This window comes from Capsicum annuum, unplaced genomic scaffold, assembly GCF_002878395.1.
Source record: "Capsicum annuum cultivar UCD-10X-F1 unplaced genomic scaffold, UCD10Xv1.1 ctg83367, whole genome shotgun sequence".
Lineage (NCBI taxonomy): Eukaryota > Viridiplantae > Streptophyta > Magnoliopsida > Solanales > Solanaceae > Capsicum > Capsicum annuum.
In genome coordinates this window covers 579,551-649,488 of record NW_025894233.1, presented here as the reverse complement: position 1 = coordinate 649,488, position 69,938 = coordinate 579,551, and the positions used below count along the sequence as shown (strand labels likewise).

The 69,938-nt window shown below is 36.1% G+C and overlaps 1 long non-coding RNA gene and 1 pseudogene across 1 annotated transcript; one reads left to right on the top strand and one right to left on the bottom strand.

Annotated features, from left to right (window-relative positions):
* The first annotated feature begins 17,898 nt into the window (after positions 1-17,898).
* LOC124895648 lies at positions 17,899-18,495 on the top strand. Its single transcript, XR_007051834.1, has 3 exons — positions 17,899-17,973; positions 18,071-18,161; positions 18,263-18,495. It is a non-coding gene; the product is annotated as an uncharacterized LOC124895648 (long non-coding RNA).
* A 3,290-nt stretch (positions 18,496-21,785) lies between these two features.
* On the bottom strand, positions 21,786-49,538 carry LOC124895650 (annotated as a pseudogene).
* Between the last annotated feature and the right edge of the window lie 20,400 nt (positions 49,539-69,938).

The window sequence follows — 69,938 nt, the reverse complement described above, 5'->3', positions numbered from 1 at the left end:
TAAAATAAATCAGTACATATATTAGAATGATGATGAAATCATTTAAAATAATCATTAATTAAAATAAAAACTTGATTAGAATTAGACTTACTGCTTCCTTTGAAGGATTAAATAGATCAAGAAATTTTACATTTTTATCAGTTTTGGCCGACAACCATCTCAGGATTCTTGGACAGAAAACTTCTTTCTAGTAGTTCACTTGTTGTCTCAAATAAGGAATGACTTTAAATGTCCAAGCCTATGACGTAATTCCAATAAATCAAAAGCATTATTAAATTAAAAAACGAATCATATCATGATAAAAAAAAAATATTTACCATGAAGGCCCATGGAAAGCCATATAAGTTGACTGTCTTTGGCGTTAACGGAGTCAACAAATATTTGACAGTTATTTTGAAGATTTCATAACAATAAGGATAGTTATTAAGTGCCTCAAGATCCTCCGAGAGATTTATTTAATCAAGGCTTTTGTTGTTGTTAACTTCTCTCACCCAAAGAATATTATGTACAAATCAAACCAAGCACAATGATTGCTTGTGCTTCTTTGAGAGTCCTTTACCTTTCAACACTTTTATCAAATTTTTGTTTTGAAGCTTGGACCAACAATGGACACTAGGTCATCACGATCACTCGACTTGTCTTTGCCTTTTTTAGTTGTGCGGGTACTATTTTTAGGTCAGAGTAGGTATAAATTAAGAAGGAGAAAGAGGATAACATTTTAGTCCAGTAACTATGACAAACTCCTTCTAACCAAAACAAACAGCCATGCCACAATAATTTATCCATACCTTATCCATCTTATCTTTGTTTTCATACATAAACCTACGCTTGAGAAGATCTTATACCATTTTCATCTGGAAACGAGCATTGTTGTCCTTTGAAAAATCAAGATATTTACCAAAACAGCTTTCCCTGAAATAAGAATCCAATTTTTGTTCTCGAAGTATTTTTCGAAAGGCGTCGAAAGATTTTTCCCTGGCTGACTTAACCATGAAATCATCCATTAAATTTGTGGCACCATTGTACTGTATTCTCACAGAATAACGATCAATTTTGAAGGTTTTACCAACTCTTCGGTGGAAAGGCTACTAACATTTTGATTATCTTTTTTGAAATATTCCTCCTTTCAGTGTTTATTATCTTCTGCTCCTGATTGAGATAATGCTTGTATAGCAAGATCATAGAGTGGTGGATATAGCCGAGCTGCTGCACTTGTTCCTTTACTTGGACTTGATTCAGTTTCTTTTCTTTTAGGAGCCATATTATATTAAATTAACAGAAATATAAAATAGATTATAATTGATTAATGCATCATTAAAAAGGATAATAGTAAATCTAACATATATAACAGTAAAATAATAGTTCCAATAAATCACACATCTGTTGCACCAGGTATGTTATCTATTGCAATATATAACCGACCTATTGTAATGGATGAGTGAACTATTGAAAATAATAAAAATAGATCACTAATCTATTGCACACAGAATTTTATCTGATGCAATATATAACCAACCATTGCAGCGGATGAGTAAACCTTTGGAAACCATAAAAATAGATCTCTAATTTATTGTACCAGGTAGTTTATCTGTTGCAACATATTATCAATTTGTTGCAATGGATGAGTAGTTCATTAGAAATAGTAAAAATAGATCACTCATCTGTTGTACCAGGAAGGTTATCTATTGTAACATATAACCAACCTGTTGCAAAGATAAGTAATCCATTGGAAACAGTAAAAATAGATCACTAATCTATTGCACCAGGTAGTTTATCTGTTGCAACATATAACCAACCTGTTACAATGAATGAGTAATCCATTGAAAATCATAAAACAAATCACAAATCTATTGCACCAAGTAGTTTATCTGTTGCAACATATAACCAACCTGTTGCAATAGATGAGTAATCCATTGGAAACTATAAAAATAGATCACTAATCTGTTGCACCAGGTATTTTATCTGATTTGACATATAACCAACCATTACAATGAATGAGTAAACCATTGAAAACCATAAAAATAGATCACTAATCTATTGCACCAGGTAGTTTATTTGTTGCAACATATAGCCAACCTGTTGCAATGGATGAGTAATTCATTGGAAACAGTAAACACAGATCACTCATCTGTTGCACCAGAAAGTTTATCTGTTGTAACATATAACTAACCTGTTGCAACATATGAGTAACCCGTTGGAAACAATAAAATAGATCACTGATCTATTGAAATATATAACTCATCTATTGCAAAATGAGTTATCTATTGGATCAATATTATTTAGATTTTTTCCAAGAAGAAGAGTCATCTATCACAGCAGATTTGTTCACCAGTTGCATTAGATTTTCATAGTTGCATCAGATTTTCATCTATTGTATCAGATATTTTCATCTGTTGCATCAGATATTTTCATCAGTCATATCAGATGTTTCATCTGTTGCATCAGATATTTCATTTGTTGTGACACTATTTTTATTAATACAAACAACAAATCAATCCAACAACACCAACACATTACACACACACACACACTAAGAACATTAGTTGTGACAAAAAATCACCAACAAATCCGAATCGATAGTTCGACAGCAAGAAAAAGAAATGCCAGAAATTAGAGTTTTATTCAATCCACATTTCAAATTTAAACTAGAAATATTAAAATTATTAATCAATACTCAAAGAGTAGTTGACTTAAGTTCCTTTGTTTCTTTATAATTTTTACCTGTGAAAAAGAATATAGGACAACAAAGAACTCGAAGTTATTATCTCCTGAGAAGTCTTCACGTTGATTGACGGTTAAAAGTCGAAAGGAAACGTCGGAGGTTAAAGTCATCGGGGATTAAAGGGAGAATTTTGTAGAACTGTTGTTGGGAAAGAGTTGAGAGAAATTACGAGAGAGAGATGAGAGAGACAGTTGATTTAGATTGAAGGGGGGTGGGTTAATTTGTATTTTTAAAAATATTAGAAAGTTTTAAAAATATTAATCAAGTTCACAATTAACTTAATCAAGTTTCCTAATGATGTTTGACCCTTTAAGTTGGTCAATGTCACCAATCCTTCATTCAAGACTTAAAAGACACCTTTCCTTCAATTTTCTCGGGTAAGCTATTGATTGTATGAAATTATTATACCCTCTAAAAAGATAGAAAAAAGATAGTAATTAATGAATAACAATACCAAGAGATTACAATTAAAAGTATTGCATTTGTAGTGCTGACTTAATTCGATTTATACACTTAAGTTTCTATTTAATAAATTATATAATGTCAAAATGTTAAAGAAAAAGATAGGAATAATGTCTCTCTCTCTCACTCTCTCTCTCTCTCTCTCTCTCTCTCTCTATATATATATATATATATATATATATATATAGGCTTTGCTGATGCGGCACTCTCTATGGGCTAGAATCACATTTGTCTTTTTTGTGAATTTTTTTGCCTTTTTTCTTACTTTTATAAAGCTGAAAATTTCACTATAATATTATATAGAATATTAAAGACAGACATATCTATCTATAATCTATATTTATAATCTATAATATATTAAAAATATGAAGGGCCTTAGAAATATTGTTTGAGCTTTTTGTCCTTCATTAAAAGTCTTTGTTATAGACAAAATTATTTTCTCACTATTTTTTTCTAATATTTTATAGTTAAAAATTAATTAAACATATTATGGTAAAACCTTCTTTGTAAGACCCCTTAAAATCCTAAGCTTAACTCAGTCTTTTAAAGTTTGTTAAGGAATCCCAGACTTAGAAAATTTTAGATAAGTATTCAAACTTAGTATTATTGTAACCTTCGTAGGTTGAAAACTCTATTTCACGATCCTCATGACCTTAAAGTAGTAATTTTTAGGTTGAATCATGATCAGGAATGTCAGTGGGTGTTTCGAACAAGTTTTGTATTTTTTGGACTTCATTTGGATCACATTTGAAAGCTCAAACTAGTGGATCGATGCGATTGCGATGCGCTGCATCGTCTATTGCATCGATGAATATTTTTCTCCAGCTCCCAGTGCAAATTTCAGTGAACTGATGCGGACTCGACGTGACGTGTTGGCTATCATATCGATGCCAACAATGCGGCGTGTCGGTCTGCGCATCGCTAGGTCAGTTTTCAGTCATTAAAAAGTTGCTTCATCAGGGGTAAGTGGGACTTTTTCCCACGTCTATCATCCCCAAAATATGAAATTAAACCCTTCTAAGAACAAAAACTATTCATTCTTCACAAGTTGCTCTCAAGAAAAAACCCTAGGAGATTTTTTAATTCAATTCAAGGCTCAAGAACTTACCCTCAATCTTTCTGAATTTAATTGTTAACGTATGTCAACTGTTCATTCAAGGGTTCCTTCCACCCTTGGAGTCCAAGAAACTCTTTTAAACTTTAAGTAAATTGATTTCATGATTTGGATTCAAGTGCATTCTTAATTATAATGTTGATTGGGTTTCTATTCCATGATTAAGTGCAAAATTTATGTAAAAACAATTATTATGTATGTAGTATCATGTGAATTCATGTTAAAGCCTTGAAATTGTGATGCTCATATGTTGATTAGTACTATGCACATACACAATGCACTCCAAGTATTTGATGAGTTGTTCATGTGAATTAAATAGTGACATTACATCATGTTAGCATGTATACTAGTTCATGCCATTCAACTATTTGATAAAATGCCTCTAGATGCATTATGAACAACTATGCATTTCTATGCTATGCAGGGTCATGTGATGCTTTACTTTTTATGCTATCGAGTCTTGAGGGTATTTAATAGTCGACAATTTAGTTATTTACCTAGAGCCAGTGTTAGTTATGGAATAATTTCAGTCATGTCATGATCAGTAGTACTCTTAGTCAGTTCCAGAACTCAAGAAAAACTCAGTTTACTTAATAACAGTCATGTCTAGTTCAGTATTCAGTTCATACCTCAGTAAATTTAGTTAGTTAACAAAATTCAATAGTATTTTGTCAGTCTACGAAACTGTGAACTCAGTTCAGTTCAATTAGATAGTATTATCAGTAAAAGTTTAATCCAGCCTAGTATAGTTTAGAATTCAGTCTGGTGTCTATTCAGTTGGGAGTAGGATTTAGCACCGAGTGAACCCAAGGATGGGGACTTATCCAGTAGAGGGTCTGATCCTTAGAAGCAGTCCTTGTGTTCCAAAACTACATAGCCAGCATAGGCTGGGACATCAACCTGTCAAGTATGGGTTGATGAGGTGTCCTACCTGCCAGTTGAGGGTACCACCATTCTCATTTAGAGTACCTGCCAGATAGTGGTGACTCAGCTTATCTTTACTTGTGGCACGGTATAGATACCCTTACAACTGGGGTTACAGGTTGAACCCCAATCTATTCAAAAATGGGCATGTCGGTTAGATGATTACTTCCCACAGTCTTGTTTTAGATTCAGTCTTAGTATAGAACTCAGTTCAGTTCTACAGATTCAGGACTGTCAGATACAGCCAATCAGCTTAGTATAGAACTCAAACTAGCTCTTCAGAATCAGAACTATTAGATACAGTCACTCATATATCAGATACACAATATCATTAAACTCAGATATCAATAAATCAGTAATTCAGAACTCAATATCCGGTGTTACATGATCTCAGTTATAGTTTATGTATTCATGCATGTGCTCTCACTTAGTTATATTCATATCATTCAGTTAGTATTGTTCATGCATATGAACCCATGTATCTCAGCCGACCTCACTTAGCATACCAGTATATTCAAAGTACTGACGCATACCTTATTTCGCGCTATGTTGTCTTATATCATAGGTTCAGATGCACGGACTCCCGATCATACTTAGCAGCTCGATCCATCAGCAACATACTTAGTGGTGAGTTCTCTTAGTTTGAGGATAGACTTATTATTTTAGTATTTCAGTAGCTTAGTTTATTAGTTTTCAGTAGTCGGGGTTAGTTGGGGGCTTGTCCCATCAACTCCTTGTTCAGATAGTAAAGGCTTTTTTCAGACTAGAGTATTTAGATAAATGTATTAGTATTCAGTATTTACTTTCATTTTGAACCTTATGGTAAGTTTTTGCCTAATTTTTGCATAATTACAGTATTATTATACAGTTATTGCAGCAGGTACCAGTTATGGGTTAGCTTGTGATCCCTCAGGATTATGAGCACCGTGTAGCGTTTGAGGTACAGACTCGGGGCATTACAAACTTGGTATCAGAGCCTAAGGGTCAACAGAGTCCTAGGAAGTTTGAAAGCCGCATCTGGTATAGTCTTGTGCATGGATGTGTAGTGCGCCACACTTATGGATAGGAGGCTATTAGATGTTTTAGGAAAAGTTTCCCTTCTTTTAGTATTTATGTCGTGTGAGTGAGAATGAGCTCAAGTTAAACTGTCTATCTAATCCTTTTATTTCCTCCATTGATAGAATATGTCTCCTAAAAGGACCAACGAAAGGAGAGCTGGAAACCCGCAGCGCCTCCACCCATTTTGGCAGATCCCTTGAATGAGCATGTGTCTCACTCTGAATTCAGGATTGCTTTTATTTCCTTAGCTTATTTAGTAGTAGCCTAGAACAATCAGTTGGCTACAATCCTATCTAGGCTTATGACTCAAGCTCTGCAGAGTGAGGAGAAGAGATATAGAAAAAGAGGGAGAAAGAATAAGAGGGCCAGAATGCCAAGGCCAAAGAGTGGCCAAACAAATCCTCTCTGTCAGAAGTGTAGCAGAAACCATTAGGGTGTCTGTATAGTTAAAAGTAACGTATGTTTCAGATGTGGCATTCCAGGCCACAAAGTCAGACAATGTCCTCAGGTGGGTTCGCAGAGTCAGCATAACCGTCTCTCAGCTCAGTTTGATAGCCCGAATCAATAGGGTGCCACTTTCAGTGCCACCAGTGGGCAACACCCAAACAGACTCTATGTACTTCAGTCCTGACAGGATTAGGAAAGTTCTCCTGATGTGGTCACCGGTATGTTACAAGTTTATTATTTGGATGTTTATGATTTGCTAGATCTAGGAGCTTTTTTGTCTTTTATAACTCCTTATATAGCTGTTAACTTTGGAGTCAGTACCGAAGTTCTAGTAGAGACTTTATCAATCTCTACCCCAGTGGGTAAATCTATCATAGCCCAGTGGGGATACAGGAACTGTTCGATTATGGTATCTCATAAAGTCACTTTAGTAGACTTAGTCGAATTAAAGATGAACGATTTTGATGCAATTCTCAACATAGATTGGCTCCATTCCTGCTATGCCTCAGTCAACTATAGAAATAGAATTGTCCAGTTTCAGTTCCCGAATGAGCCCATCCTAGAGTAGAGGGGCAGTACTTCAGCACTTAGGGGTCAACTTATTTCCTACCTTAGGGCAAAGAAAATAATATCTAAGGGGTGTTTCTACCATCTCGTTTGAGTCTAGGACTTTAGATTAAAAACCCTTAATCTTGAGTTAGTATCAGTAGTATGTGAATTCCCAGATGTATTTTCCAAAGATCTTCTCAGAGTTCCTCTCGAAAGAGAAATTGACTTCGAAATAGACCTTTTTCCAGACACTCAGCCCATATCTATTCCGCCATATAGAATGGATTTAGCAGAACTCAAGGAATTAAAAGAACAGTTGAAAGATCTCTTAGATAAGAGATTCATCAGACCCAGTGTGTCCTCATGGGGTGCACTAGTTCTATTTGTACATAAGAAAGATGGTTCTCTCATAATGTGTATAGACTACCGTCAGCTACATAAAGTCATAATCAAGAACAAGTATCCATTTCCCAAAATTAATGACTTATTTGGACAACTTCAGGGTGCCAGTTACTTTTCTAAGATAGACCTCAGATCAGGCTATCCATCAACTCAGAGTCAGAGAATGTGACATTCCAAAAATAGCTTTCAGAACTCGGTATGGACACTTTGAATTCTTAGTCATTTTATTTGGTCTTACCAATTCCCCAGCAGCTTTCATGGGCTTGATAAACCGTGTGTCCAAGCAGAACTTGGACATGTTCATCATAGTCTATATAGTTGACACTCTTGTCTATTCCCGTAATGAGGATGAACCCACTGATCATCTCAGAATTATACTTCAGACTCGCAAAAACCATTAGTTATCATGGTATCTTATCTATTCATGTCTTACATGTCCTCTCTATGTTAATAGCTCATATTTGTGCACGTTAATGAAAATAACATATAGGAGTTTCAGTTTACACAGTATTACAAATCATGTTTCATGAATACAAAAACTCTAGATTCGGGTCATGCAACTCATGACTCATGTACCCATGTCATTCTTTATAATATGCCCAGTTCCCAAGACTCATGCTACACTCCTAACAGTCGGCTAAGTTCAGATTATGTCATATATATCCTCAGTTTAGGTCTCTTGATAAATCCATGGTGTTGCTATTCTATTCTTTAGGCCTCAATTAAGTGTTGAGTTTGGCATAATATTCATTCATGCTTCAGGTCCTCATGTTTTAACTCTTTAGTGAACTCTCCTTATAAAACGATGTAGTGATGAGCGATTGCTTAGATGGGAGAGAGTAAATGTTTCATGATAAGGAAAGATTTTTTGGCATGTTTGTTTTACACGAGGTTGTAGTTATGAGAATAGTTCTGAATGTCAGGGTAGTGTGCTAAGTAAATGGCTAGCAAGAAGTTGTATTTAGTTGTTGAAGGGAGAAAAATCAGAATTTTTCATGAGATAGTAAGTTGAGAAAGTGCCAAGTGTGAGTGTCTATTCAGATCCTCAATTTATGTTAGTCTCCATTACGTAGTTATTAGAACTTAGTATTCAATTCAAGTGTGAGCTCAGTTACAGTCCCAGTTACAGTCCCAGTTACAGTCTCAGTTACAGTCTTAGTTATCGTCCTAGTTATAGTCTTAGTTACAGTCTTAGTTACAGTCTCTGTCACAGTCTCAGTCCAGTAATCAGATCAGAAACTCAGTTTAGTTTTAGGTTTGTTTGACCATAGCGTACAGTTATCAGTTATTCAGTTATCAGTATTTCAGTACCTCAGTTTACAAAATATTTTAGAATCATGTTATACTCTTGGTCTTGCATTCTCAAATAATACAGTTTTCATGAATTCTAGCTCAGTTATCTCCTGTTACACAGTCTGTCCTTACCTCATATGTATAATAATCTATGATTTCAGTCTAGCTGTTCAGACTAAGTGCAGTCCAATATTACATGACTAAGTATTCAGCTATCCGCTATTCAGATAATCAGATAAGTTAGTATGTTTATGCACTCATGCTCAGCACCTATATGAATATTTTCAGTAGTCTCAGGTGATTTGTTTTATCAAGATGGAGAGTATAGTTGAGAGAGTATTCAAGGGATATGTCTAAGCTTGAAAATTTATAGTTGCAGTGCATAAGGCTTAGTCACTTCATCTTAGATGATGTTTCATAGGCCCCGACTCATATTACAGAATTTTAGCCAAGATATGATTTTCTTATTCAACTATTTTATTCAGTCATACCAAGACTTCTTGCTCCTTAAAGACACTAGAACTCTATAGAAAGAGTGTCAAAGAAAGTCTCCAGTCAAATATAAGTTTTCAGCAAAAGTTAGTCTACAAAACTAGCAATTCAATTTAGCAGTTAGGTGGATAATGTTCGTATGGTTGGGTTTCCCATCCTTCCATCTAGTCACACTATCTGAAGTTTCATAAATATAACTATTCCAAGATCAAGCAACCATGTGGTTGCGAGTTCAGCTCAGTTCGGGTGCTATGCCTCAGTTTCAGATCCCCCATATGTAGTCACGATTCAGTTCATAGGTGTCCTGTGCATTGTCTCAATTTTTCCACAATATCTCAGCTAAGTCAGCATTTTTCAGGGGACATAATGTCCTAAGGGAGAGATGCATTATAATCCCTCCGAGCTTTCATGACCTAAAACTTCTATCTTCTCTTCACATAACGAATCCATTTTGGAGTAGTGGATACTCATAGGTGGACCCTCAAGTTTCAATCTCATCTATAAGCTATGTATTCAGTGCTCATTTCAGTCCATGATATTTAGTTCATGTATCACATTTCAGTCTCAGTTATGTTCTCATATTCCCATTCATGCATGTTTAGTAACTGATCTCAGGTTTATCAGTATTCTCAGCTTAAGGTAATAGTCTTTCTTAGATAGGCTGTTCCATGTTCAGTTACAGTTATAAACATATTATCCATTACCATTGCATATTCAATCATGCATTCACGAATCAGTTCAGTTAGGTACTTATGCATCAGATATGCATGTTCAATTTAAAAACTCAGCTTATCAGTAGTTTTAGACAGGTGTTCTATGCATCAGATATGCATGTTTAGTGTGTAAGCTCAGTCTATCAGTGCTTCTCAGCTTAGTTAGTCTCATTCGAGGACAAATATTCCCAAAGGAGAGATATTGTAAGACCCCGCAAAATCCTAAGCTTAACTCAGTCCGTTAAAGCTTGTTAAGAGGTCCCAGACTTAAAAATTTTTAGCTAAGTATTCAGACTTAGTGTTATTGTAGCCTTTGTAGGTTGGCGACTCTATTTCACGACCCTCATTACCTTAAAGAAAAGATTTTTAGGTTGAATCATGATTAGGAATGTCAGTGGATGTTCCAGACAAGTTTCAGATATTTCAAACTTCGTTTGGATCACATTTGAAAGCTCAAACTAGTGGATTGACACAATCTCGATGCGCCGCATCGCCCATTGTGTCGATGAATATTTTGTTCCAGCTCCCAGTGCAAATTCTAGTAAACTGATGTGGACTCAACGTTGCGCATTGGCCATCGCGTCGATACCAATGATGTGGTGCATCGATCTGCGTGTCGCTAGTTCAGTTTTTCAGTCATTAAAAATCTGCGTCCTCAGGGATAATTGGGTCTTTTTGCCATATCTATAAGCCCCAAAACACAAAATTAAACCCTTCTAAGAGCAAAAACTATTCATTCTTCACAAGTTGCTCTCAAGAACAAACCCTAGGAGATTTCAAATTCAATTCAAGGCTTAAGAACTTACCCTCAATCTTTCAGAATTTAATTGTTAAGGTATGTCAACTGTTCATCCAAGGGTCCCTTCCACCTTTGGAGTTCAAGAAACTCTTTTAAACTTTAAGTAAATTGATTTCATGATTTCCATGATTTGAATTCAAGTTTATTCTTGATTATAATATTGATTGGGTTTCTATTCCACGATTAAATGTAAAATTTATGTAAAAACAATTATTATGTATGTAGTATCATATGAATTCATGTTAAAGCCTTGAAATTATGATGCTCATGTGTTGATTAGTGCTATGCTCATATACAATGCCTTCCAAGTGTTTGATGAGTAGTTAATGTAAATTAAATATGATATTATATCATGTTAGCATGTATACTAGTTCATGTCATTCAAGTGTTTGATAAAATGCCTCTATAGATGCATTATGAACAAATGTGCATTTCTATGCTATGCAAGGTCATGTGATGCTTTAATTTTCATGCTATCGAGTCCTGGGGGTATTTAATACCCGATAATTTAGCTGTTTACCTAGAGCCAGTATCAGTTACAGAATAATCTCAGTCATGTCATGATTAGTAGTACTTTCAGTCAGTTACAGAACTCAAGAAAAACTCAGTAGACTCAATATCAGTCCAGTCTAGTTCACCATTCAGTTCAGACCTCAGTAAATGCAGTCAGTTAATAGAATTCAGTAGTATTCCACCAGTCAATGGAACTTAGTGAACTTAGTTTAGTTCAGTTAGACAGTACGATCATTAACAGTTCAGTCCAGTCTAGTACAGTTTAGAATTCAGTCCAGTGTCTATTCAGTTGGGAGTAGGATTTAGCATTGAGTGAACCCAAGGATGGGGACTCATCTTCCAGTAGAGGGTGTGATCCTTAGAAGCAGTCCTTGTGTTCCAAAACTACATAGCTAGCATAGGTTGAGATATCAACCTTCCAGTTGAGGGTTGATGAGGTGTCCTACCAGCTAGTTGAGGGTACCACCATTCTCATTCAGACCACCTGCCAGATGAGGATGACTCAGCTTGTCTTTACTCGTGGCATGATACTGATACCCTTCCAGCTGGGTTTACAGGTTGGACCCCAATCTATTCAAAAAGGGGCATGTCGGTTAGATGATTACCTCCCACAATCTCAATTTCAGATTCAGTCTCAATATAGAACTCATTTCAGTTCTAAAATTCAGGACTGTCAGATAAAGTTACTCAGCTCAGTATAGAACTCAGACCATTTCTTCAGAATCAGAACTGTCAGATACAGTCACTCATTTATCAAATACACAGCATTAGTAAACGCAGATATTAGTAAATCAATAATTTAGAACTTAGTATCTAATGTTATCATGATCTCAGTTACAGTTTATGTATTCATGCATGTACTGTCACTCAGTTATATTCATGTCATTCAGTCAGTATTGTTCATGCATATGAACCCATGCATCTCAACCTACCTTACTTAGCATACCAGTACATTCAAAGTACTGACGCATACCTTTTTATTGCGCTATGATGCCTTATATCATAGGTTCTGGCGCACGCGCTCCCGATCATACTTAGCAGCCCGATCCATCAGCAGTAGAATTATTGACGAGTCCTCATAGTTTGAGGACAGACTTATTATTTCAGTATTTTACTATCTCAGTTTATCAGTTTTCAGTAGTCGGGGTTAGTTGGGGGCTTGTCCCATTAAATCCTTGTTTAGACAGTAGAGGCTTTTCAGACTAGAGTATTTCAGATAGATGTATCAGTATTCAGTTTTCAGTATTCAGTATTTACTTTCAGTTTGAACCTTATGACAAGTTTTCGTCTAATTTCCGCATAATTACAGTATTATTATTCAGTTATTGCAGCAGGTACCAATCATGGGTTAACTTGTGGTCCCTCGGGATTATGAGCACCGTTTAGCGTCCGGGGTACAGACTTAGGGCGTTACATTTTTTCTTAGATGTCTTCATTAATTAAATATAATTATGATAAAACTTTTTCTTATTATAAGTCTTTATTAATTTAATATATTTATGGTAAAACCTTTCCTTATTAGAAGTCATCAGAATTAATGACAATTGATATTTTTTTCATTAGTTTAAGAATTCTAAATCAACTAAATTTGATTTTAAAAAAAATTAAAAAATTTAGAAATAAATATAAAAGCGTTAGAATAAGAAAAATTTAAGAGGTATCAAATTTTTAAAAGTTTTAAGTACGCAATAAGAATGTAATCAATAATTTTGTGAAGATTTGACTTTAAAAATATGAAAAGATTTTAAATATTGAAAATAATAATCGCTCCACAAATATGATTAAAATTTATGTGTCTCTCAGAGCCTTTGACAATAAGGGAAAGAAGTATTACATGACAAACGCAAAAGTGATGATCCATCAACCACTTGGAACTTCTGGTGGTAAAATATATATATGTACTTACACTAAAATATATGCTTATGTTTACATTGTTATATGAAAGTGTGAAAGATCTTTGAAAAGTGATTTGAATTTTTTACACTTCACTATAAATATCCTCAATATACAAAATTATTTAATTTTCTATAATCAAACGTTATATGTGCGTGAAACGTGCGCTTACACTATGATAATTAATTTGTTATCAATGATATTAATTAAATGAATTGCACAATTCATCCAAACACCTCTCTAATTAACCATTTTAACCCCACGTTTTCTCCTTAATGCTTAATAAATGACAATTAATTGGCAGCCAACTCTTTTCACTGCTTTTCCATACTCTGTTTTAGCATATATATTTATGTCTTTTTGTACCATTTCTTTTAGATTTTCATGTAAGTTCTTTTTTCTTCTCTTTTATCTTTTTATTTTATTTTTTATCCTTGCTTTTTAATATGCATATTCACCATCATCTTATGACAGGTCAAAATATGGTGATTTTTGATATGAAGAGGTGCTCTAAAAAACCTTTTATCAATATCAAAATCGTTGTTATTTAAGTTTTCATAAGAGTTTAATTTTATTTTTGTGATTTAAGTTTTTATTTTTTTGTGGTTGTTAATATTGAATTAAGCTTATAATAAGTAATGTGACACCTATCTTTGACCAACATTGTTATTTATTTTTTTATTTAATATTTTTAGATCCTTTTTTAAACCTCATTTTGATTTGAAAGGAAAATCCTAATATATTTTCTATAATTTTGGGGGAAAAAATATGAATCTTTATCTTCCGTTATTGTTATTCCTACTTTTCGCCCTAATGACTGTGTTACTTATACTTCATCCTCATAACTTTCCTTAAGCCTCTCTTTATTGTACGTGTTATTTGTTTTTTTACAAAAAAATAAAATAAAATTAAGCCCATAAATATCAAGAAACTTTGGTGGATTCATATAAGTTCATATTTCAACACACAAATTTAATTGTAAGATTTAAGTTTTTCTCCATGATTTGCTCATTCCAATATAAGAGATAATTTTTATTTTCAGCTCTCTATTTATCAAAAGTTTTGTGAATATTATATTGATTTTATGTGCGTAGAAATCTATACCACTATATGTATTTAGTTTATATTCAAGATTATATGTTTTTTTTTTAAATTAAAAAGTGAAATGAAATGATCTTGTGACTTTTGACTACGCCAACAAATGTATATGTGATAAAAAATAGAGTTCTTTGGTTCCTTTTAAAGATAATAGTGTCTCGATAGATGCTGTTTTAATATTGCAGTGGCATTAGTGCTACCTATGTCTAAAGAGGAAAAGGATATGAAAAAAAGAATGTTTTGAAGAGAGTTTTTTTTGTGTGCGTATCAGCACAAGGTATGTTGCTGTGATCTTAAGATCAAAAAATAATTATTTACAGTTCGGTAAATTTAAAAGAAGCTGATATATGAAAAGAGTTGGGTTGTTTCTCTTTCTTATCTTTGTTGGACATGAATTTATTATATTTTTCTACTTTCAATCCATTATATTTATCAAGTTAAGTTTCGAGTTATGAAAAAATTAATAATTTTTCTTTTTTCTTTTTCAAGGTTTAATGACTATGTAATTTCCATTCAAAATTTGTGTTTCACTAATCTTGAACAAACACTCCAAACTTAAACTCTTAACAAACTATAATGAAACCTCTTTTCAATTAACTCTAATATGATGCATGACAATAGTTTCTCTTTAAAATTACGAGAAATTACCCCATTATACATTATTGTTTGATCAATAAGTCTGTACTTACGTTTTTTTTCCCATTATTTTTAAATTAATTTATTATAAAATTTTTCTCAATAATGTTAATATTAATTTTGAAGAATATACAATTAATTTAGAATAAATTCATAAGAGGATTTACGTAAGATTAAAAGTCTATGAATATGATAAAAAGAATTTAAATATTAAGTATGACAAAACTTATGTTATTACCAAAAGTTATGATGAGATAGGTCATTTAATGAAGTTTATATGATGTGAATTTGAATTAATTAAAAATTTAATCAAAATTAAAAAAAAAAAACATGAGACAACTTATGTTGCCATGTTAGCTTTTCTTTCCCAGTTAGCAAGACTATTTTGCAAGAACTCCATCTCTTAGAAAAAGATGTGTAACGTTTTTATTTTCAGTTGTTCTTGTGTCATTTTTTTTAGTATGTATTTTCTTATATATTGATTTATATTTTTTTTTCATTTGCATTTCTTATGCGTATATCTTTTTTTTTTGTTGTTTATAATATAAGTTTTATCTTTTATATATAAATAAATTTGAAAAAAGATATATATGATTGCACAGAGCTCGATCAAGTTAACTAGTAAAGATAGATTAGGAGAAAACTCTTTTACCCTTCGTAATAGTATTCAAAATGGACAAAACTGTCAATTACTTACTCCATTTCTTTTTATTAGATTAATGCAATATTTTAAATTTATAATTAGATGATCGAAACTATGTGAAAAATGCTATAAGTTGCAATTATTATTCTAATATCAAAACTTTAAAATTAATTGAAAAGATATTTCTTATATAAATAATCCCCCTTACAATAGAAAAAATTGTAGCTTACTATTTTTCTCAAATAATTGTCCTTTTATATTATCCTAATATTTAAGACTTAATGTTGAAATTTAAAATAAATTTAATATAATGGAGTTCTTTTTTTGGGACTTTAATTAGTCCATGGAGTTTGACCGATAAGATTTAGATGCTAGACAATGAAGGGGTGATCATGTTAATTGTCATAACGGTTTATGTATTACTAATATATATATAAGTGGTGAACAAGTCTTCAAACCAGGCATGTGAAAGCTGGCAGGACAACCTCCACCTACCAGCTTTAAAGGGTTATTTTCGTCATTTCGGGTAGCTTCTCAAGGGCGATTTCCATTATTACCAATATTAGCTGTTAATAAGTGATTTTCTATGGCTGTTGCTACACGTGTATTCTTAGGATGACAAAGACAAAAGAAAATAAGTCATTTGGTATTGTTGTTGCTACACGTGTATTTCAACGATGATAAATACAACAGTTGCCCTCTGATATTGTTCATTTTCATGAAAGATTTGACAAAGTTGATTTTGAGAATCCTCTTCTTCAGTTGTTGTTGTTCCCAGATCTTCAATTTACATAGTGTAGGTCTTAGTTGTTGATTTTGTTCTTCTTTGCGAGTCTGCATGGATTGTGTGAGAATTTTTGAGAGGAAAAAAGGAAAAGTTATCTTGCTTGTGTGAAAATGGAATTGTTGCAAATAAAATGTTACCCGTCTAAACAAAAGATAGTTGTTGCTAATCTACTGTTACCCTAAAAAATTCATGATTTATAATTTCACAAAATTGCATGAATACATTCAACTGTAGCTTGCTGTGAGCTTCCCTTTGAATTTATCAATGCCCACAGAACAAGATATTGCTTTAGTTGGCTATGAGATTATTTATGTGCATCAAAAGTATTTAATTCCAGATGTTAGTTGTTTTTATTTTATAAATAATAGTTATAAAGCTGATCTTACAAAGCTAAGAGAATTTCTTCTCTGAGTTGCTGGGATTTTCTCTAAAAATGTTGTAGCATATGTCGAGATCCTTCAAAGATGCACTACTTTTGAGGAATCCGGCATGGACCTATGACATTTTTTTAGAGTCCGACCAACATAGGTTTCCGTTAATCCTCAGATGGAAGATTACATGATCGGTTGTTTTGTGAAGATTTAAAAGGTCTATAACTTGTTCTTTCCTGTTGAGCAGGCAATATTTAACTTTTGGTTTCACCCATTATTTGCTATAGGCGATTTATTGGTTGGTTCTCTGTATTTTAACAAAGCTCTTATCACATATGTTTATGTTTCATGTACACCTTCCCAGTAATAATGAAACAGAGACCAACGTAATGAATCAAAGGCTCCCCATGGACGCAATCACAACAGAAACTACAGACTGGACCTATAAAGTACAGGTAGTAGACAAGTTTCGGCCTTGCAAAAGCAGCAACTCTTCCGTGCATTTCCAGACAATACTTCTACAGGATGAAAGTGTAAGCTTGTCTCTCTACCTCTACTTTCCTTGAAAACCAAAGTTCATATCCTGAAATTTATTACCTCCAACAATCTCATAATGTACACAACATTTGTTACCGTTGCAAAATTAATAACTTCAGCGACCTAAGAAATTCGAAAAAATCAAATTGTAGCCTCATCAAGAGAACAACGGAAATTCTAAGAACTTCTTACATAAATTGTTCTCGCACATGTACAATTTGTTCCCTTTTACTTGACTACAGGAACAAGAGGCTTCTATAATACTCTACGACGATGACATTCCCAAGTACAAGAATTTTTTTGGCCTTTTCGAGACATATTTGGTGTCGTGTCTGAAAGTTAGAGAGCCTCATAGTTACTCAATACGAGCTAGTACGTACAAATGGGTGGCTGACAGATACACAATCGTTGAGGCGATTACCAATAACAACGGATTGGAGGTACCCCTGCCTGCTCCAATAAAATTGGATACACTGTCTTTCTCAGCTATCGAACAATAAAGTCTAGGTGTCGAATTTGGTAAACATCCATCTTACATTCTGACTCCTTTTCCCGTCAACTAACTAGCCCCTACTAATCAAATTAACTGTTAACATGTTAATCTTAATTACTCCAGACTTATTGGCAGTAGTAGTTAATTGTAGCGCCATTCAATATACAACTGACCAAAGCAAGCATTTTCGAAAAGCAATTGTCATACACTAGAGGTGAGTTACTCGCGTACCAACAACTACTTCACCAACCATTCTATTTCCTTGTTAAAACATGGTTTCACTATAATAATTTTTGCATCTATTATTTCCACCAGCAAGAAACCTTTCCTATTTACTATATGGGGTGATCTAGCCGACAATGAAGGAGCTGAATTACTATACCATCTACATGAGTACCCTGTCATTTTTGCGAGATGTAAGGCGTTATTGAATTCTGTGGTGGTATATTCATTAGCCCATCTTCTGCAACTCTTCTTTTTACTTTTTGTTTCTCTATATTGAATTAAAAAAGCTTTCCTCTCTTTCACATACGCAGCTCTAAGACTAGCAACAAGATATCAGTCGACCATCTCAACAAATCCTCAGTATGTACAGGCTACTACACTGACAAACTGGTATACACTGATATGTTCCCTCTTCGTACGACTATGCAAAACATATTTTTATTGTTTCACCTAACCTTCTCCAGGGTGAAGCACAACGAGCGAATGTTGTTGTCTTACACTTTAAGAAGCTCATCATCATCATCATCCTCACTAAATCTTGCACCAATTAAAGATCAAGTGCTAGCTATAGCCACCATTCCAGAGTTGTTATCTACGGTTAGTTTATCCCATACCATAACCTATACATATAGTAATTATTTTCTTACCCAACTAAAGCTGTATCGCAGAGTACAACTAGTGAGGTCGAAGAAGTTTCTAACATTATTCTACATTAACACTACAGGTACAAAGTTTCCCCGTGGAAGCCAGATTATCACTCCCTGAACGTCCTCAACTATTTTACCTGCTTGCGTGTTTGAATTGCAGTCAGTTTGTGTGCCCTAAAACTAAAAAAAATGGTTCGATGCTTCTACTGCAAGCTAGAGCAACAATTGGTTCCCAGGTAACTATTACAACTACCATATGCTAAACCTTGAACAAGTGCATCTACTGTCCTGTTTTGGGGATTTTTGAATTTTCTTTCTGCTGATCTCAAAGAAAGGCATCTTACCACTTTTTTGAGGGAAAAAGATAACATTGTAATTTTTACGAGTTACTAATCTTTCAGACCATTGCCAATGTCTCATTTCTAACACCTTCCTCAGCTTTTGTTTATCTGGTAGTTTCAGCTCAGTATTTATTTTCTTCTTGTATTCCATATTATTTAGGCGCTTTGGTTGACACCAATTACCTATCTGAGCTTTTTGTGTTAGCCTCGCTTCTCTACTTCTAAGAAAATGACCAACTATTTTATGAAAGACAATCTATTGCGAAGATACCTTTACCGTTGTCTTAAAGCCCCCTTTAGTCAGATAAACTTGACATCGTATTAGAGAACATTACATTTGAGGGAGTTACATAATTTCTTATGTTGGTGGGGAGCCGAAAAGTGTCCCTTGAATTTAGTCGAGCTGCATAGAAGATGGTCTAGACATCGCCTTTATAAAAAAAAGCTAAAGAATGAATAGGGAAATTCATAAAGCCAACCTTTACTTCTTATATTTTGGTAATACAAGAATTCGTGGTTGTTGGAACTTTTTCCTGCTTACAACAATTGGTTCCCAAGTAACTATTACTACTCCGCTATCATATAGACACTCTATTATGCACTTTCTTTTCCCTGCCATCTATGGTAAACCTTGAAAGAGTTTGTGTGTTGTCCTATTTTTGGCATTTCTGAGTTTTCTTTCTGCTGATCTTAAAGAAGGAAAGCTTAGCACTTTTTCGACAATGACCTCTTTATCTCAACAAGATAAAGGTAAGGTTTACGTACATGCTATAGTTTCGCAAAAAAGATTGATGTGATTATGTTCTGGAATAGTGGCAGCAGAACAGTTTCCAAACGCAACCTGTTTATGTTGATGAAATAAAAAGGTAAAAAGATATTTCAATCTAATCCTTATGTTCATTGCTAAGATTCTTCTTCTCCTATGTATGTATCTCACACTAAATTTAGTCCATTAGGATCTGCAGGTTTGTTCAGATTTCTTAGAGTGTCCATTACTGATATTAATAGACGAAAACATAACGATCAAATAAAGAAAAGACATAAAAGGGATAAATAAATTACAAGAGAAACTAAGTTAAACGGAATAAGAATAGCGATGAAACAGAGGAAAAACAATACGGCCTAACCCAATCTAGAAATTATAGAAGATTAATATAAGCAATATGTCCTCAGGGTTATGGAATTTTAGACGTGAAAAATGCAACCAAATGAGCTACTAAGATACTCGCTCTATTGTAGGTTTTGATCCGCATCTTAAAAGTATGATCAATTATAGAAACTTTCACGATTTGGTCTAGGATACCAGAGAGTTATTTAAAGCGAAGAGACACTAGATCGTTTGATGCAGATGTGCTATAAGAACCTTGAGCTAGACTTGAAATGTTAGTTATCAATGGAAGGCATTACATACGCCCATATAGAGAAGGAAAATACGTTAAAGACTTCACCTAGATTATGTATTAGCTCAAATGCCACTGCAAGTATTAAAAATGCCTGGTAGTTAGTATCATAATACACTGCTAAGGTTTCCAGTCAAATGATATTTTATGTTGAAACACTAACAACTGAGTTCCTATAAACTCAGTGTATTGAGTATGGTAAATTTTAAATATAGACAATTTAAAGTTTCTTTTCACCAAGTCAAAAGCAACTTTAACAAGTTCAGGCAAGTAAGTCTTTGGGTTGAACTAGGGTGTAATACCATTATTTAGGACTTACATATTTTAAGTTTAACTTAGGATAGAATCCAAGATACAATGTGAGCTGATATAGTTCACATAGGATATTGATAGTACTAATCAAATGAAGACATATAATTCACTAAGATCAATGTTGTACTTGGCATGATGTAAGACAAGAAAATAGGTCTACAAATAAATGTCATGTGTTTATTCCTAGATATTCTCATTTTGAAAGGCATTTTTAGAAGCTGATATCATGTACATGGTTGCTTTTCCTTTTTAGGCTACACTGAACAATATCCACCTTCCCTTATAAATTACCGATATTACACCAACATTGTTACTGATTGACCAGAAACTCTATTTGGTCTGAGGATCATCAGGTGTACAGTTATCTATCTTGTGCATGTATGATATCACCATTCTAATCTTATATACAAAGTTCCCCAGAACTTCCCCTTCATCATTGCTAACTTTTATCAATCAAGCTTCAAGGGATATCTATACGACTCCACCCGCCTTCACACTTATCTGATGTTTACTTATTGCTTGTCTAATTCCTTAAGTACAATAGCAAGAATAACATAAAATATGTTCTTACATTTCTAATCGTGCCTTTCAAGTACCATACAAACATCGCAATCTCAGCCCTCACTTATACTTATAAGTGGCATAAAGTGGTCATCTAGCTAAGTGTTTACTGGAATTTCCATAGAAAACTCCATAATAACTTGACAAATAATTAATGCACTTGAAATAGTACTCCATCAATGGGGTCACTTGCTTATAACAAGTGCATAGCCATTCTTTGTAAATAGAACATATTTTATCTCTGTAGTTCCCCCTTCTACTGTTACTAATTTCCCTATTCATGAGCTTAAGTTATTCTAGACTTTATCAATTATCTCCTTGTAATGTACATGCCTCTTTCTTTCATCGAACACTGGAAATCCAAAATAAGTGATAGGAAAATACTTTCTTGAGATAGTTGTCACTGTCCATACCAGATCAACGATGACCTGTGTTGTCTGATCATGTAAGTATGTGGAATTCTTATTTATGATGATCTTTCGTGTACTAACTTCTTTATACTCAATTAATTTGTTTATTACAAACTTCAATAATATAGTGTAACATTTGAATAGGCCAAATGATATATGTATGAATATATATATCGAAAGCTGTTTCTCTGACTTGAACTTGTCACCTCCTACTGAATATTGCATCATAATAAATTCCTAATAATTGCTCTACCTATACCAGAAAGCTCATGTACTGTAGTGTTCAAACGAGAAAAAGGTGAAATACTTCTTTCAAAATTCTTTTTACAATCCTGAGACAGTCCAAAACATCTAACCATACCATCTTCAGCAAATTATGAGTTCCCTTTAGTCAAGGCTTTAAATGCTTCAGCCAAACTTACTGTCAAAATTACCTTAAATGACAAAACACATTCCTTTAAAGGAACTCTCCATGCTTTCGGAGGACTCGAACTACGGAACATCAAGATGACTACTAGTGCTTGATTCACCTTCACTTTGTTGGCATCCACCATGATTAGCGCCAGTGTTGTTATGTCACCGCTGGTAATGCGCTTGTCGGAGAGCAAAGTTTTTTCACAAAGCTTGTAGTTTGGTGTCATTCCTAACACCTTCCTTGGCTTTTGTTTATCTGGTAGTTTCTGCTCAGTATTTGTTTTCATGTTGTATTCCATATTGTTCAGGTACTTTGGTTAATAGCAACTACCTACCTGAGTTTTCTCTGTCAGATGGCTAACTATTTTATGTAAGACAATCTACCATGAAGATAACTTTACCGTTGCCTTAAAGCCCCATTTAGTTTTTGACTTTTACACTGATAAAGTTAATATCATATTAGAGAACTCTACATTTGAGGGAGTTACCTAATATCTAATGTTGGTGGGGAGCTGAAAATTGTCCCTTCAATTTAGTCGAGCTTCACAAAAGATGGTCTGCACACCATTTTTTTTTTAAAAAAGCTAAAGATCGGGGATGAAGGCAAATACACCTATATGCCTCCTCGAGATTCTAGCAAGCGGGTGTGACTCAGGGGGCAATGTACTAACCTTTGCTGAGCCTTATAATTCGAAATCAGCAACATGGGAGGCTCGGGCAAGCATGCACTGAATTTGATGTGACCTTTGTTTTGTTCTCTTACAATATGTGTTTACGATTACCTGAGTCAAGTACATGCAAACTGAAAATAGATAGACAACTTCTGCACTTTATTTCCAGGACTACTAAATATTCTATTCTCTATTTTAAACTCCTACTGAATATTTTTGCGCTGATTCACTTCATTTACGCTTCTCTGTTAATCACAGGTGCCACTTTGAGGTTAACATCATGGATGCTAGCGATACAGTTATGGTAATGATCTCAAAAACACTTGTGAAAGAATGTTGTCCTTAACTGCCGAACAAATATATGAACGGATTTCTATCCAAGTACACATATACATATAATTAACAATAGGAAAAACTCATTTCCTTAAAATTTGGTTCTCAGTAAATAAAACCCCTAACATTAGACAAATTTTTATTTATCGTGGTGTCTTTTTCCTTTTCTACTTAGCAACAATAGCTGTGTATTGCCCGCATAAATCAGCTGCTGCTCGCTCATAAATTGTTTAAGCTCCAACAACAAAAGTCATTATTCATATTTCCTCATCAAAAAACTGGTATGCTGGCTATCACCTCCTTTACTGAAACCCCACTTTCTCTCGAGGAACCAGGTAAGGCAGAAAATTGACCCACCCACCCCAGTGAAAAAGAGTTAAAAGGTACCGATACTTTCAAAGTTGATTTTACTACTGTGGGCTAGCTATTATGTGACTTAATTATGCCTACCTTGTTCTGTATATCTAAATTCCTTTGCTTATGAATTTGTACTTTGAAGATTTGGGTTGATATTAGTAGGGCTAATTATAATGGGTTTGATACTAATTGGATTAATTATGTTCATTGCAAGAACACCACTATTTTCTTCCCACATTTTTTTAAATAATCACTACCTTCAAATTAGTTTTCATATCTTTATTAAATTGACGAGGTACTTATCATCTTCTCCACATAACATATACTTACATGCTAGCTCAAAACAAAAAAAAAGTTATTTTATTAGTATATATAACTGTCATTGTTTCAATCTTTTATTGAAGCATATTTACAACATATTCCTTAGTTATCAACTTTCTTTAGGCTTTGTTTGCTAGCTATAGTTATATAACCCTTTCTCATTTTTATTAGGGGTTATTCCGAAGAAGTTTGAACTTGAATTTGGTCACCTGGGGCATGTAAATTGTTGAATAATTATGGAATATTCTCGCTTTTCAATTAGCATGCTAAACTTTCAATCTTAAGCTATATATCTTTTAGTTTCACAAAGGTTTTGAACCTGCAATAGAATCACTTATTGCATGCAAATTCTTAAATATTGTGCAAAAGTTTCAATCTTTATATATTTTTTGGTCAACCCTTTCGATATCTTGAGGTTCTTAACCTGAAATATGATTATCCACTATGGGGTTATTGCTATATTGCTTAATTATATGTATCTGTAATTTTCCTGTGCTTGTCAATTATATTCTGATCAGTTAAATGTTGTAATAACATGTACATTACAGAAAATTTGAACAACTACTTTCAACTATTCTACCCAAGTGAAATTTTTTTAAAATATGTATAGTTGCAGAAAAATGATATTTTTTATCCATCATTTACATGTCAATCTTAGTAGGTAAGTACAACATTCATCCTCTTCTTTTATTAAATTATCTATATATATGCTCAATACATTCAACTAACTACAATGATCTTCCTCCTCTTATTCTTTGAACTTTCTGTCACAGCTCACTACAACTACATTTTGGTGGCCTTTACCAGCTTCATCACATGGTATGGCATATACAAAGGAATTTTGGTTGGCTATACCAACATCACAGAGTCAGGCTGCATAAACAAAGTTTTTGTGTTTTTATGTAATAATCACACTTTAATGTATAAAACCTACATGTTAATAGCTTGCTTTTGCGCTTTGATGTAACAATCACACCTTAATATACAAAACTTCCATGTTATTAGTTTTACTACGCAACGTCTTCCTTGAAATATTGTTGTTGTTGGGCCCGTACTTGCACGGGCTTCCGCATGTAGTTATAATTAATGTGGGAATATAACTTTTCTTTATGAAAATTTTTGAGTCATTTTAAAAAACTATCAAGTTAGTTTATTTAAGACATATTTTTGAGCTTGAAGCTTCAAGATTATTTCATCTTCCTATACTCTCAAGACTTGAGTTTAGAGAAGGTAAGCATAACTGATTTATATGATATTAGTATTAGATTATATTTTTTATCAGTAACTTAGATGGAGGAAGAGTACTTCTCTCGGTTATTTTTGTTGGCTTAAAATTCCTTCAAGTTATAAATTTATCAATATTATATGTTGTTTAAAGTTAATTGCTTCTTTCAATAATTTATATTATTCAAATATTATATATTGTTTAAAGTTAATTATTAGTTTTCAATAACTTATATATCTTAAAATGATTGCGTGATGCACGCGTGCAACACGTACGCTAAACTAGATGATTTATATTGCAAAACCTAATTATTTTTGTGATTAATGTATAGTTATTTGTTTTGGGTGGTTAGACTCATCACGAGGTGAATGAAGTCAGCAAGTATATTAATTTTATCTGATTTGACTATATTGATGATATGCTACGTCAATATATACAATGCAACAAGAAAAGATATTCCCAAGGAGAGAGAAAAGAAAATTATCTAATCAATGAACTATATGTATATATATTTCAAGATTAAAAAAAAATGGAAAAATAACCTAAATATACAAGATTAGATCATTTATTGTAAGTTATAGCAAAACTTTTTAGTTTGCAAGTTCTAGCAACTTATTTTTTTAAGAAAAAGTATTTTCTTTAAAAAATCAGATAAAAATCAACACAAAAATGGAAAATACAGATTTAATATAACTAAAAATCAATATTCCTTCCTTAAAAATAGTTAACAGTTAATAATTGATATCAATCACACCCTAAATCTCTCTTTAAACCCTTTTTCTCATTTTTAAACACCCCCGTTTCTTTTTCATCTTCATCAACAATCATTTTTTTTGCTGAATATATTGTTTCAATCACAATCTGTCACGATCCGAACCAAGGCCTGACTATGATAGGTATCTCAAGTCTCACATGGATCAATAATTTTCCCCTGTACCTAACTAAATCAAACACAACATATTTCAATGTCTGATAAATTCCGAACATAAAATAAGATAACGTCCAATAGATTAAGAAGATTTTTAATAGATATCTATAACCGACAATCTATGACCAGCCAAACAACCAACCGTCGCCGCCCAATAACCACAGTAATCCAAACAAAGCCTTCTAAACAAAAAATCAAAACTGAGTACATATAGCCAAAACAAGTCTAAATAGTCTGAGACATAAAAGAACAAGACATAAAATGTAGACTTCCAATATATGGAAGCTCACCACTTTGATGTCAACTCACGAGCTAATCTCAAATCCTAATCACTAAGTAGGAGGAGTAGAAGTATGACCAATTCCTGCATCGCATGGCGATACAACGTCTGAAGACGGTTAGCGGGGTGAAAGATAGCATGTAACTCGAGGATAAAGTTAACAAAATGACATGATAAATAGTTCAAAATCATTCAAAATCAATGCACATAATCAAATCCATAAACACACACACATTATATATATATATATATCATATACCGGGATAAAAAACAAGGCTTAACATATGTTTCAAAACTTTACCCGGGAATGTGTAGCTCAACCATCATAACATATACCCACGGGCTATATGGTCCCCAACTCTCACCCCTGGTTGGGACCTAGTGTGTGTAGTCATACGAACCGGAGAATAATCTCATATATGTCCATAGGGGACTCGAACCTCCAAATCATATACTAAGGTGACTTAAGCACCCGATCATGTAATGATTTACGGGGGACTCGAACCTCCCTAATCATGAAATAATAATGAGGGAGACTCGAACCTTCCTGGTCACTTTGAGCCCCACATCGGCAAACATGATTTTCAGTATCGGTAGCCCAGACCTCTATTTCATGACTCAACTACACAACCCTTATTAGAACCCAATTAAATATTTATCACACAATCTTATTCATGAACTATATTTCACAATAAGGCATACATTATTGGTATCTTCATACCAACTACATTTGCAAGGTAACAACAACATGCAAAAATAATTTACATTAACTTGGGGAAAACAACTCCCTTTGTTCATTAATTCAGACCATTGTGTTTCAAATATCTTTTTATATCATGTAATAGTTCAAGACTAGTTTAATTTTATAAATTTTCACATTTCTCATAACTCAAAACCAATTTTACACTATGGGGTTAGGTTAATAACTACTTCAAAAGTCATAAGTTTGTAAAAATCACAATTTCCTAGTTCATGCACCGTACCCATGAAGCCACAAGTTCAAAATAATATTTAAAACATGATTAATCATATATAAATTCGAAAAATATTGTTCAACACTAAGCATTCATAACCCTCAACTGTTGTTTCAAAACCATCATAAATATCTCATGAACAATACTTTAAATAACATGTTCTTATAAAATTAACAATCAGCGAAGAGTAACATGCCTTAAACACCAAGAAATTTGGAGAGAAATCGACCCCTGAGCCCTTAGATAACCAACTTGATAAAACCCTAGCTTGACTTGCTTAAGGGAATTTAGAGAACTTTTAGAGTGTTTGAGAAGTTACTTGATTTGTTTTTGAGTGCTAATGATACCCTAATGAGGTTATAAGACATAGGTTTCAATTTGGGTAAAAGAGGAAATATTCAGAATGCCCTTAACTTTTAAGCTAAAAAAGTGTCGCCATTGAATATGGGTCAACTATTGACTCATAGCCACCCCTTATAACTCATCACCATGAGTCATAACCAAGACACTCTCTAGGACCCCCATACACTGTTGACCCTACGACTCACTGGTACTACCTGTAATGGGACTTTATAACTCGTAGGGTCCAGTCGTAGTCAACATAAAACCCAATTGGGTAAATATCGGACATCTTAAGATTTGCATCCAACTACTCATAAAAAGTCCTTATGGATCATAGTGAGCCACTCGTACTCAGAGAAGAATTTAGCCTCTTAGTTTCTGATTTGGTTATGATTCTATCCCAATGACTCATCATGAGTCTTTACGACTCGTGTCCCCAAGTCGTACCTAAGATAGAAACTCAAACAATAGATACTGGACACCTTACTACTAGGGTTACCAACCTGCCAAGCGTAAGACCCTGTAAAATTTGCTTGTAGTCTGAGCCTTGAGCGTGTCAAGTGAAGTGTAATTCCGATCATAAAAGATTAAGAAGAGACTTCCTAAGTGATTGGTTCTTAAAACATATAATTTTTTTTTAAACTTGACTTTCTGTCATGTAGAGAATTGAATTAGCTTTCCAACGATACAAATTTCATCCAAATCTGGCATCGGGGTAAGAAGTTATGACCATTTTACTGAGAGTTATCGGAACTGCCCAGGTGCGATGGACGATTTGACGAACCGTCGAGGCTGCGATAGACCGTCGAGTCTGCGATGGACCATCGCTTGGACCATCGCACCTAAGGTAGTAACTCTCTTTTCTGTCCCAATTACGATGGCCAGAACGATGGACCGTCAAGGCTTTAATGGACTGTCGTTGAGATCGTCGCCACTGAGGCAATGTGGTCTCATCCTGGACAACGTGCGATGAGCGATTCGACAAACCATCAAGACTACAATGGCACATTTCTTTGATCATCATATTGAGGTAGTGTGTTCTTTTATTGATCGGTGTGCAACAGACGATCCAATGAACCATCAGGCTTGTGACGGACCATCGCTCCGACCGTCACAGCTCCCATTCAGTATTTTAAACTTATTTTTAAAAAGGCTATTCAGTCTTTTCCACTCTTTCATCAACCAGATATTTTCCAAGCGAAGCAAATGGCATCATTTATCATCCAAAATATAAGAGATCTAAGGTTTCTCTCTCAAGATCAAATCTAAAACCCTTTTCTAAGAAATCCAAGAACTTATCATAATTCTATAAATTGAGTTGAGATTTGAATTCTCCAAGTTCAAGGGTTGCAAGAACCCTCTCTCAAGAGTAAGAAGAAGAGTTTAGAGCAAACTTGTTCATCCAATTTCATAATCTAAGGTATGTGGGGTTTTTAACAAGGGTAATCCTTTCACCCTTGTGCCCAAAGGCTTATTTAAACTATAATTTTCTGCAATCTATACGATTTTACATGATATTGAATTAGGGTTTTTCACCCATTATTATTGATTGAAATATCTTGATGTTTACCATGAATTAAAAGTCAAATAGCATGATTTTTGCATGTTTTCTTAAGAAATTAAAGCAGGGTTTATACCCTATATTGTTACTCATTGAGAATTTAAGAGTTTCAATGTTCTAGAAATTGAAGTATATCAGTATGTTGATATTTTGAGACAAATTTCTATAACTTCCAGATTTCTACATGAATTATTAATCTATATACTATCTATTATGCATTATGATAAGTTTTAACTTGAGATTGAATTATGGGTCGTTAAGCCCTACTTGAGACTTGCAATTTTATGAACTATTGTACTATAAACACCTATGATTTGAGTATTTTGAGATTATTGAGAAATGTTTTGACTTAATGGTCATAGATTTTTGAAATCTACTCTACCACATGAGATTACAAATTTGATTATTGGGTTCTGATGAACCATGAGATTATTTTGAAAGTGAATTTCCATGAGAAGAGTGAGATAAACTAAAGGGAGTAGTATTTAGCACCGAGTTGGGTAAGTTTCCATAGTTTCTTACCCAAGAACTATGTGCCACCATAGGTTTGAGATTTTGGACCTGAGGCCGAGATGATTGGGTCTGAGGCCGAGATAAGTAATCACTGAGTTGAGGTTATACTCCTTGGCAAGAGTATGATGCCTCTCCCTAACGTGAGGTTTCTTTCTTAGAAGGACAAAACGTTGGACTCCATGTAGCTCGCATGGTTTATGTAGGTTAAGAGAACGCCCCTAAACTAAAGTATTTTACATTAAGATAGAATATTTTTCCTAAAATCTTTGGGATGAGATATTTTCTAAAATGAATGAACTGCTTTGAGTATTTTCCAAAGAAGGAAGTAGTTTTCTCTACTAATACGAGTTGATCACCGGTTTTAAAACCAAAGTTATATGATTCCGAGTTCCAAGTGTTTGAGTTCAAAATAGTTGTAAGTTCTTGAGCATTAAAGAAGTTTTACTCCCCATGAGATATATGCATAAGTTGAAAGTATTGTTTAAAGTTTCCTTCAGCCTACGAGTAATGAGAATAAAAGAAGAGTATAGATTTTAAAGCAAAAGTATAATGACTCACGAGATTTGTGTCACATACTTCATCATACATTATTTATGGGCTTTACATTTGACTTAGTCAAGCCATGTGAGTCATTTCTATTGCATGCATGATTTGATTAAAGGGTATTGATATTATTTTATGTAAATGAATACACCCCTATATAATTAGTCATTCCTAAGTGCTGATCCACATATATGTCTATGTGCTACATTATCTTATAATGTAGGTTCAGGTGCTCAGTCCTAGCCTCATCAGTGATTCCCGAGTACCTTTATGTACATTTCTCCAGTGATGAATCCTCATGGTTCGAGGACCTATCTTCAGATATTTTAGTATTTAAGTGTTTATGTTAATTTTTTTAGTTTAGTTTGAGTCAGTTGGGGACCTGTCCCAACAGCTCTTGAGTTCATAGAGTAGTAGACATTTTGTCTGATTAGTTATCAGACTGTAGTTGTGTTGAGATTTCCAGTATTGTGGTCGTTTAAACTGAGTATTATCTTCGTATTTCTTTTTATTTGATATGACAGGGCTAGTATTTTGTATATTCCTTCTTGAATGAGTCATTATGAGAAGTGATAAGCTGAAAGGGTTAGCTTAGGTCTACTTGTAGCCCTAAGCACCATGTGACATCCTGGGAGGTGATTTTGGGTCATTACAAACTTGGTATCAGAGCCTAAGGTTTTAAAGGAGTCCTAGGGAGTTTGACATGCCGCATTGGGTAGAGTCTTGATCATCGGTGTATAGCGAGCCACATCTATGAGCAGGAGGCTACAAGACATTTTAGGAAAAAGTTATTTCTTTCTTTTAGATTCCATCGTGCCTGCAGTTATCCCTCTCATCTAATAATTTATGCTCTCCTATTTTAGAAAATGTCTCTCTGAAGAGTGAATGCCTACAGAAATGATGATGAGATCCCTACCTGTTGATCATTTAATTGAGACTATGTCTCATACTAAGTTTTGAGCGGCCTTTGAGGAATTAGCCCATGCAATCACTGCTAATATTCTGGCTAATAACCAGGCTAAAGTTGTAAATTTGTAGGAGGTGATGCAGCTACTTCTAGGATCTGTGATTTCATGCGGATGAATACGCCAGAGTTTATGGGTCTAAGGCAGGTGAAGACCCACAGTTGTACCTTGAGGAGGTGAGAAATATCACACAAGTGATGCATGTTTTATGTGTCGAGTTAGCGTCTTACAGGTTAAAGGACTTAGCTTATGACTGGGTTGTATTATAGAGGAAGTTTAGAGGTAAGGATGCTGCTTCTATGACTTGGCAGGTGTTCCAAGATGCATTCTTGGACATGTTTTTTCTTCTTGAGATGAGGGAAGTAAATATTGAAGATTTTATGAACTTGAGGTAGGGATCCACGACTATTAAGGAGTACTGCTTGAAGTTCAACCAGTTGGCCAAGTATGCTCTTGATTTGATTTCTGACATCCAAGCTAGTATAAGTAAATTCATGATAGGTGTTTCTGGTTTAGTGTTGAAGGAGTGTAGGACTGTGATGCTGTATAGGGATATGGATCTTGCTAGGTTAATGATACATGTATAGCGAATAGAGGCAGATAAGATAAAGGAGAGAGATAGAGTGAGGGGTAACAAGAGGGCTAGATCTGAGCAGCATGCGTATAGCTAGCCTAGGTTCCATGGAGGGAACCTTCCTCAGATTTAGAGACATTCATCTATTCCCGCGCGTTCATCAGCTAGTGCTTTCATGCCTAGAGACAGGTAGGAGCAAGGGGGTAGGTCTTTTATTTCTAGGTCAAAGAACAGTGTTAGTAACATGCCCCACTATCCTCCTTGTGCTAAGTGTGGTAGGGATCATCCCGGTGAGTGTTTCGCAGATTTGAAGGGTTGTTTTGGTTATGACAACAAGGGCCCCAGACTTAGAGATTGTCCACATGCTAGGCAGGGGAATAGAGATGCCCGACCTCAGACACAAAATACTAGTGCACCAGCTCCTGTACCCCTTCCCGCCCATGTTCAGGGCACTTTATCTAGCATTACTAGTAGTCAGTGCCAGAACAGATTCTATGCCTTACCATCCCATCAGGAGCAGGAGGACTCTCCTGATATTGTTATTGGTATGTTTTGTGTCTTTTTTCTTGATGTTTGTGTGTTGTTGGACCCCGGGTCAAGTCTCTCATATGTGACCCCACTTGTGGCTGTGAATTTCAAAATAAGTCTCAAAAAGATTCCTGAGCCTTTCCTAGTCTCCACACCAGTAGGGGAGTTAGTTATTGCCAAACAAGTGTATAAAGATTGTCTTGTTACTGCTCTTCAAAGAATCATACTTGCTGATTTGATAAAGTTAGACATGGTGGATTTTGACCTTATTCTGGGTATGGATTTACTTTATTCTTGTTATGCATCTATAGACTTTCGTACCCGTGTGGTCAAGTTTCAGTTTCCTAATGAACCAGTATTTAAGTAGTTTGGGAGTTCAGTATCTCCCAAGAGTCATTTTATCTCCTATCTCAAAGCCAAAAAGCTAATATCTAAAGCTTGCATCTATCACCTAGTTAGAGTCAAAGACACTAAGTTCGAGACTCCAACTATCCAGTCAGTCAATATTGTTAATAAGTTTTCTAATGTTTTTTCGAAAGATCTCCCAGGGGTACCTCCCGATAGAAAGATAGAATTCGAGATTGACCTTCTTCCCAACGCTCAGCCTATTTCTATTCCACCATACTGTATGAAACCTACCGAGCTTAAGGAGTTGAAAGAGCAACTCAAAAATCTTTCAGGCAAAGGTTTCATAAGGCCCGGTATTTCTCCTTGGGGCGAACCTATTTTATTCGTGCGAAATAAAGATAGTTCCTTGCGTATGTGCATTGACTATCGTCATCTTAACAAGGTCACAGTAAAAAATAAGTATCCTCTTTCGAGAATTGATGACCTGTTTGATCAGTTGCAAGGTGCAAGTTATTTCTCCAAGATAAACCTTAGATCCGGCTATCACCTACTTAAAGTGAAGGGATGTGATATTCCAAAGACAACCTTCCGAACCCGCTATGGTCACTTTGAGTTTCTAGTCATGTCTTTCAGGCTAACAAATGCCCCAGCAGCCTTCATGGACCTCATAAATCGAGTGTTCAATCTATATCTTGATATATTTGTCATTGTCTTTATAGATGACATCCTTGTGTACTACCGTAATGAGAATGACCATGCATATCACCTTAGAACTATCTTGCAAACTCTTAGAGATCACCAGTTGTTTGCCAAATTTAATAAGTGTGAATTTTGGCTAAGCTCTGTAGCCTTTCTGGGTCATATTATTTCAGCCGAAGGTATTAGAGTTGATCCCCTAAAGATAGAAGCTGTAAGAAATTGACCTAGAACCATCTCTCCTTTTGACATTAGAAGTTTCTTGGGTCTAGCAGGTTACTACCGTTGTTTTGTTAAAGGTTTCTCTTCTATTGCATCTCCTATGACCTGGTTGACCCAAAAGAAAGTTAAGTTCCTGTGGTCAGATTCCTGTGACGAGTTTTTAAGAGTTGAAGACTCGACTTAGTTCAACCCGTATGTTGACTTTGCCTAATGGTACAGATGGTTTTGTGGTGTATTGTGATGCCTCTAAAGTTGGTTTGGGTTGTGTGTTAATACAAAGAGGTAAGGTTATAGCCCATGCCTCTAAACGTTGAAGCCGCATGAAAAGAATTACCCAACCTATGATCTTGAGTTAGCTACTGTGGTCTTTGGTTTGAAAATCTGGAGCCCTATCTTTATGGTGTCCATGTTAATGTGTTTACTAATCATGAGAGCCTATAGTATGTGTTTACTGAAAGGGAGTTGAATCTTAGGCAGAGGAGGTGGTTGCACTTGTTAGACTATGATATGAGTGTGTTGTATCACCTAGGCATGGCCAATGTAGTGGCGGATGCCCTTAGTAGATTGTCTATGGGTAGTGTTGCTCATATAGGGGAAGGTAAGAAAGAGTTAGCTCGTGATGTGCATTGTCTAGCTAGATTAGGTGTTAGGTTGCTTGATTCAGCTGAGGGAAGTACCTTGGTGCAAAGTAGTTCTGAATCCTCCTTAGTTGCAGAAGTGAAGAAGAAACAAGACCGAGATCCTAGTTTGGTTAGACTGAAGGAGTCAGTTAAGGACCAAAAGGTTGAGGTTTTATCCCAAGAGAGAGATAGTGTGTTGAATTGTAGGGTAGGTTGTGTGTACCGTGTGTTGATGATCTGAGGTAAAGGATTATGGATGAAGAGCATGGCATGCAGTATTCTATTCATCCTGACACTACCACGATGTACCACAACTTGCGGGAAATCTATTATGGAATGGTATGAAGAAGGATATAGCTGGGTTTGTAGCAAAGTGTACAATGTGCCAATAGTTTAAGGCAGAGCACCAAATGCCTGGGGTATAATGCAAGAGTTTAGTATACCCACTTGGAAGTGGGAGGTGGTGAATATGGATTTCATGACTGGGTTACCTTTTTTGCGTCGTTGTCATGATTCTATTTCGGTGGTTGTAGACAGGATGACTAAGTCTGCACATTTATTTCCATGCATACATCTTATACAACTGAGGATTATGCTAGATTGTACATCCAGGAGTTAGTCAGGCTGTACGGAGTTCCCTCGTCTATCATTTTGGATAGGGGTACACAATTTACTTCTCAGTTTTGAAGGGCGTTTCAGCAGGATCTTGGTACCCAAGTTCTTTTGAGTTGTGCTTTTCATCCGTAGACAGATAGTCAGGTTGAAAGGACTATTCAGACCCTAGAAGACATATTGAGGGCGTGTTCTCTTGATTTCAAAGAAAGTTGGGATAAGTATTTGCCATGGATAGAGTTTGCCTATAATAATAGTTACCATGCTAGTATCGAGATGACACCATTTGAGACCTTGTATGGCAAAAGATGTAGATCACCTATAGATTGGTTTGAAATAGGTGAAGCTGTCGTGATTGGGCCTGATGTAGTGTTTTAAGATATGGAGAAAGTTAAGTTGATTAGAGAGAGTTTAAAGACAACTCAGAGTCATCAAAAGTCATATGCCGATGTGAGGAGAAGAGATCTTGAGTCTGAAGTGAGTGATCTAATGTACTTGAAGATTTCACCTATGAAAGGGGTGAAGAGGTTTGGTAAAAAGGGAAAGCTTAGTCCTCGTTATATTGGCCCGAGGTTGAGTTGCCTGTGGAGTTGTCAGCCATTCATCCTATTTTTCATGTATCCATGCTTAAAAAGCATATTGGTGATTCTGTTGTAGTAGATCCCTCAGAGAGTACTGATATTCAGAATAGTCTTTCATTCGATGAGATTCCTGTTGAGACCCTAGATTTTCAGATTCGTAGACTAAGGAACAAAAAGGTTCGCTTGGTCAAAGTTTTATGGCAGAACCAGTTAGTTGAGGGTGCTACTTGGGAGACAGAAGAAAATATGGGAGCTAAGTACCCATACCTCTTTTCCACGAGTTTAGATCAATCTGAAGGTATTATTCTTCCTTAATTCAGCCCTTCTAATCTAAAGTTCAACTATATATCTATTCTTGCATAAGTTCTTGCAATTCTGAGGTATTCAAGAGTTTAGTGAGATTTTGAGCCATTTAGCAAATTGCTTCAGCTATGTGTACTCTGTTTTCCTGTGTTCCTAGTCTAACTAGCGACATTCGAGGACGAATGTTTCCAAGGGGGAGATATTGTAAGACCCTGCAAAGTTCCCTTGTAGTTTGAGCCTTGAGCATGTCAAGTAACGTGTAATTCCTGCCCTAAAAGATTGAGAAGAGACTTCCCAAGTGATTTGTGTTTAAACTATATAAAATTTTCTTAAATTTGACTTTTTTTCAAATAGAGAATTGAATTAGCTTACCAACAATACCAATTTCGTCCAAATCCGCCATCGAGGTGAGAAGTTATGACCATTTTACTGAGTGTTGTCAGAACCGCCCAGGTGCGACGGTCGATCTGATGGACCGTTGAGTCTGCGATGGACCGTCGTTTGGCCCATCGTACCTAAGGCAGTAACTCCATTTTCTGGCCCAAGTACGACGGCCAGAACGATGGACCGTCAAGGCTTTGACGGACTGTCGTTGAGACCGTCGCCACTGAGGCAATGTGGTCTCACCCTGGACAACGTGCGATGGATGATACGAAAAGCCGTCAAGACTGAAATGGCACATTGCATTGATCATCACATTTAGGCAATGTGTTATTTTATCGATTGGTGTGCAACGGATGATCCGATGGACCATCGCTCCGACCGTGACAGCTCCCGTTCAGTATTTTAAACTCATTTTTAAAAAGGCTTTTCAGTCTTTTCTACTCTTTTATCAACCAGATATATTCCAAGCGAAGCAAATGGCTTCATTTATTATCCAAAATATAAGAGATCTAGGGTTTCTCCCTCAAGATCAAATCTAAAACCTTTCTCTAAGAAATCCAAGAACTTATCATAGATTCTACAAATTGAGTTGAGATTTGAATTCCCCAAGTTCAAGGGTTGTAAGAACCCTCTCTCAAGAGTAAGAAGAGGAGTTTAGAGCAAGCTTCTTCATCCAATTTCATAATCTAAGGTATTGGGGGTTTTAAACAAGGGTAATCCTTTCACCCTTGTGCCCAAAGGCTTATTTAAACTATAATTTTCTGCAATCTATGAGATTTTACATAATATTGAATTAGGGGTTTTCACCCATTGTTATTGATTGCAATATCTTGATGTTTCCCATGAATTGAAAGTCAAATAGCATGATTTTTGCACGTTTTCTTAAGAAATTAAAGCAGGGTTTATACCCTATGTTGTTACTCCTTGAGAATTTAAGAGTTTCAATGTTCTGGAAATTGAAGTATATTAGTATGTTGATATTTTAAGACAAATTGCTGTAACTTCTAGATTTCTACATGAATTATGAATCTATATGCTATCTATTATGCATTATGATGAGTTTTAACTTGAGATTGAATTATGGGTCATTAAGCCCTACTTTAGACTTGCAATTTTATGAACTATTGTGCCATAAGCACCCATTATTTGAGTATTTTGAGATTATTGAGAAATGTTTTGACCTAATGGTCATAGAGTTTTGAAATCAACTCTACCACATGAGATTACTGATTTGATTATTGGGTTCTTATATGAGATTATTTTGAAAGTGTATTTCCATGAGATGAGCGAGATAAACTAAAGGGAGTAGTATTTATGACCGAGTTAGGTAAGTTACCACAGTTTCTTACCCTAGAACTATGTGCCATCGTAGGTTTGAGATTTTAGGCCTGAGGCCAAGATGATTGTGCCTGAGACCGAGATAAGTGATCACTGAGTTGAGGTTATACTCCTTGGCAAGAGTATGACACCTCTCCCCAACATGAGGTTTCTTCCTTAGGAGGACAAGACGTTGGACTCCATGTAGCTCGCATGGTTTATGTCGGTTAAGAGAACCTCCCTAAACTAAAGTATTTTACATTGAGATAGAATGTTTTCCCTAAAATCTTTGGGATGAGATATTTTCTAAAATGAATGAACGACTTTGAGTATTTTCCAAAGAAGGGAGTAGTTTTCTCTACTAGTACGAGTTGATCACCGGTTTTCAAACCAAAGTTATATGATTCTGAGTTCCAAGTGTTTGAGTTCAAAAGAGTTATAAGTTCTTGAGAATTAAAGAAGTTTTACTCCCCATGAGATATATGCATGAGTTGAAAGTATTTTTTAAAGTTTCCTTTAGCCTACAAGTAATGAGAATAAAAGAAGAGTATAGATTTTAAAGCTAAAGTATAATGACTCACGTGATTTGTTTTACATGCTTCGTCATATATGATTTATGAGATTTATATTTTGAATTATTCAAGCCATGTGAGTCATTCCTATTGCATGCATGATTTGATTAAAGAGTATTGATATTGTTTTATGTAAATGCATACACCCCCTTATACTCAGTACATTCCCAAGTGCTTATCCACATATACGTCTATGTGCTACATTGTCTTATAATGTAGGTTCAGGTGCTCAGTCCCAGCCTCGTCAGTGGTTCCCGAGTACCTTTGTCTATATTTATCCAGTGGTGAGTCCTCAAGGTTCGAGGATCTATCCTTAGACATTTCAGTATTCGAGTGTTTACATTATTATTTTCAGTTCAGTTTGAGTCAGTTGGGGACCTGTCCCAACGTCTCTCGAGTTCATGGAGTAATAAAGGTTTTGTCAAACTAGTTGTCAGACTATGGTTGTGTTTAGATTTCTAGTATTGTGATCGTTTGAACCGAATATTATCTTCGTATTTCCATTCATTTGATATGACAGTGCCATTATTTTGTATATTCCTTCTTGAATGAGTTATTATGAAAAGTGATAGGCTCAAAGGGTTAGCTTGGGGCTACTTGTAGCCCTAAGCACCGTGTGATTTCTCGGGAGGTGATTTTGAGTCGTTACATCAAGACACCCTACGACTCATCAAGTGAGTCATTGCAAGGGAAGAAAGCTCAGAACTCAAGAAATTTTCAAGGACCTAAAACCCGGGGCATTACACAATCTTCCAAAAGAAACTTATATTTTCTAGTGTATGTGGTGCTTTATTATTTAACAACATAACACATATTTGTATAAAAATTTACTGGCCGATGCTTGAAGCTTGTATACTGATAATGCTCAACTTACATGTTAATTTAAGTGCAAGGTGGTCGTTGTCAATATACTTACCCAAATTTGAGTTGGAGTTGAATCCATGAGGAATAATATGAGTGACGATTAAATAAGTTCGAAATTAAAGACACTTGATAAATTCAAACATATTATACAAATATTTTGGGGGATTTTGAATGTTTTCAAAAGTGGAAGACAATTATTGGTCTTCTTAAGGACTAATTTGGGACTAAGAATAATCAGAGTGTAATCAATTAGGAATGGATCTTGGAATTATATTTTCCTAGGAGCAAACTAGTGTAAGTGGATATACGAAAGTTAGCATCCAATTTTAATTAATGTGTGAGTGGGTAGGCTAGGTTCGGCGTTTCAGTGTTAGTCTCTCAACAAAATACCAAAATATCACTCATGGATTCTTTCGAATACCTCATAGGTGTTGACATTCTAATCAACCCAAAAGCCTCAATTTAACATCCCTATTTCTAGGATGATGTTCAAGAGATAGCAATTCCACATTTTATCCTTATTTCTAAGACAACAAAATAGGAATAACTACAATCTACATTGTTGTTCACAAATGTTTATGTCAATAACATCCCTTTTTCAAGGATGATGTAGGATCTAGACTACCCACATCCCCTTTTCAAGGACGATGAAAATTTTAGGAAAATTGAGGTTCTCACCTACAATTCCCATTTTGCATTCAAACATTTGTGAAACCCATCAACATTAACCACAACTTGGAGCTAATAATCAATATCCACATACTTGCACTCTACTCAAACATAATTCCAAGAGGTAGATCTAGTTAATCATAAAGATAATAAACACAAATATACCAACATTTCCATCAAAGTTACTCATTAAAAATAAAGAGAGGGCAAACCACACTTTAAATCCAATTAATCTTCAATGGGTGATGCCAAATCTACAGTTTGTAGTTCCTCTAATTGATTTTTGTCTCAAATTACTACAAATTTAAGCTCCAAGCTCCGAGTAAAAACAAAACCCTACAACTAAGCTAAGTTGATGATGAAAGATGAATAATGAATGGTGAAAAATGAGCTAAAAACCCTTGTTTGATCCCCAATTCCATATTTTACGAATATTACAAAAATACCCTTGAAACTTTTCCGCTCTACCGCGATCGCCATCTTTCACTGCGTTTGTGGCTCCTGCGATTGTGGTAGTCATATAGCGATCGCCCTCTAATTGAAAGATTGCGGTAACTGAGGATCGATTCTTAAACTTAAGTTTTAGCATTTGACTCTTTTCTTTCACATTTAACCTCTTTTTGACTTGAATGACTTTCTCATCTTCCCTTTTCATCTTTTCCTACACAAATGAGCATTAAGTAAGAGAATAACATCAAATTAATGGAAAAACATGGTAATTTAGGCTCAAAAGGTGCTAGAAAATCCTCAAATTGACGACTTATCAACACCCCCAAACTTAAAAAAATGTTTGCCCTCAAACAACTAAGAACAATTCAATGAGATAGGGTATTTAACTCAAATCCACCCAAAAGAAAGCTATACTAAAGGAACAAGCTAACAAAGCTCTATAAAGACTTTCAAATATGTCATGGCAACAAGTGAACTAAAATTTTTCAATAAGCACATCTTTATGAAGCAAGGATGAAAGTTTGTATCACATGAACCTTCCAAATCAACAAAGCATCTTAAGAGGAGACACAAAACCTTCAAAGATTGTCTCAATCTTCACAATGCAGCTTACTTAACCCATATACCCGAACCAAGAGTAAGAATTCCTCATCTACCCCAAAGTATCGATGCCATTCATAAGCAAGAGTTAGCTCCATATACACAAAAGACATTGAAATTTCTAAAGGAGCTCAAATAATGAACGAATTCACACTCACTCTCGCAAAGAAATTCAAGTACAATGAGTAGGACCATAGGCTTGTCCTTTGTGTTTTTAGCCACTAATATAAACTTAACTAGTTTGGAATCACCAAGGTCTTGCGGGTCAAGATAACGGTTTAACGTGCAGGAAGGAATATACATGGATCAAGTGACTAAAATACCCCTTTCAATGTAATTCCTTAACCTCTTCTATCCCAAAATTTTCAAACTATCCACCTTGTTCATTCAGGACCCCAGGTACCTAGCCCAACTGGCCATGGAATGTTTGCATTAGGGACTATCAATCTTTGGACAAAATATATGGATGGCCACCCTATTCTATGTGAAAGATTCATCCTTCCAGGAGGACTTAACTTCATAGAGCCTATCAAGCATAATGAACCAAGTAAGCATATTCTTACCCTTCTTCCTGTCCCCAATCCTTTTTTACTAGCTCAGGGTCTAAATTTTGTAAGTTTACTGGGGAAAGCCAAAACTCATCAATTCTGCTCCCAACACCTCTATAACCCCTCTCCCCAGACCCTAGAGATATTAGAAAGTGGAAAAACTTTAAAAACCCTAAGGAAGTGCAACAGAGATATGAAAAGTCTTCTAGCTTAACTAAGGATCCCCAAAGCGGATGCTCTCACTCTGGAAATACCTGTAAGTCTAGAATTCAAGGAGCTCATCCACGAGATGGTCATTGTCCTCTTACCCCAAAAGCTGACCAAGTTAGAGCTAAAGCTAAATCTGCCAAACCATATGATAGGGGAACGCTTCACAGCTAAGCTAGCTTCACTATAAAGGAAAATAAAGAATCAAAAGATGACTGGAACCTTCAACCCCTTGGGAAAGTGAAAAGCTGTGATGAAGGAACTCTCCTTCCACCCCAAACCAATGATGATAAACTGATTAATATGGAATGATTAGGGTGATAAAAACATAGAGTTTAGGAAGTATTGTAAGTCTATGATAAGCATCCATCAACCCTCAATGTTGGCGCTTCTAGAGACTAAGATGACTGATCATAAGAATCTCACTGAGGAGCTTGTTTACCAAAGTTTTATTGAGTCTAGTGCCGTTGGTAGTTAAGGTGGCATTGTCATTATGTGGAAGCATGATAACATCACTATCAACAACCTCTCTATACCCTCCCAGGCTATCCACGATTCTATAATGGTTAGTTCTCCTCCCTCCCACTAGTTAGTTAGTATCATTTATGCTAGCACTGACTTTAATTTAAGGAGACTTCTCTGGGATCAACTCATGTATATAGCTGATACCCTAGACTCCATAAGCAGTAATAGGTGGCTTGTAGGAGGTGACTTTCCTGAAATTTTAAGAGGCAATGATAAATTTGGTGGAAATAGAATAAACTTCAATAGGTCCTCTATGTTCTGGGACTGCATTAATCATTGTAAGCGCATTAATCTTGGGTTTAGGGGTAGCAAGAACACTTGGTCTAACATAAGGTATAGGAATAGACAGGGTTTGATCCTTGAAAAACTGGACAGACGCCTTGTTAATGACCACTAGATTCATCAATTCTTGGAGCTTCTGTCCTCTACCTCCCTAGAATCCACTCAGATCACTTCCCCTCATCTTTAGCTTTACCAAACCCTCTTATTTCCTTTACAAACCCTTTAGGGTTTAATCTATGTGGTGCAATCACCTAGAATTTGACAACCTCATTAGTAATTCTTTCTAGCAGGATATTGACCTTACTACTGCAACCCTTGATTTTACTAATATTGCCAAATCCTGGAATAAAGATGTCTTTGGAAATATTTTCCAAAAAAGAATCAAATCCTTGCTAGGTTGGCAAGAATTCAGATATCCCCCAACTGCCCCACTAGTTCCTTTCTCCATGACCTAGAAAGGTCACTCTCTAAGGAGGTCAACTACATCTTTGACCAGGAAAATAAATTTTGGAAGCTTAAATCTAGGATTAACTGGCTAATTGATGGGGATAGAAACAACAAACTCTTTCATACTTCTACTCTTAACAGAAAGAGGAGAAATGACATTAATTCTCTTCAGGAGAATGACGCTTGGATCTATGAACAACCTGAGATCACTAAGGCCATTACCACATTCTACACTTCACTTTATACTTCTGAGCATTCAAGTTCTGCCCTTAGGTTCCAGTCCAACCCTTCAAGCCATGGCTCTATTAACTCCCCAAGTCATCCCTTCCTTGACTCCATCCCTGACATTGAGGAAATAAAAAGAGCTGTGTTCTCCTTTGCTGCTTCTAAAGCTCTTAGGGAGGATGGGATGCACTCATTCATGTACCAAAGGTATTGGGACACCATGGACCCCCTTCTCCAAGCCTTATGAATTAACATCTTCTCTACCCGTTCTATGGGCACTAAAGCCAACACTACCTACCTTTGCCTTATTCCTAAGTGCAAAAATTCTACCTCCTTAAGAAATATCAGACCTATAGGATTGTGTAATACTCAATAAAGATCATTATTAAAATTATTAAAAATAGAATAAAACCCTTTCTCTAATCCATAATTGGTCAAAACTAGGACAACTTCCTTTCTAAAAGGAGGGCTTCTGATAATGCCATCATTGTTTAGGATTACTTGCACTACTTCAATAATATGAGAGGGAAAAAATTCATATGATCCTAAAGATTGACCTTGAAAAAGCCTTCGATAGAATGGTCATTCATTAGACAAGATCTTATTTTCTTTAACTTTACCCTATCTTGACCAAGCTCATCCTTTCCTGTATCTCCACCTCTTCTATTACTGTGCTTATTAATGGAAGCATAACTCCTAGCTTCAAGCCTACTAGGGGCATAAGGTTGGGAGATCCTATGTCCCACTACCTCTTTATCTTGTGCATGGCGATTCTCTTAAGAAGAATAAACCATGAAGTGGATACTCTTCGGTGGTCCCAAATCTCCATTAGCAGAAGAGGACCCCAAATCTCCCACCTGTTCTTTGCTGACGACCTAACCCTTTTTCAAGAGCTGATGCTGATAACTGTCACAATATCATCAATACCTGGCAGCGCCCAAGAATACACACAAGTGTACATGGTCTTATCAAGTAGTAAAGTGGCCTAATGAAAGCCAGGTATCGATCCCACAGAGACTTGATTTAGCAATGATTCAATTTCAGTTCATAATTTTGATTCAATTGATGCAAGCGTAACCGAAAAGAGAGTTTGGAAATTGTAAGTAAAGTAAATAATTCCGAAAGTAAAGAGCTTAAAATAGTCAAAAGGAGAAAACCCAGGGTTAAATCACTTGAAAAATCATACTATGTCTTGAATTTCATTCATTAACTCACTTATCTTGGTTGTAGATTTGTAGGGTTAGTTGTATGATTATGGTTTCCCAACCTCTAATCCTTTACCTAAGTTGAACCTTACAACTACATCGTTGAGCGGGGATGTAATGATCCAATTAGGTTATTTAAGCTATCATCCTATTTTTGAATCAAGTACGGCTCCTAAGTACATCCCTGTCCTAGGTGCAAAGTTCAGTTCTTTATTTTATAAAAGAATAAAACCCATACTTTGTTCATCTCCATGTTCTATCTCCTATTCCCCTCCCGAGATCAAAAGGTAGACAATTGATATATTCTAAGGGTCGTGAATCCTTAAAATAGTTAAATCAAAGATGAACACACAACCAATAATGATAAAAAAAATTAATGAACTTAATTCCAAAAAAACATAATCATGTCTTTGGCTTTAACCTTGGAAAAGGGCGTTTAGCCACGCATAGTCATAATTGTAATCACAAAATAGTAATTAATGACTAAAAACATGAGTGAACTAAATAAAACTAATAAAAACCTAATGAAGCAGTTGTAGCAGCCCTTTGCTCTCCAAAATATGCTAAAAGATGTGTAAAAACGTGATACAACATGTATTTATAGTATAGGAGTAAGTCTATTCCGTGTTGGACATGAAAACCATCAGTTATTAAGCCCCGGAATCGGTAGGGCATCTCCCTGGTTTTAACCCCACTAAAGGCAAGGATTCGCCTCCGAATCGCCGTAAGCCTCTAGAATTGGTTCTTCAAAATTTTTCTACGGCACGGGAGCACCGAAATGAGCCCGCCTCGCTGGCTAGTCGCAGTTAGGACCACTACACACCAGTTGGTTACTATTTTGGGACTCTTCTGAATCCATTGGTGTTTTTAAAGAGTCCGTTTGACACTCCTACAGTAAACACATGCCCAAGATATTCTAGGGGTCCAAAAGTACGTCAATCTACATATTGTGCCTTCGTTGAGCCATTCCGAGCCTTTTTGAGTTGTTCATACTTGATTTGAAGCTTGTATATCCTTCATATATCATCATAATCCATTAAAAAAGCATCCTATAGCATTAGAAAAACAATTTAAAGCTCAAAACAACACAACATCCAACACGATGAACTAGAAACACGAGCTAAGCATAGGCTAATTTCATTTTGATCTTTAACTCATTGTTTTGACCATTGGATTGATCCAATTGACCCTTGAGCAGTATCAACAAGTTGTTTCTCATATAATTCCACATAAAAACCACTTGGAACACTTTAAACTCAATATAATCCACCAGAATCAACTAGACAAACACCTAGCTCAAGCTAGTAACACTAGTTTTTCGGGTTGAACTCTAAATGAATCTTTCTGGTACAAACTTGTTTGAAACTCACTTTGAACATCATACACAAATGATTTAACACTTTGATACATATTCAACTAATTATCCACCCCTATATCACATGAATCATCCTCAAAACAAGGCTAAAAAGGCTAGAATAGTAACACTAGATTGCATAAATACACCCAACATCACTACCCCACACTTAAAGCCTTGTTCATCCTTGAACAAATCTTCACTCTAAGTATTATCAGATGGAGATTATACACTTCTTCTAAATGCAAGACACTCAAGCTATCACTACAATGACTACACATATTGCAAGTTTCTATACTAATCATATTACAAACATAATTGAAAGCTTATGAACACTACTCCAAAACATCCAAGCCTCAATAATTGACTCACCTAGTTGGAAAAATCATGCTTATCATTCAATCAAGGACGTCATACAAATCACCTACATTCATCAAACATGTTCCCCTCACAATAAAAGAGTTACCTATAATCACTCACAATCAAACAATTCATTATATGATGGATAAAAAAAATCAAGTTACAGTCACACTCACAAAGAATTCATAAGTTACACACAATTAACCATAGGCTTTCCCTTAGTATAATGATCCACTAATATTAAAATGTTTAGTATAGGATCAAATTGGTCTTTTTCGGGTTGTAATGTAGGCTAAGGGACGGGTAGGAACTATTTGAGAATAGTGACTAACCTTTCTAAGCACTTTAATACACTACATTAATCATTTAAAACCAACTTCTAACAACCAAATTACACCTTTTCATCCATCCATATCTTTTATTTTTTCCCCATTTCTTTCAACAATTTTCACAAACACAAGGTGGGCATATTGGTTATTTCTTCAAGATTCATTTTTCCCTTTTTCTATAATCATGGGAATATTTCTAACACTATTTATATCTCTCCCAACCACCACAATTAATTATAAACACCAATTACTATTACCTTGGGGCATCAATTTCACCTTTTTCTTCTTCAATTTCTCAAACTCCTTTCTTAATTAATTTCTCAATTAAAGTACGTAGGTGCTTTTTGGATCAAATTATGGTCTATCAAAGAAGGGAATTAAGATACATAAGAGGATACCAAAGAAAATAAGCCAAAGGCTCAATGGGGGTTAACTAGGCTAATGCACAAAAGGTAGGACAAATAGGAGGTATAAAACAAGGCTATCAAAGAAATGCCTAAATCATCTCCTAAACCCACACTCTTTATTTCGCTTCACACACTCATTGGGAAAGTTCTAGACATCACATGCAACAAGGAATATACAAAAATCTCACACGCACATGGCACATGCTCAACTCAAAAGGATCATCATAGACTCCCAACCAAACAATAGCATAAATTCAAAATTAATATAAAAAGTACAAGAGTAAAAAAAATGAGCCTAATAGTCTAGAAAAATAGCCATTCACTCAATCAACATGCTTTTTTCAACCAACCCACTTGCACCATGTAATCAAAAATAGCACCAACAAGAATATCTTACAACAAAATTTTTTAAATAATTTTTAAATTGAGCCAAAATTTAAGAATTTCCCCACCCCACACTTAAAACTCTACTTTGTCCCCAAAGTTAATTTAAAAGAAAGAGATAGAAATACTCCCTGAGGCCTCTAGGCCTAGCTAGTAGCATCTATACTCATAAATGAGATCCATGGGACCCAAACTCAGTTTTTTCCATGCTCCTTGGCTTAGATTTATGGTATTCAGACTTTTCATCAACCTGTGACTCAACCAAAAACAAAAACTACGTGAAATGAAACTAAAAACTAAAAATAAAACGTACCTACTTAACTTAGGTTTCTTCCCAAGAAGCTTCTGATTTAGTGTCGCGGCACGATCCAACTCAACTCAACCATATTCCTTTACTCTTTTACTCACATTTCGTCTTCATCTTCTAATTATCTTTACCCCTCTTTGGTGAAATTTTTCAAGAGCATCAGGTTTCTCAAATTTAGCCTTTTCAGGCTCATTAACTTCCATCATATCTGGCTTAGAAGGTAGAGGCTTAGGATGCTCAATCAGGTAGTCTGAAGAGGTCTTTTGTGGACTAGCTACCCCACACTTGTCCCCTTCAATAACATTGATCATACACAAATCTTATATTTGGACGTCAGTTTGGGTGATTTGTAAACATCAAATACCACCTTTTCATCCTCTACCTTCATTTTGAGCGTGACTTTTGTAACATCAATTAATGCTCCTCCAGTTGTTAATAATGGACGGACTAAGATGATTAGTACCTGTTTGTCTACCTCAAAATCAAGAATAATAAATTTAATAGGAATAATAAATTTACCAACCTTAATGAGGACATCCTTAATTATTCCTTTCGAATATGCCATGGATTCGTCTGCTAGCGGTAAAACCACGGTGGCCGATCTAGGCTTTCCTAAGCCCAATTTTTCAAATAGAGATAGGGGTATCAAATTTATGCTTTCCTTTAAATCACTCAATGCATGGACCACTTTACTTCTAATTTGTATAAGGAGACTAAACTTCCCTGGATTTCTCAATTTCTTGGGGATCTTTTGAGTCATTACTACACTACACTCTTTAGTGAGTGTAATGGACCTCACATCCTACAATTTGACATTATTAGCCACCACATCCCTCAAGTACTTTGCATACTTGGTCATACCCTGCAAAATATCTAACAAAGGTAAGTTAATGTGAAGTCCTCTGAATGTATCAAAGAACTTCTTGAACATTGAATCCTCATTTACTTTAAGTTGCCTTGAGGGAAGGGTAGTGGCAGTGTCTTCTTCACTTCTGGTTTAACAACTTTTTCTTTGAAGTACTCAGACTTCCTTGATGTTCAACAGCCTTTTTAGAAACCTGTTGGGTAGTTAAATCTGCATCTACCTCCTTTGTTGCCTTGGGAGGTTCTTTTTACTCTTTACCGCTCTTCAAGGTAATTTCCAGAAACTGCTTTGGATTTTTTGTATCTTCTGACAAACCACCTTGTGGTCTAGTATTCATTGCTTGTGATAATTGCCCCAACTGCAACTCTAAACTTCTTGTGGCTGCTTTTTAATTTTTCATGTCTGCAGTCAACTGTGTCTGATTAGCTAGGAGTTGCTTCAACATCTCTTCTATGTTGCTAGTTTATTGAATAGTTAAGGCCTGTGGATTCTGAATTTGTTGTTGTTGTTGTGCATTCCAAGGATGAGTCTGCCACTTCATGTTATAGGCATTACCATAATTTGGCCTTTGAGCATTGACCACATACATCACTAATTCTAGATTGGAAGAACACATAGCCGCTAAGTGACCACTATTACCTCACACTACACACCAACCTGCATCTTATTGGATGGCATTGAATGTGGCTGCAGATTGTGGAGCTCTCAATTTTAGGCTGCTAAACTAAGTGTTTATCATATTCTGTAATGCTGTGACCTGAGCTGATAAGGCTGTGAATTGGTCCACCTCTAACACACCCGTAATTCTTTTCATGGCACTTCTAGAATCTGAGTTCCATTTTGGATTTCCTTGTGCTATGCGGCTCAATAATGTGTACAACACATCATAAGTCAACTCCAGCACTTGACCACCTGCGGATGAATCTAGAAAAATCTTCGTATTGTGATCAAGAGCTTCTACAAAAGTATTAGCAAGTACCTCATTTGATTGTTGGTAATGTGGACGATCCCAAAGAAGAGCCTTGAATCATTCCCAAGTGTGATATAAATTTTCATCAGGCTTCTGTTTAACACTTATTATCTCACTGCAAAGTCTCGTAGTCTTACCTGATGGAAAGAATCTGATGAGGAACTTTCTGAATAAGTCATCCCATGATATGATTGAATTGACCGGTTCCACATTCAATCATCTTTTAGCTTCCCCCAAAAGTGAATGGGGAAATAGTGTCAGCCTCACAAAATCTATACTCACCTCAATAGGAATGAATGTGTTTGTAAGCTCAATGAAGGTCTGCAAGTGGACTTGTGGATCCTTATGTGAAAGCCCTGTAAACTGTCCACTACTGATTAGAAGCTGCAATATGTTGTGCGTTAACTCAAAATTTCCCCCAGCAGCCAATCTTTGAATTGGGGAAGTCAAGTTCATCAGAAGTAGGACTGACACTGCCCCAACTGTCCTGCGGGCTGCTTGTTGTTCAGCCATTGGAATAGTATACTCTTGGTCTTCTTGGATTTGAGAAACTTAGGGGAGAATGATTGCTTATCTCTTGCGTTGGTAAAAGTCTTGTTCGAGTTCAGGGCTTGGTTTTCCCAACTCCCGATCCCTTGCCATCTTATAAACCTAAAAGCCTATTTCCTGCAATAACCAAACCAGACCAAGTGTAAAAACACCAAATAAATCTAAAAGTAAAAATAAAATAAACAATTTCCAAATAACAAGTCCCAGGTAACGGCGCCAAAAAATTGACAGCGTCCAAGAGCACACGCAAGTGTACGTGATCTTATCAAGTAGTAAAGTGGCCTAATGAAAGACAAGTATCGATCCCACAGAGACTTGATTTAGCAACGATTCAACTTTTCTTCACAAATTAGATTCAATTGATGCATGTGTAACCAAAAAAGAGAGTTTGGAAATTGTAAGTAAAGTAAACAATTTGGAAAGCAAAGAGCTTAAAACAATCAGTAAGAGAAAACCCAGGGTTAAAGCACTTCAACAATCATACTATGTCTTGAATTTCATTTATTAACTCACTTATCTTGGTTATGGATTCGTAGGGTTAATTGCATGATTATGATTTCCCAACCTCTAATCCTTTACCTAAGTTGAACCTTACAACTACATCATTGAGAGGGGATGTTATGATCCAATTAGGTTATTTAAGCTATCATCCAACGTTTGAATCAAGTGCGACTCCTACGTACATCCCTGTCTTAGGTGCTAAGTTCAATTCTTTATTTTATAAAAAAATAAAATCCATACTTTGTTCATCTCCATGTTCTATCTCCTATTTCGTCTCCCGAGATCAAAAGGTAGACAATTGATATATTCTAAGGGTCGCGTATCCTCAAAATAGTTAAATCAAAGATGAACACATAACCAATAATGATAAGCAAAATTAATAAACTTAATTCAAAACAAACGTTATCATGTCTTTGGCTTTAACCTTGGAAAAGGGCATTTAGCTACGCATAGTCACAATCGTAATCACAAAATAGTAATTAACGACTAAAAATATGAATGAACTGAATAAAAATAATAAAAATCTAATGAATAAGTTATAGCAGCCCTTTGCTCTCCAAAATATGCTAAAAAATGTGTAAAAACGTGATACAACATGTATTTATAGTATAGGAGGAAGCCCATTCTGTGTTGGACAAGAAAACCTTCAGTTATTGAGCCTCGAACTGGTAGGGCGTCGCCCTGGGTTTAGCCCTTAGGCAAGGAGTTTCCTCCAAATTGCCCTAAGCCTCTGGAATTTTTTGTTCAAAATTTTCTACGGCACAGGAGCACCGAAATAAGCCCGCGTCGCTGGCTAATCGCGATTAGGACCACCACGCGCTAGTTGGTTTCTATTTTGGGGATCTTATGAATCTAGTGGTGTTTTGGAGGAGTACATTGTCCACTCTTATAGTCTACACGCGCCCAAGAAATTCCAGGGGTCCAAAAGTACGTCAATCTACGTATTGTACCTTTGTTGAGCCATTTTGAGCCTTTTTGAGTTGTTACCACTTGATTTAAAGCTTGTATATCCTTCATATATCATCATAATCCATTCACAAAGCATCCTATAGCATTAAACACAATAATTTAAAGCTCAAAATAACATAACATCCAACATGACGAACTAGAAACACGAGCTAAGCATAGACTAAGTTCACTTTGATCTTTAACTCATTGTTTTGACCATTGGCTTGATCCAATTGACCCTTGAGCATTATCAACAAGTTGTTTCGCATATAAATACACATAAAAACCATTTGGAACACTTTAAACACAATAGAATCCACCGGAATCAACTATATAAGCACCTAGCCCAAGCTAGTAACACTAGTTTTTCGGGTTGAACTCTAAATGAATCTTTTAGGTACAAACTTGTTTGAAACTCACTTTGAACATCATAAACACATGATTTAACACTTTGATACACATTCAACTCATTATCCACTCATATATCACATGAATCATCCTCAAAACAAGGCTAAAAAGTCTAGAATAGTAACACTAGAATGCATAAATACACCCAACATCAACACCCTAGACAGTTCTAGCAAGCACTCAGGCCAAAGGGTTAATACCAGCAAATCCAAAGTCGTTTTCTCTAGTAACTATAGTGCTGCCACCCAGCAGAATCTATCCACTATCCTAGGCATAAAGGTGAGTAACATTTTTGGGAAGTACCTTGGATTCCCCATCTTCTACAAGAAACCCACTGATGGGGATTTACAATTCTTGCTTGACAACATGAATACCAAATAGGCAGGCTGGAAAACTAATATCTTTAACATGGTTGGAAAAACTACCATAGCAAAAACTAGCTTGTGTAGTATGCGAAACCATGTCATGTAATACATTTTGCTCCCCAGTAAAATTTACAAGATGATTGACAGAACTCTGAGGAATTTTATCTAGGGAACCACTGACTCTAAAAAGAGGATGCACATGGTCAAGTGGGAAACCATTACTAGACCCAAAAAAGAGGGAGGATTAGGGATACAGAAAGCCTATATCAAGAATGATACCCTGACACGACCCAAATCGGGGCCTTGTCCTAATGGGCATCTCAAGCCCAACAAGGACAGAAGATCGCCTTATTAGCCTAACCTCACATCAACCACAAGTGCCGGATGAACTCCGAATATATAATAATAATATAGCTGAAACAAGACTAATAAACATAACTTTTGGACATCTAATTATTCCATTAACATCCATATAAAACATCCAACCTACCCAAGTCCACAGTCATCCACAAAGACTCTACGAATCCAAAGTTAATAATGTGTCGGTACAAGCACCCAACAATAGGCAAAACCAAATCCAAAGAAGTCTATGACATAGGGTAAGAAGACCATGAAATGTGTGCCTTCCAGAGTATGGAAGCTCACCACTTCAATGTCAACACTCAAACCGCCCGAACACCTGATCACTGCGCAGGAAGAGAAAAAAAAGCTTCGGCCCCTATGTCGCATGGGGACACAACATCTGGAGATGGTTAGCGGTTAGAATGCTAGCATGTAACTCAAGGATAAGAAAAAAATAATGCAAATGTTTAAACCCATTTAATCAATGCATATAACCAAAGCAATACATATATATATATATATATATATATAATTTAAACCCATTAATCATTGCATATAACCAATGCAATACATATATATATATATATATATATACCATGTCGGGATAGGGAATAAGATTAGCATGAAATTTGAAATCATTAACCTAGGACATGTAGCCTTGCTAGTGGAATTTACCCATGGGCGATACGGGGTAAGCGCCACCTGCTGAAAGGGCCCCGACGCGTGTTTGTCCTACGAGCTGGAGAAAATATGATATGACTAATACATCTCCAGTAGTATAAGTGTGACATCATGAACACGGTCACCATGACATACCTCACACCGACAAATCATGAGTTTCCATCTTTGGTCCCGCCGGGACCTACGCCTTCCACGGCTTGGCTAAATATCCCTCTTTAAAGACCAAATCAAAACCATTCATATACAACCAACCATTTAGGCAATTTATTACCAAAGGTACTTCATTGGTATCATCATACCAACATTACTTGCAAGTATACACACGCAATTAACTTGTATACACACGCAATTAACTTTGTCAATCAACCATTTATATAATTTTAGGGCTCTAACCTATCGTCTAACAAGGACACTCATATCGTCCAACAAGGACACTCATTAACTCCAAGATTTAGGGACTCGAACCCATTTTAACCAATAAACCACCAAGGTTTCCATTTAAACCATTTTATGGCCAACAAGGCCTTAACAAAACAATTTGCAAGCCATTCATACTCATTAAGTCATTACCTTAGTTCAAAACACCATTAACATGTGATTAGTAATTTCTTTTAGATATTTTCACAAACACCATGTGGGCACACCTTTAACAAGAACAAAACCAAGGTAAAAACCATAAAGATTTTTGTTATCCATGACCCATGTATTGAACCACAATCAACAAGTACGTACATAAGCAAGCCATCACAAAAAATATGTGAAAATATTATTTAAATCAAGAGTAAACAATACTCAACAATATACATCAAAACCCTCAACATTGGATTTCAAGACCAGCATTTAAGAATCAAAATCTATCACGACCCCGTTTGGAGCCATGATGGTACCTACCACATCCCACTGGTCGGTAAGCTGATACCGTAACCAGGAACTATTGCAATGGGTTACCTTGGTAAGAACATCCAACATAGACCCTATATGTGAACACAATACATAACAAAAACATTTCACAACTAAGGACAACTGATATTCAAACAAAAATCCCATAAACTGATAGTATTAATACAAGAGCTTCAAAACTTGATAAGAAGAAAATACAATCCCAGAATGTAAAATTTCTGAAATAATCTCATATATTTGTCTCGAAAGTAAAAGATAAACAAGGATAGAGGGGAAAGAGGGAAACTCGATCTCCAAGAGCTCACCCTGTCTCCTAATAGTCAACTCACATAAACTACCTCAACGGAGGCAACTAGAACTTGGGTCTACACCAAAAAGGTACAAAAGTGTAGTATGCATACCAAAACACGCGTACTTACGATATAAAGTAAGATAATAACCTTAAAGTCAAGGGATAGGATCAAAACTTAATCTTCTTTGACACTACTGTAACAACATCTATACTACTAAACTAATAACATAACATACTATCTCAATATACTCCATAATCGCCATAACAACCAAATATCATTTTGTAAGCGTAAAGCTATATACACAATAGCAAAGTATCTACTTGCCATAAACATCATCAACCATATTTAGAAACATAAGCACAAGAACTTACCACGATGACCCATACCATCAGGAAGTACACAAAAGAAAGCACAACCAATAACTCATCACGGAGTCCCATACCACCAAAGGGTACATAAAAGAATATCAAACAAGAACTCATCACGATGTCCCGTACTAACGGAGAGTACACCAAAAAGAATACAACCAATAATATAATAAAGCACAACTATTCCATCAATTGACCAAAACTGCGGCTAGCTCTATCCCGCCATAGCTCATTACCAAAATCCACTTCCAAATACCCATACCTTAATTTAACATAAAAAAGGAAATAGTGTCATAGCATAGGCATGTAGTCATTGAATGTACAATTTAATGATAACACCAGGAAGTCCATACTATTTGACCTTATAGAAATAGAAATCATATATTTTAGAAGTAACTAGTTATCACATAAGCTACTTTACTAGGCAAAATTTCACAATACAACCTCTTATTCAAGTTAAGAATATATATATATAAATATTAGGTTAGACCTTAATTCTATGCAAGATTATCCACACCACTAAGTCTTAACTCAATATTAGGCATAGGTTTCCTCTAGTTACTAATTTAGAATCAACAAGGGTTACACCTCTCATTTAGTAATTTGGAACAAGAAATGAATAGCAATATACCAAGAGAGAGACCTCATGTCTCAAGCACATAGGCGGTTGTCCCCACACGGCCTAACCTCACAAATATCAATGCATATAAGTAAATTTTCCCCACATGGCATCATAATATTCTTACCTCTTTCGGATTCACTAGGCATCATCACAAGATCAACATATTCCTCCGGATTTACTGGGTATCATCATAATATCACATATTTCTCTGGACTCACCGAGCATCATCATAATATCACATTTTCCCCCCAATACAACAACATACATCCATACACATAGCCAAAGCAATAAACATACACAAAGGTTCACAATATAAGAAAGTAGGGATGTAGGCTAACATTTGCCATTTCACCTTAGTAATAAGCTTCACACGTAATATGGGCATCAACAAGAGCATGAGCATTCCTCAAACATGCATAATAATCACTTAACAAAGGTATTCAAGCCACGATCACAAGATAATCCGATAATTGAGTTCCACTATCACAACTTCTATGTATATATAATTAGGTAATCACCACATATCTAGGTTACTAAGCATTTACTTAATTCGAGCCTAAGGTGGGTCAAGTCCCATATCTAAATCCCTAAGAATGTCAAGCTTACTAACACAAGTCTAGCTTCTATCCTGAACTAGGCTAAGTCATTCATACCTCACCACAAGAGCTTAGCAATCTTTTCTAGGTCTATAGGGAAAGTTTCTTCAAGAATCCTTCATAAGTAAAACCAACACCAAAGTCATCTCCTATCTAAGTATTATATAGGCAAAGCACTCCAAAAGATAGTGAAACATACCATTCATGTCTACTTAGAACAACTATAGTGTTCTCACACTAGTCATGAGACCACAATTAAGCTAACCAAGGTCCTAGACAAAGGGTCAAATATTATACCTCACAAATTAATAGTCTAAAGCAATTAATAAATCCCAAGTTCACCATTTAATCAACTACGTCTAAATTCCCTGCCCAATCTTGCAAGATATCAATAATTAAATTACAAACAAGCTCAATCTAGTCAACGGGTAAGCCTAACCTACTTTGAATCCAAGCAACTCATGATCAAACAAGCTTTTTCTTTCTTTTTTGTGAAGCTTCCTCTTACACAAGCAATGCCATCAACAATACAATCTAAGCATTAAAATAAGAATAATAATACCCATTATAGCACCATTGCGCCATGGGTTTCAAATGGAAACCAAAAACCCAATTGGTTTTCACCCTTGGAAATAAGTTTCCAAGACGAACCAATAACCTAACCATCTTTAGGAAGTTAAAACCCTTAAGTAATTTTAGTTGATCACTTAATTTTGGAGTTACAATTGACCCACAATGATTTAGGGATTTTGAGTCAAGAAACCATGAAATAAATACCAAATTAGAGGAATTCTTACATTAGATTGTTGCAAGAATCAACCACATAAGTTGTTTAAGCTCTAATTCAACCCACAACACACACTTAGTAGGTTTTACAGTCCATTTGAGTTTCTAGGTTTAGAGGGAGGCAAAAAATTGCCAAAATTCATGTAAGATAGCACCTAAATATGGATCACCTAGCCTTCTCATGGTGCGGTCGCGATCCCTGTGTCACCACTGTCGTGGTTTTGTTGTTGGACCTCCTTACCCGCGGTCGTGACACCTTGGCACATGCTATGCATGGTTGAATCTTTGAAATTGGTTCCGAGCTTCGGGTAAGGTTTCGGGATGCATTTGGGATCCATTTTGGACAAATAAGATATGAAACCGCATAGTTTTTGACGTTCCAGATGCGTTGGCGAAGTTGGATTTCGCATACGAGGCTGTTTACTAATGTTTTCTCTTAGTGGTTAATTAGGACCAATAAAGACTTCAAATTGAGTATAGGGGTTCTAAAACCCAAACGAACCATCAGGCAATTGAACTATCGATCCCCGCAAGTCATTAATGGGTTGGGACGGTTATGGTGAAGCTCTATCGGAGGAAGCAAGCAAGAATACGGATAATGACTTGAAGGGTCATTACAACATCCACTACTAATGAACTTTCGTTCTCGAAAGTTAAAGACAAGCAAGTACCTAAAGTATCAAACAAGTGAGGGTACTGGGCCCGCATCTTACCCTCGATCTACCAAGTAGCTTCCTCTACTGGGTGATGCCTCCACTGAACCTTGACCATCGGAATCTCCCTAATACGCAGTCACCTCACATAACTAGCCAAAACAAGCATGGGTTTCTCCACTAAGGTCAGCAGATCATCTATCTGAACCGAGTCCCATCTAAGCACATGGAAGGGATCCAGAATATACGTCCGCAACATAGAGACATGAAAAACTATATGAACGGTAGAAAAGTCTGGGGGTAGAGCCAACTCATAGGCTACCTCGCCAAGCATAGAAAGAATCTCAAAAGGACAAACATAGCGAGGGCTAAGCTTACCCGTCCTTCCAAACCTCATCATACTTCTTATAGGTGAAACTCAAAGAAACACATAATCACCCACTCTGAATCTTAAGGCACGGAGTCTACGGTCGGCATAGGCCTTCTGCCTACTCTGGGCTGCTCTCAGCCTATCTTGAATCACCTTGACTCTATCCAACGAGTCCTGAAGAAAATCTGTACCACAGGGTCTAACCTCGAATGCCTCTAACCATCCTATAGGATAACGATACCTCCTACATACAACGCCTCATAGGGGACCATCTCAATACTCAAATGATAACTGTTGTTGTAGGTGAACTCTGTCAAAGCTAAGTGCTGATCCCATTGAACTCTAAAGTCCATAACACAAGCTCGGAGCATATCCTCAAGCACCTAGTAGTCCGTTCAAACTGACCATCCATCTGTGGATGAAAGGCTGTCTTAAATCCACTCGAGTACCCAACTCCCTTTGAAATGCTTTCCAAAGCTCAACTCACAATCTTTGAACCATCAAAAAAGGACTTTCTTCTGAGTCAAATTAGTCATAGGGGCTGATAAGGTGGAAAATCTTTCAACAAAACTCCTATAATACCAAGCCAAACCAATAAAACTGCGAACCTCAGTCGGAGATGTAGGCCTAGCCCAATCACGAATCACTAAAATCTTAGTCAGGTCTACCATAATACCTGCCTTGGACTCTATATTTCCGAGAAAAGATATTGACTCAAGCCAAAACTCATTCTTAGAGAACTTGGCAAATACCATATGCTCTCTTAAAACCTAAAGCATAATCATCAAATACTGCGCATGCTCCTCACTACTCCTCGAATATACAAGGATATCATTAATGAACACTATGAAAAAGAAATCTAAATAATGTCTGAAAATGCAGTTCATCAAGTGCGTAAATATGGCTGGAGTATTAGTCAACCCAAAAGACATCACTAAAAACTCATAGTGACTATAACGGGTCCTAAAGGCTGTCTTTGGGATATCCTCAGCCCAAATCCTCAATTGATGATAACTGGACCTCAAATCTATCTTAGAAAATACTGCTGCACCCTGTAGCTGGTCAAACAAATAATCAATGTGAGGCATAGGATAATGGTTCTTCACCGTCACCTTATTCAGCTGCCTATAATCAATAAACATCGATATCAACCCATCTTTCTTCTTTACAAACAAAATAGGGGCTCTCTACAGGGATATACTCGGTGTAATAAACCCCTTGCGAAGAAGAACCTGAAGCTGAGAGTTCAGCTCCTTAAGCTTTGCAGGAGCCATACGATTAGGTGCCATAGAAATAGGTCGAGTACCAGTCTCATAGTCAATAACAAACTCAATCTCACGGTCAGGTGGAATACCAGGCAGATCATCAAGAAACACATCAGGAAACTCATACGTAATAGAAACAGAGTTAAGTATAGGTCCCTCTACATGGGTATCATATACATAAACAAGATAAGGCTCGCAGCCTCTCGACATAAGTCGTCTAGCACAAACATAAGAAATAATCCTAGTCGGTTCGCAACTAATCGCTCCCTACCATACGACTGAGGGTATACTGGGCATAGCTAAGTTAACAGTCTCGATAAAACAATCCATGTCTGCATGATAGTAGGATAACCAGTCTATGACTAAAATCACATAAAAATCCAGCATATCCAGAATAATAAGATCAACATAAGTATCAACATCACTAACTGTCACAACACATGATCTGAATACTCGATCCACTACTAAAGAATCACCTATAGGAGTAGATAAACACAAAAGCATACATAATAAATCACTAGTCAACTCCAACCATGGTGCATAATAAGAAGATATATAAGAATAAGTGGATCCAGGATCAAATAAAGCAAAAGCCGACTTGTGGCATATCATAATCACACTTGTAATTACAACATTTGAAGTCTCAGTCTCGGGCCTAGCAACAACTGCATACAACTAACCACGCCCACCACCTAACTAGGCACCTGAACGACCACCTGCCCTGCCTGCCTAAGTACAACCTTGAGTGTCCTAGTAACTACCTCTATGACCTCACACACCACCCCTATCTAAAGGGGGAACTGCCCTAATGGGAGTAGCTCCCTAGGTTGAAACAACCATCACCCCATGACTAGGGCATTCTTTAGAGAAATGACCAGGAAGTCCACAAGCAAAACACGATTCACAAGAAGAACAAAAACTCACATAACCGGCTGATCCAGCATAACTACCATGCCTAGCATGGACTATAGATGAACCTTTCATAGACTGATCACCGCCCTTACTAGGGTGCCCACTAAAAATAAACTGATCCCCATTAGCTATTTGAAGAGCTGCCTAAAATGGTTGACTCTGAGGCTAAAAAGATGGACGTAGAGGATGTCCAACATAAGAAATACCACCTATGAACTGGGAACTACTATGGCTCCCACCAAATTTTCCCTGATACTTACGCCTCTTATCACGACCCTCACGCTGCATGTCCTTCATCACCCTAGCATGGTCGACAACCTCAACAAAGGTCCAACCAACAGCCACCAAACTCTGAGTAGCCATCCTAATAGGAAGTCTCAATCCTCTCATAAATTAGTGAACCCTCTCGTACTCCGTATCCAAGATAGTAGTTGTATACCTAGCCAACTCATGGAAATAAGCCTCATACTCGGCGAATATCATAGAACCCTGCTCTAACCTAGAGAACTAATCTCTCAAATAATCTTTAAGGCTACATGACATGAGCTTCTCCAAGAATATATCAAAGAACTAATCCCAAGAGAAAGAGGAAGATCCAACTAGTCTAAAACTCATAAAACCCTTCCACCAGTGTCTAGCAGACAAGTCCAACTAAAATGTGGTATAGTCCATACCACGAGTCTCCACAAGGCCTAATCCACGAAGCCTATCCTCACAAGCATTCAAGAACTCAAATGCTTCCTCTCTAGGAGCACCAACAAATCTAGAAAGAGCCAACCTTAAGAATCTACCCAACATCTTCTACTCCTCAGCAGACATAATAGGCTGGGTCCCAGCTGGCTGAACAACTGTCAGAATAGGTGGAATCTTAACTTCAGAAGCTGCAGTTATAGGATACTCTCTTACTCCCATAGTTTGCGAACCATCAATATAACTTAACAACTAAACCAAAGCATCTCTAAGCAAAAAAAAGGGAATAAATCCTAGTGGAGCTTGGGCTAGTCCCTAGACCACCACTGGCTGAGGTAGTGGAGTCTCTGGATTGGGTGTAGGAATAATATCTGGGGGAGGTACACCCTGGTCCCTAAATGGGGACAACTCACGAGTCTGGGTCTCAGGACCCACCTCGCTATCACTGAAGCATGTGTCTTGGACATCTATAAAAGAGTAAAGTCAACAGAATGTTCTATAAATCAACTCAGACTCTTAGCACGATAAGAATGAAATAAGTGGAAAACTCCTAAGAATGTCCCATAGCCTCATGAAGATAGGAAACACACGTCAAAGTTTTGATCCATAGGACTCTATTAGGCACTTGATCTTGTATCAATAATGTCGGTGAAACCTAGGCTTTGAAACTAATTTGTCATGACCCTGTTTGGAGTTATGATGGCATCTACCTTATCCCACCAGTAGGTAAGCCGATATCATAACCCCAACCTATTGCAATGGGTTACCTTGGTAAGAACGTCCAACATGGACCCTATATGTGAACATAATATATAACAACAACATTTCATAACTAAGGAAAACCTATATTCAAACACAAATCCCACGACCTGATAGTATTAATACAAGATCTTGCAAACTTGATAAGAGGAAATTACAATCCCAGAATGTAAAATGTCTTAAATAATCTTATACATTTGTCTAGAAAGAAAAAAAAAATAAGGATAGAGGGGAAAGAGAGAAACTCAATCTCTAATAGCTCACCCTATCTACGAATAGTTAACTCGCACAAACTAGCTCAACGGCAGCCACTAGAACCTGTGTCTTTACCAAAAAGATATAAAAGTGTAGTATGAGTACCAAAACATGGGTCCTCAGTAGGCATCATCGACCGACAAAGCTCAAATATAATATAAAGATGATATAAAGTAAGACAATAACCTTTAAGTCAAGGAATAGGATCGAACCTGAATCTGCTTTGATACTACTGTAACAACATCTATACTACTAAAGCAATAATATGACATACTATCTCAATATACTCCATAATCTCCATAACAACCGAATTTCATTTTGTAAGCGTAAAGACATATACACAATAGCGAAGCATCTACTTGCCATAATCATTATCAACCATCTTTAGAACAATAAGCATAAGAACTTATCACAACATCCCATACCGTTGGGAAGTACATAAAAGAGAGCACAACCAAGAACTCATCATAGCATCCCATACCATCGGAGTGTACACAAACAAATATCAAAAAAGAACTCATCAAGACATCCCATACCACCAGAGAGTACACCAAAAGAATACAACTAATAATATAATGAAGCACAACTATTCCATCAATTGACCAAAACTACGGGTATCTCCATCCCGCCATAGCTCATTACCAAAATCCACTTCCAAATACCCATACCTTAATTTAACATAAAGAAGGCAACAATGTCATAGCATAGGCATGTAGTCATTGAATCTACAATTCATTGATATCACCGCGAAGTCCATACTATTTGACCTTATTTTCAAAAAGTCAATAGATTACAAGCCTTATAATTACTAGTCATCAAATTGGGGAAAACTACAAGCCACCCATATTATAGGTTATTCAAATATCATAAGGCCATTCCTTAACTAGCATCTTCATGACATTAATTATCAATTAAGCCATCTCAACCTCACATATATAGAAGGTAATTTAACTAACCATCATTCAATACTAGGTCCATTATCACTAAGCATGTCACAACCTTAAGGACCAATTTCCATATTTTAATCAAGTAAAGTCCACCAACTAGTTTACTAGGTTTCTAGCCTCCAAATAGAAATCATATATTTTAGAAGTAACTAGTTATCACATAAGCCACTTTACTAGGCAAGATTTCACAATACAACCTCTTATTCAAGTTAAGGATGTATATATATATATGTATATGTATATATATATATATATATAGATATATTAGGTTAGACCTTGATTCTACACAAGATTATCCACACCACTAAGTCTTAACTCAATATTAGGCAAAGGTTTCCTCTAGTTACTATTTAGAATCAACAAGGGTCACACTCTCATTTAGTAATTTGGAATAAGAAATGAATCGCAATATACAAAGAGAGAGACCTCATGTCTCAAGAAGATAGGCGATTGGACCCATATAGCCTAACCACACAAATATCAATGCATATAAGTAAATTTGCCCCTCATGGCATCATAATGTTCTTACCTCTTTTGGATTCACCGAGCATCATCACAAGATCAATATATTCCTCTGGATTTTTTGGGTATCATTATAATATCACATATTCCTCCAAACTCACCGAGCATCATCATAATATCATATTTTTCTCCTAATACAGCAACATACATCTATATGTATAGCCGAAATAATAAACATACACAAAGGTTCACAATCTAAGAAAGTAGGGATGTAGGCTAGCACTTGCCATTTTACCTTACTAATAAGCTTCACACGTAATCTGAGCATCAACAAGAGCATGAGCATTCACCAAACATGCACAATAATCACTTAACAAGGGTATTCAATTCATGATCACAAGATAATCCTATAATTGAGTTCCACCATCACAACTTCTATGTATATATAATTAGGCAATCACCACATATCTAGGTCGTTAAGCATTTACTTAGTTCGGGCTAAAGATGGATCAAGTCCCACTTCTAAATCCCCAAGAATGTCAAGATTACTAACACAAGTCTAGATTCTACCAGGAATTAGGCTAAGTCATTCATACCTCACCACAAGAGCTTACTAATCCTTTCTAGGTCTACAGGGAAAGTCTCTTCAAGGATCCTTCTTAAGTCAACCTAACACCAAGGTCATCTCCTATTTAGGCATTATATAGGTCAAAGCTCTCCTAACAATAGATAAGCATATCATTCATGTCTACTTAGAACAACTGTAGTGTTCTCACACTAGTCATGGGACCACAATTAAGCTAACCAAGGTCCTAGACTAAGGGTTAAAAATCACACCTCACAAAAAAATAGTCTAAAGCAATCAATAAATCCCAAGTCCATCATTTAATCGACTATCATCTCAATTCCTTGCCCAATCTCACAAGATATCAATAATTACATTACAAAAAAACTCAATCTAGTCTACGGGTAAGCCTAACCTACCTTGAATCCAAGCAACTCACGATCAAATGAGCTTTTTCTTTCCTTTCTATGCAGCTTCCTCTTCCACAAGCAATGCTATCAGCAATACAATCTAAGCATTATAAGAAAAAATAACAATACCCATTATAGCACCATTATGCCATGGGTTTCAAATGGACACCATAACCCCAATTGGGTTTCACCCTTGGAAAGAAGTTTCCAAGACCAACCCATAACCTAACTATCTTTAGGAAGTTAAAACCCTTAAGTAATTTGAGTTAATCACTCAATTTTGGGGCTACAATTGACCCACAATAATTTAGGGGTTTTGAGTCAAGAAACTGTGAAATCAATGCCAAATTAGAGGAATTCTTACATTAGATTGTAGCAAGAATCAACCACACAAGTTTTTTAAGCTCTAATTCAACCTACAACACACACTTAGTAGGTTTTATAGTCCATTTGAATTTCTAGGTTTAGAGGGAGGAACAAAATAGCCAAAATTCATGTAAGATAGCACCTAGATATGGACCACCCAACCCTCTAATGGTGCGGTCGTGACTCCCGTGTCACTGCAGTCATGGTCTTGTAGTCGCATCTCCTTAGCCGCGATCGTGACACCTTGGTGTATGATATGCATTGCTGAAGCTTGGAACTTGGTTTCAAGCTTCGGGCAAGGCCTCGAGATGCATTTGGGGTCCATTTTAGACAAATAAGATATGAAACCCCCTAGTTTTTGACGTTCCAGATATGTTGGCGAAGTCAGATTTCGCATACAAGGCTGTTTGCTAAATTTTTGCTTAGTGGTCAATTAGGACCAATCAAGACTTCAAATTAACAAAAGGGGTTCTAAAACCTAAACGAACCATTAGGTAACTGAACTATCGGTCCCTGCAAGTCATTAATGGGTTGGGATGACTATGGTGAAGCTCTATCAAAGGAAGCAAGTAAGAATACGGATAATGACTTGAAGGGTCATTGCAACATCCACTACTAAGGAACTTTCATCCTCAAAAGTTAAAGATAAGCAAGTACCTGAAGTCTCGAACAAGTGAGGGTACTGGGCCCATATCTCACTCTCGATCTCGTAAGTAGCTTCCTCTATTGGGTGATGCCTCCATTGAACCTTGACTATTAAAATCTCCCTCGTACGCAGTCACCTCACATCACTAGCCAAAACAAGCATGGGCTTCTCCACTAAGGTCAACTAATCATGCAACTGGATCGAGTCCCATCTAAGCACATGGGTGGGATCCAAAATATACTTCTGAAACATAGAGACATGAAAAACTAGATGAAAAGTGGCAAAGTCTGGGGGTAGAGTCAACTCATAAGATACCTCGCCAACCATACAAAGAATCTCAAAAGGACTAACATAGCGAGGGCTAAGCTTACCCTTCCTTCAAAACCTCATCATACCTCTTATAGGTGAAACTCGAAGGAACACACGATCACCCACTCAAAATCTCAAGGTACAGAGTCTACGGTCGGCATGGGTCTTCTGCCTACTCTGGGCTACTCTCAGCCTATCCTGAATCACCTTGACTCTATCCAACGAGTCCTGAAGCAAATCTATACCATAGGGACTAACATCGGATGCCTCTAACCATCTTATAGGAGAACAACACCTCCTACCAGACAATGCCTCATAGGGGGCCATCTCAATACTCAAATAATAACTATAGTTGTAGGTGAACTCTGTCAAAGCTAAGTGTTGATCCCACTGAACTCTAAAGTCCATAACACAAGCTCAAAGCATATCCTCAAGAACCTAAATAGTCGGCTCAAACTGACCATCCATCTGCAGATGAAAGGCTGTATTCAAATACACTCGAGTACCCAACTACATTTGGAATGCATTCTAATATCTCAAAGTAAACACAAAACCATGATCTAACATGATAGACACATGAACCCCATGCAAATGAACTATCTCCTAAACATAAATCTTAGCTAATCTCTCAGCACTGAAGGTTATCTAAATAGGAATGAAATATGTCGACTTGGTCAAATTATCCACAGCAACCCAAATACCATCATGACCATGGGATGTATGAGGAAAACCACTAATGAAGTCCATGGTGATCCTTTCCCATATCCACTAGAGAATGTGCAAGCTCTGAGTCAATCAAGTAAGAGTTTTACCCATTTCTACCGGAGAAAGCAAACAAGAATACAGATAATGACCTCAAGGGTCATTACAAAATCAATGTTCAAACACATGATATTTTTGAATTAACAATGAAGAAAGAGTTACATGCCTTTCATAAGAAGATTCACGGAGAGGTTCTTGGTCTCCAATCCTCTAGAAGGACACCTCTTGAAACCCTAGTTTCAATATTGATAGAGTAGTTTTGGAGAGTGTTTTGGAATGCTTTTGATCTTTTATATGTGAAGAATGAAGGGCCAAAAGAGGTTATAAGTCATGGGTTAAAAGGGTTTAGGGGTGGGTAAAGTCTAAAATATCCTTAGCTTAAAAGCTGAAAATGGAACCTAGGAGGGTACAACTCACTCTATTAATCTGCACCCTAGGGTATGATTGGTACCCTAAATCATACCCTAGACCTCACCATGGACCCCTAAACTGACCAACATACGACTCCACATGCATAACTTATACCCTAAGGTACGAGTTGTACCCAATAACCCATACCTAAGTCAAAATACTTTGGCCAAGACTTCAAGCACCATATGACTAGGTATCTTACGAATTGTACACCATCATACGATTGGTATGATGCTAAACCGTACCTTGGATAGAATGTTATCACCCTAGACTAATCATCATACAATAAGAAGGGTACTAATTGTACCCTAGAATACGAGTGGTATGCTTAAATCGTACCCTACCCAAAAAATTTAAACTTGGGGGAATTTTTTAAAGGTTTAAAGCCTAGGTGTTTCAATTCTCCCCCACTTTGATCATTCGCGCTTGAATGACGGGTAAGGTAAGCACAAGCACGATTTAAAACTTCATATCATAACAAGCTAACCTTTAACCAAGTTAGAAATCAAAGACACACAACAAAGATAAGACACATGTCATGATTTTTATCAATTATCCATTCATTTAATTGACTTTAGGACTCAAATCCATTATTTATCAAAAAACTTGGTCAATTCAAAGTTTAGGGACTTAAACCCATTGCCTAACAAAGACATAAATCAAGTTAAGAAGATTAACTTATACCTTAAGCGTGAGTTTCCAGAATGGAAAAAAATGCGGATACTTGGACTTCATGTCCTCTTCCGCCTCCCAAGTAGCTTACTCAAACTTTTGGTTCCTCTATAGAACCTTCACCAAAGACACCTCTTTCATTTGTAACCGACAAACTTTTTGATCTAAGATCCTCACTGGGGCCTCATCATAGGACAAAGAGTCTAAAAAACCAACATCCTCCAAGAAAATAACCAATAAAGGATCATCCATACATTGCCGCAATATGGATACATGGAATACCGAACGAATGGAGCACAAACTAGAGGGCAACTCTAATTCATAGGTAACATTACCAACTCTTTTTCATATCAAGTATGGACCAACATACTAAGGACTAAGCTTCCCCTTCTTACCAAACCACATCACTCCATTCATTGGAGACACCTTAAAAAAATACTCAATCACCAACATTAAACTCTAAATCCCTATTCGTCATATCTGCATAGGACTTTTAACGACTTTGAGCAGCTTTCAACCTATCGCAAATTACCTTTACCTTCTCCAAGGCTTGGTGAATCAAATTAGGGCAAAACAACTTACCCTCAAAAACTTCATACCACCCAAGAGGAGAACAACATCTCCTACCATACAATGCCTTAAAAGGAGCCATGCCAATACTAGAATGGTAACTATTGTTATAGGCGAACTCTGTCAGAGGATAATGGTCGTAACAATTACCACCATTATTGATCACACAAGCACGAAACATATCTTTTAATGTCTGAATAGTCCTCTCTATTTGTCCATCCATCTGCGGGTAGAAGGCGGTACTAAGGCATACCTTAGTCCCCAAACCTTTGTGAAATGACTTCCCAGTGTGAGATGAGAATGAAGTACCATGATACGAGATGATAGAAATCAAAGCACCATCCAAATTCACAATCTCCATAAGATATAACTTAGCATAATCCTCCGCCGAGTAACTAGTCCTTACCGGCAAGAAATGAGCAGATTTGGTCATTCTATCTATAATAATCGAAATAGGATCATATTAAGTCCCAAATCGAGGATGACCATGATGAAATCCATATTAATCTCTTCCTATTTCAACTCGGGTAACTCAATCTCTTAGTACAAACCACCGGGTCTCAAGTTTCAACTTTCACTTTTTGACACACCATACACTTAGCCACATAAATAGAGACATCTTAATTTATATTATTCCACCAATAGAACTCCCTAAGATCATGATACAGCTTCATAGAACCTAGATGAATAGCATAACAAGATCTATGAACTTCAACCAAAATATTTTCCCTTAATCCATCGACATTGGGAACACATAACCTACCTTTGTACCTTAAGATACCATCACCACCAATAGCAAAATCACCAATCTTTTGTTGACCCATATTACTCTTAATATTCATCATATCAGGAACTAACATTTGCTTTTTCTTTGTCTCATCCACAAAAGACGATTGTGATACCTTATGCATGAATACACCACTATCCTCAGAATCCATGAGACGAACTCCAAGATTAGCCAAGCAGTGAATGTCCTTTACTAACTCCTGCTTATCCTCATCCACATGAGCTAGACTCCCTATGGATAACCTGCTAAGAGCATCAACAACTATGGTAGCTTTACCTAGATGGTAATAGAGGCTTACATCATAGTTTTTCAGTAACTTAATCCATATTCTCTACTTGAGATTTAACTCTTTTTGAGTAAATACATTCTATAGGCTCTTATGATCTGAAAGTATGTCAACATGAACCCCATAGAGATAGTGACGCCATATCTTCAATGCAAATACAATGACCAATAACTCCAAATCATGAGTAGGGTAGTTTTTCTTATAGTCTTCCAGTTGCTAAGAAGTATAGGCCACCACCATACAATGTTGCCTCAACACACAGCTAAACCCAATACGAGAAGCATCACAATATACTACAAAACCAGCATTTCCCTCGAGCAAGGTCAAAGGTGGATCCAAAGTAAATTTATCTTTAAACTTCTCAAAAATACCCTCACACGCATACGACCATAAGAACTTGACCTTCTTCTAGGTTAAATTAGTCAATGGAGCAGCTATAGTAAAAAAACTTTCCACAAATCTGCTATAGTAATCGGCTAGACCTAAGAAGCTTTGAATATTGATTGGAGTCGCAGGTCTAAGGCACTTCTTAAGTGCCACAAACTTTTATGGATCTACCATGATCCTTTCACTAGAGATAGCATGACTAAAAAAAGTCATAGCCTTCAACCAAAACTCATATTTAGAGAACTTTGCATACAAATGATGATACTTTAAGGTTTGCAACATAGCACAAAGGTTATCGACATGATCTTCCTCACTTTTACAATAAAAAAAGATGTCATCAATGAAGACAATGATAAACAACTCCAAGAATGGATGGAAGACCCTATTCATGTAGTCTATGAATGCTGTCAGGGTGTTCGTCAATAAGAAAGACATAACTAGGAACTCATAGTGACCACACCGATCCTGAAGCCAGTCTTAGGTATATCCACATCCCTAATCTTAAGCTGATGATAACCTGACCTAAGATCGATCTTAGAGAAACACTACGCACCATGAAGCTGATCAAACAAATCATCAATCCTAGAAAGAGGATACTTAGTCTTTATGGTCACCTTGTTTAAATGACGATAATCAGTGCACATTTAAAGGAAACCATTCTTGCTATGGACAAACAACATGGGAGCACCCCAAGGAGAGACACACTAGGATAGATAAAACCTTTATCTAAGAGATCTTTCAATTGCTTTTTAAGTTCCTTCAACTCCATTGGAGCAATTCTATATAGAGAGATAGAGATAAGATGAGTGTCCTAAACAAGATCAATCCCAAAATCAATTTCCCTATCAGGGGGATACCAAAAAGTTTATTGGGAAAGACCTCGAGAAACTCTATAACCACGGGAACAAATAATAGAGAAGGACCTTCTGCATTAGAAAATTTAACTAGGACCAAATGATACAAACATCCTTTAAGAATCATCTTTTGAGCTCTAAGATATGAAATGAACTTCCCCTTAGCCACTAAAGAACCCCCTTCCCATACAATGACCGGCTCATTAGGGAATTTAA